Genomic DNA, 60,948 nt, shown 5'->3' with positions numbered 1-60,948 from the left:
CAACAGCATGGATGGCATGTAAACATCACTGTTTAGGTCGAGAGGATTCAACGGTTGAAATTTTCCTAACCACTCTTTCCATTTGTGCGGCCCACTTGAGCATGGATCCTGTTCAATCTTTATCTCAAGTCTTAAAATAAGCTTTAAAAAAATGGATGGATGGGATAGATTTCTCACGAACATTACGTTTGGCCCTCACCTATGTTTCCAAAGCGCAGGAGCTTCCCCTAATCTGAACCGAAAAAATTAGCACTATAGATGCTTACTTTTTATGTGTTTTTTTTTTCCAAACGGCCGAAAACTTATCTTACAAAAGTAGATTTTGTAGATATGGAAAGAGAGTTTTGGACAAAAATACTCCTGATTTTCAGGTTAAAGCAGCTGAAAAAGTAGGAGTATTTTTGTCTTTATTAGGTTGTCCGTACGGGTAAAGGTCTAGATTGGTAAGGTAGGTTTTGTTCGGGTCGAAAAAAGGAAGGTGTATGGAAGGTTGCATCTACAGTAAAAAAAATTACCCGAACCAAAAAGAGAGAAATTTACCACTGTACGACCCATTTATGGCCCATTTACCTTTTAAAGCCCACTTCTTTTTACCACACCAGAATAAGCCCCAGCTATATGGATGACTTGCCAAAGGTCAAAAATGCCCCTACTTTTTTCCTTCAACGGATTGGCTGGTGCTCGAAGATGAGCACTGACACTCCTCGAACTCCGAGTTGTACGAACGGTACAAAAGAGATCAAAGTTACATTGCCCCACAGTTACGTATTTATTATATCCACAACGTTCTTCCATATTTCGAGATCATTTTGGAGCATTATAAAATAATATAAAAAAGAAATAATATCCAAAGATCATCGGGACTACACCACAAAGAGCAGCGGAAATTTGATTTTCACCGTTGAAACTTTTGTAGGGCCCACCATAACATTTATTTTCCATCCAATTTATTCATAAGGTCGCAAAGACCTGGATGAAGAGGAAAAAAAAATTTCATAATGATCCAAAACTTCTGTGACCCCTAAAAGGGTTTCAATGGTAGATGTTCAATTCCCTACTGCCTTTTACAGTGTGGTTCACTTGATAGCTAGATTTGTCTTATTTTGCATCTCAAGCCTTAATACGTGTTCGCCAAATAGATGGACAGTTTGGATATAACACATACCTCATAATGGGACCCACAAAAATCGGTGGGGATTACAACAGGAAAAAAAAAAGAGCCAGCGAGTTGGGGTTGACCGTGTCAAAGTTGGGCCTATGGCTACAGATTATAACCGTAGCCATAATTATAATGCTATGCACTTTTTTCTCTTTTTATTTTTATTTTATTTTATTTTATTTTTATTTTTATTTTTTATAGGGAGAAATTTATTCTACCTACACTTTTCTCTATTACATATTTATATAAATATGTATATATATGCATATAAAAAAAAATTCTCTCTTTTTTTTTTTTTTTTCATTTAACAAGAATATCTTCTAAACCAAAATTAGTTACTTGACATACCACATGTGATTTTGGGGTAGGAGAAGCAACTTAATCCAACCAACTTGGTTATTTTCCAAGATTCCATCAGGTCGATGGTTGAAAATCCATTTCATTCACTTTGCGGTCAATTTCATTCACTAGGCGGTCAACTCTATTCATTTCACAGTCAATTCCCTTCACTTCACGGTGAATTCCATGCATTTCGTGATCAATTCCCTTCACTTCACGATCAATTCCATGCATTTCACAACTTCACTTCACGATCATTTCCATACATTTTATAGTCAATTCCGGCGATTCCACTTCACTTCACGGTCATTTCCATGCATTCACGGTCAATTCCCTTCACTTCTCGGTCATTTCCATACATTTCACGGTCACATGCACTTCACAGTCAATTCCCTTCACTTCACGGTCATTTCCGTGCATTTCATGGTCAACTCACGGTCAATTCAGGCGATTTCGCTTCACTTCACGGTCATTTTCATGCATTTCACGATCAATTCTGGCGATTCTGCTTCACTTCACAGTCATTTCCATGCATTTCACGGTCAATTTCCTTCACTTCACAGTCATTTCCATGCATTTCACAGTCAATTCTCCTCAATTCACGGTCATTTCCATGCATTTTGCGGTCAATTCCAACGATTCCGCTTCACTTCACGGTCATTTCCATGCATTTCACTATCAATTCCCTTCACTTCACGGTAATGTCTATTAGGCATTCCCGAGCCTTGACTGTGCCAGCTGACTTGAAAAAACTTCTCCCATCGCATCATTAACTGGTGTAAGATTAAAGATCAGGTCCAGGATTCGAGTCAAACATCGACCTTCCCTCTCATCTCAGGGTGAGGTAAGGAATTCAATTAAATGTTTGTTGTTCAATATCTCGGCTACTCAAGAAGTTGGACTAGCTGCTCTGCCGATTACGTAAGGGCCCGAAGTTTATTCCAGGGGAAGGGTAGAGCCTCATCGTTAAATGCATAGAAATGACTGTGAAGTGAAGTGGAATCGCTAGAATAAACCGCGAAATGCATGGACATGACCGTGAAGTGAAGGGAATTGACCGTGAAATGCGTGGAAATGACCGTCAAGTGAAGGAAATTGACCGTGAAATGCATGAAAATGCCCGTGAAGTTAAGCAGAATTGCCGGAATTGACTGTGAAATGCATGGAAATGACCTTGAAGTGAAGGGAATTGACTGTGAAATGCATGGAAATGACTGTGAAGTGAAGGGAATTGACCATGAAATACATGAAGGGAATTGACCGTGAAATGCATGGAAATGACCGTGAAGTAAAGCGGAATCTCTGGAATTAACCGTGAAATGCATGGAAATGACCGTGAAGTGAAGGGAATTGATTGTGAAATGCATGGTAATGACCGCGAAGTGAAGTGAATTGCCGGAATTGACTGCGAAATGCATGGAAATGACTGTGAAGTAAAGGGAATTGACCGTGAAATGCATGGAAATGACCGTGAAGTGAAGAGAATTGACCGTGAAATGCATGGAAATAACCGTGAAGTGAAGCAAAATCGCTGGAATTGACCGTGAAATGCATGGAAATGACCGTGAAATGAAGGGAATTGACCATGAAATGCATGAAAATGACCGTGAAGTGAAGCGTAATCGCCGGAATTGACCATGAAATGCATGGAAATGACCGTGAAGTGAAGCAGAATCACCGGAATTGACCGTGAAATGCATGAAATGACCGTGAAGTGAAGGGAATTGACCATGAAATGCACGGAATTGACCGTGAACTGAAGGGGATTGATCGTGAAATGCATGGAATTCACCGTGAAGTGAAGGGAATTGACTGTTAAATGAATTGAATTGACCGCGAAGTGAATGAAATTGACCATGAAGTGAATGAAATGAATGAAATTGACGGCAAACTGATTGAAATTGATCGCAAAGTGAATGAAATGAATTTTTGACCATCAACCTGATGGAATCTTGGAAAATAACTATGTTGGTTGGCTAAAGTAGCTTCTCCTACCCCCAAAATCATATGTGGTACTTCAAGTAACTAAATTTGGTTTAGAAGATATTCTTGTTAAATGAATAAAGAAATAAATAAAAAAAAGAGAGAATTTTTTTTATATGCACATATATAAATATTTATATAAATATGTATCATAGAAAAATGTAGGTAGAATAAAGTTCTCTATGTAAAAAATAAATAAATAATAGAGGAAAAAAAGTGCATAGTACTACGATTTTGGCTGTGGTTATAATCCGTAGCCATAGGCCCAACTTGGGTGCTTCCTTTTTTTTTTTTCTTTGTAATTCCCACTAATTTTTTTGGGTCCGATTATGAGGTATATGTTATATCCAAACCGTCCATCTATTTGGTGCACTCGTATTAAGGCTTGAGACGAAAAATAAGACCGATCTAGCTATCAAGTGGACCACACTTTAAAAGGCAGTGGAGGATCGAATGTCTACCATTGAAACCCTTTTAGGGGTCATAGAAGTTTTGGATCATTATAAAATTTGTTTTCCCTCTTCATCCAGGCCTTTGTGACCTTATGAATAGATTGGATGGAAAATAAATGTTATGGTGGGCCCTTTAAAATTTTTAATGTTGAAAATCAATTTTCCGCTGCTCTTTGTGGTATGGTCCGGCTGATCTTTGGATATGATAATTTTTTGGATAATGCTCCGAAATGATTTCGAAATATGGATGAACGTTGTGGATATAATAAATACATAACTGTGGGCCTATGTAACTTTGATCTCTTTTGAACCGTTCGTACAGCTCGGAGTTCGAGGAACGTCAGTGGCCGATCCGCTTGGAGGAAAAAGCAGGGGTATTTTTTACCCTTAGCAAGTCGTCCGTACAGCTGGGGCCCATTCTGGTGAGGTAAAAGGAAGTGCCCTAAAAGATAAATAGCCATAAGTGGGTCGTACAGTGGTAAATTTCTCCCGAAAAAACTATCCGAACCCTACACATGTTCCGGACCAAGTGATTGCACAGAAGCGTCCGAATTCATAGCTCGTATCGCGGTTAACTGGGCATTTTTTCAGTTATCCAAACCGTTGATACATTGTCCTCTCCCATCAATGATTCAAGTATCAATATTTTAAAAAAATCCTAAACCGTTTAACAAGGGGCCAACAGAGAAATGGTTTTAAAGGAAACACATCAACGGTTCGTGTTCAATCATAAAATCCAAAATATTCTCTGTATATATTCTTTCAATCTTGCTGATATTTTGTGAATGGTCCATCCATCGTGAGTGCCATCACATCAACGTCCGGGATCACTTAGCTATGGATCCCACTGGTAAAAGATGAAAGTACTGTACAAAGCTTTTCCATCCGAGCATTGTGTATTCCTGCAGCAAATAAGGTATTTCAGTGTTTCGCGTGCACTTACTGCCGGACTATTCCTCCACCTAATCCGATGTCAGCAATTACTCGGCAATTTATCTCGTCTCGCTAAAACTCGAAATATCCGCTCAAGTTATCACAGCATACCATTTGAGCTCGAAATATCCGCTCAAGTTATCACAGCATTTCCAGCGACTCCGATAAATCGAATGACTCACGCTGCGATATTTAAGATTCCTGAGCATGGAAGGAACATCATACATCCAGGAGTGTTGTTTTTATACTCTGGCTACGTATGAAACTTAATACTCAGGCACGTAGAATAAGTATAGATGTAATATATTAACTCAAATTAAACCACGTAAATTGTATAAAACAGTCTCTAGAAATTACATACAAAAAGTTAGATTGGTAAAACTATCGCAACCTCCGATTCCTGGATACTTGTTGTTTCAAATAAGACCATGGAATATTTTCATTAACTGTCCAATAAATGTTTACAAATCTAATATATGGATGATCATATAATAGTAATATTTTGTTATTAAAGAATCTAAATTACTTCCCATAATTTGACGGTTACTTTGAATTTATTGTACCCCACGTATGCAATTTTTCAGTAATTACAAATTGCCAGCATATGATTGATCGCACTCCGCAGAGTATCAAAGTATTGTACCCCACGTATGTAATTTTTTAGTAATTACAAACTGCCAGCATATGATTGATCGCACTCCGCAGAATATCAAAGCATATCTCTATTGAATAACGTTGGAAAGAGAAATTGACCAGTGTAGCGCAACCTTTTACCCTTTCTTTTATCCGGAGAGTTAAAAACTTACCTTCCCAAATTAGATGTCAGACATACGGACGGACATTTGAGGACCAAAATACCCTACCTTCCTTTCGGAAGCGGATTGGCTGGTTTGCGTAGACGAGCGCTGACGCTCGTGGGCCCACCATAATATATGTTTTGTATCCACACCTTTCATCCATTTGGAGAGATCATTTTAGGGCAATATCCAAAAACAAGTTAAATCCAAATCTCCAATACTCCCGCAAAGAAAAGAGTGGGACAATGACACCCACCATTAAAAACTTCTAAAGGCCACAAAGTTTTAGATCAAGCTGATATTTTTGTTTTCCTTTATTTCATGTCTTTGTTAACTTTTGAACGGGTTGGATTTCAAATAAACGTTATGATGGACCTTAGATAGTTTCAACTGTAGGAATCACTCTCCCCACTATTTTCTTTGGTGGTTCCACTACAGATTTTTATTTGCTTCATTCTTTAGTTGATACCCTAAAATGCTATCTAAAAATGAATGGATAGTGTAGATATAACACATACATTATAGTGTGGCCCACGAAACTTGGTGATGTCACTTCGGTAGCCAACTCATTGCTCAACCTGTCAGTATCTAATCCGCATTGGAAACGGATTGGCTACTCCCCTGCCACTAGCTCCGTGGCTGTTGGTCGGTCCTATGTGGGCCCCACCATGATATATGTGTTTCATCCATTCTGTTCATCCATTTTTACAGATCATGTTATGGCTTGATCCCAAAAATACGAGGGATATAAATCTCAGGTGGACCACACCACATGAAAACAGTAGTGATTAGATATCCACCATTAAAATCCTCCTAAGGCCCACTATACTGTTTATTTGACATCCAATCTGTTCATTAAGTCATACACACCCCAGATGAGGAGAAAAAACAAAGATCAGCTTAATTCAAAGCTTTTATAACCCTCAAAATGTTTTTAATTGTCGACCCTCATTCAACACTGTTTCCTGTAATGTAATGTAATCCACTTGAGATTTGGATATACCTCATTTATGGACTCATGTAGTAAAACGATCTATAAAAATAAATGTATAACATGGATGAAACACATACATTGTCATGGGGCCCACATAGCACATACCACTAACCATTGGCTAGTGTCAGGGGGAGTAGCCAATCCATTTCCTCCGGGTCCGAGCGTCAGCGCTCATCTTTGCACACCAGCCAATCCACTTATGAAAGGAAAGTAGGGATATTTTGATCCTCAAATGCTTGTCCGCACGTTTGACATCTAAGATGGGAAGGTAAGTTTTGGAGTCTTCGTAAAAGAAATTTAGTGAAAAGTTGAGTCTACGGTGGTCAATTTCTCCTTGACCCCCCTGGCTGTGGGGCCCACTTGATGTATGGGAATACATCCACAGTCACGGATCCCACCCACCTCGGGACACGGATTAACTGCTAACAGCAAACTTACTGTTGAAGTGACGTCATCCAGTTCTATGAGCCCACTCATGATATATGTGTTGTATCTATACTGTTAATACATTTGGAGAGATTATTTTAGTCTATGATCCAAAGAATAAGGCAGATCCTAATATGGAGTGGACCCTACCATAGAAAACAGTAGAAGAGTGAAGTAGACCGTTGAAACCATCCTAAGGTCCACCGTGATATTTATTTGAGATCCAACCGTTCACGGGTTAAAGAAGACAGGAAAGAAGGGAAAAAGCAAATATCAGCTTGATACAAAACTTTTGCACGTACCTTATAAGTTTTTAAGGGTGTCCTTCACTCTCCTCACTGTTTTACGCTGTGGGTCCACTAGGGCTTTAGACCTGACTCATTCTTTGAATCATGGCCTAATATGATATCTCCAATTGGCTTCACGGTGTGGATACAAAACATACATAATAAACATACATAAAGGTGGGGCTTATAGAACTTGGTGACGTCACTTCTTTAGCGAGTCTCCCTCATCGGTGTATCCTCTTCCGTGGATCAAATGAGAGGAAGAAAAAGACGTTTTTACCCCCGGTGAGCAGTCTGTAGTTGTACTTTCAGCGGAGCCCGTATGAGTGGCCTATGGTAGGGCATCCCTTCACACGACAGGCGACGAAGTTAGTTGTTAGTTTAGGTCGTCCATCTTACTGAATCTTTTGCAGAGGGAAAATGTTAAAAATACGTACTTATAGGATAATCCTAGCTATTCAAAACGAATTAACGGTACCGATTGATATATCATGCTGTAATGTGTAATGCAGATGGAGGGATCTACCATAGCAACGTTCTACCGATTCCACCATATCATCTTCCATTTCATAATGATTTTCTTGCCTCTTTTGTCGTTATCTTCCCAGTGGTGATGACATCAACATTTGTCGGTTTCTACTTTTGGAACTGACATTATACCATTGAAGGTTTGATCTGCATGCGGCCCGTACACGCTCTTCGAGAAAACAACCACCAATTTCGACCGTATGCGTGGGCTACTTTTGGTGGACGCAGATTATATACTGACAGGTTGAGTAGTCTCGCTGCTCAAGTGACGTCACCGACTTCTGTGGGCCATAATGTATGTTTTGTATCCATACCCTCCATCCATTTAACTTACTTAAGATAAGTTGCTTATGCTTTTAAGCAATTTATTTTGATTTCTACTTAATAAATTAAAATAGTTAAATAACTTTAAATAAAAAACTTTTATAATTGGTCATAAACCAAACTTATTTATTTCAAGTACGCTACTTACCTGGGTTGTAAGTAGAAAAGTGAAAAAGTAACTTATTTGGTAGTAATAGGCTCATTTGGAGGTAAGTTGCTTAAAATAGTTATTTATGCAATTAGTAACTTATTTTAGGTTTTAGGCTCATTTGGAGGTAAGTTGCTTAAAATAGTTATTTATGCAATTAGTAACTTATTTTAGGTTTTACTATTAAGAAAATAAGTATGTTTGTTAAACAATCTACTTATCAGCTTCTTTTCTCTTTTAACTCTCCCCAGTCTCTCTTTGGCAACTTATGAAAAGTATAAAAGCTAAAAAAGTTAACTGAAGCGATTAAGCACTTGTAAATAAAAAAATTATATATAACTAATCATAAACCAAACTTATCTAAAATAAGTTGCTTATCCACTGTTGTAAGTAGAAAAAGTAACTTATTTAATTTGGTGGTATTCAAACACGCCCTTGTCGTCCTTTCAAGAGGTAGCTCATTGAGGAACATGTGGCCTAATATTTCAATAATACAAATAGTTCTTATTTGTATCTAATGTGACCATTATCCATTGATCTAAATCATTGGTCCGTTGCTTTAGCGCCTTGGAGTGGAACGATCACAAAACATAGCAAGTTGGAAAATTACAAAGAACACTACTTGGGCATGTTTTAGGTGAATGTGCATCATCCTCATATTTCTCTCTTTAACCATGCATCTACATAGCACCATACATCTATTAGCACCTAAAAAAAAGTTAATACCCTCCTGTGAGTAACAACCGGCTTTTCGAGAAAGCTTTTGCACTTATTAGGTATGGATTTATATGGAAAAGTAAAATTTTCCTTAAATAAAATAAACCTTTACCTTTCTTCAGTAATGCCATATTTGCCACATGGACGTAGTACTTTTATTAGAAACAATAGAATAGAAAATATTTAAAATAGATAAATCTATAGAAAATAAAAGTCACACCTAATGAGATGATTATGAAAGCGGTACTCTTGGTCAATTTAGAAGTCGTCTTCTTGTTGGACAAGGCACGGAATAGGTTGTTCTCTTTTAGATAGTTCAGGCCCATCGGTTGAATATCTCTAATGTAAAAGGCTTGCAGCACGCTATCCAAAAGATACAATTGCACAACATATGATCTCGACAATGCGCACACTTCATGCAAGACCCAACATCAAATCAAAAACACAACTACACCTTCTTCGTACACCTAAGGAAAAGAAGGAAAATTAAATAAAATTCGAAAAGAGAGAAAAACGTGTAAAACACGAGATTAAAACTCTTTTTTTTTTTTTTTAATAAACATAAAAGATATAAGAAACATAATCCCACTACGACATTGCTACATCAAATCTACATACCACGCATATGAAGAAGTAGTAAACACGTGCAGAGATACGACACACATGCAGAGACACAAAAGAAAAGGTGTGACACATCCAACTGACTAAAAGGATTAATCAAAAGAAAATAGTTCAATTTTTAGTAAAACCAAGCCCATCTTGACTCAAAGAAAAGGACATGCTCAAGCTTATTAGGACCCGATTCCCCTACACATGAGTATACATGCACACACGCCCAGTTAACTGGTTTTTAAGCTAATTTTTCCATTGGGTCAACCTTGGGCACAGATATGGACTCGTGTATAGTATTGCACTAATTCTAAATGCTAAAGAGAAGAAAGACTTATAAAGCCTTTAGAATTATTCTCTCTATCCAATATGAAACTAAACTTTAAAACGAAATGCAAAAAATAATTTTTTTTAGACACATTTTTCATTTTTTGACTCTTTATTTTTTAAAATACCCAAACAAATTTTTATTTTTTATTTTTATATTAACAACACGATATTGTTGCACTACAAGAAAGTAGGCTTTTAGCCTCAATTTTTTAGCCTCGGTTCAAAAAAAGGAGGCTAAATATGGTTTTTTAGCCTCGGTTGTAAAGGAACTGAGGTTAAAAATTCACTTTTTGTCTCGGTTGATAAGAAACTGAGGCCAAAACTCTACCCTATTGCCTCGGTTGGTGAGAAACTGAGGCTAAAAGTCTGCCCTTTTGCCTTGGTTGGTGAGCAACTGAGGCCAAAAGTCTACCCTTTTGCCTCGATTGTTGAGAACTAAGGCCAAAAGTCTGTCATTTTGCCTCGGTTGGTGAGCAACTGAGGCCAAAAGTCTGCCCTTTTGCCTCGGTTGGTGAGCAACTGAGGCTAAAAGTCTGCCCTTTTGCCTCGGTTGTTGAGAACTGAGGCCAAAAGTCTGCCCTTTTGCCTCGGTTGATGAGAAACTGAGGCCGAAAGTCTATCATTTTGCCTCGGTCGGTGAGAAACTAAAGCCAAAAGTTTGCCCTTTTGCCTTGGTTGGTAAGCAATTGAGGCTTACCCTTTTGCCTCGGTTGGTGAAAAACTGAGGCTAAAAGTTTGCCCTTTGCCTCGGTTGGTGAGCAGCAAGTCTACCCATTTGCCTCGATTGGTGAGCAAGGCCAAAAGTCTGCCCTTTGCCTCGGTTGGTGAGGCGAGGTTACTATTTTGCCTTAGTTGCATAGGAACGAGGCCAAAAGTCTACCTTTGCCTCGGTTGGTGAGCAATTAAAGCTAAAAGTATGCCATTTTGCTGGTTATTGAAAATCGAGGCCAAAAGCATGCCTTTTGCCTCGATTATTGAAAACTAAGGCCAAAAGTCTACCCTTTTGTCTCGGTAAGTCAGCAATTTTGCCTCGGTTGGTGAGAAACTGAGGCCAAAAGTTTGCCCTTTTGCCTCAGTTGGTGAGCAACCGAGGCTAAAAGTCTGCCATTTTGCCTCGGTTGGTGAACAACCGAGGCCAAATGTCTACCCTTTTGCCTCGGTTGGTGAGTAACTGAGGCCAAAAGTCTATCATTTTGCCTCAGTTGGTTAGTAATCGAGGCTAAAAGTCTGTCCATCATTTTTGGAAACTCATTTATGGAAGTGGGCCGAAAATTTATTTCACGAAGACGTCTATCATTGAAGCCTTCTTGAGGCTACCGAACTCATCATAGTGGGCCATGGTAAGATTTCAAAGGTAAATGGTCCCATCATCACTAATCCATGTATTATGGCCCATTAGAGTGTTGAATCAGCTTACTATTTTGGGTCCCATTCTAAAATAATCTGTCATAAGAGATGGATGGAGCGGATGCCATGTCATGGTGGGCCCTACAGAGCTCTTTGCTTCATGGGCCGGCCAAGCCTTTTTGCCTCGGTTATTGAAAACTGAGGCCAATATCGCAAAGTAGCAAGGGTAATTTTGACTTTCTAAAGTTATAGTGGCATTTTCATTATTTCCGGTAAAGTCCAGCTACAAAAGCAAGCCGCCATTCCTCTCACTGGCTTTTCGGCCAAAAGGTCTCTCAGCGAGTCTAAGAAAGTCTCCCAAAACCCTCATTTCTCTCGATTTCTGCTCGGAAATCGCCATTTCTTTCTTCAGTTCCAACCATTTCGTCGATTGATGGCAAAAGGAGCTTCGGAATTCTCGTTTATCAGATGTGCAGGTCGGTATTGCTCTTGTTCCCGCATTTTCTCGTTAAATCTTGTCGAAGATCGGATGTTCTATCTCTCAATTTCGTTTTTTGTGATTTGTTTGGAATTTCTTTGCTGTTTTCTGTTTTTTCTCGATCGAGAACCCTAGATCATCTGGTTTAGAGAGGAATGCATAGATTTTATTTTTTTTTTGTGGAATTCTGTCAGATTCCCATAAAGAAGACCTTTGTGATTTCCTTGTTTGCAGATTTTGATTCTTTTCGCATGTTTTCGAGCCGCTAGAAGACCTTATCATTCAGATCTAGATCCAAATCCATTCTCTCTCTCTCTCTCTCTCTCTCTCTCTCTGTCTCTCGATTGGAAGAAGGAGAGCTGCTAGAAGACCTCCTTATCATTCAGATCCAGATCCAAATCAGTTTAAGGTAAGCTCAATTCTTTTCATTTCGCTCCTTTCGCTCATTTTCTCTCGATCTCAAATTTGATTAGATTAGGAGAATAGAGAAAGATCTGTTATGTATTATGTTTTTTAGGAGCATGCACTTCCTACATCCCACTTCCCTCTGCTAGCAGAAAATGATCCTCATTGGAGATGGATGTGATTCATCTTCAATTTAGATAATTTTGCATTTGGGAGCGGTTGTGGATAACTAGCTGTAGCATGACAGGAGTGATCTATTTTTAATTAACCTTGTAGATCTTAGATTTATCTGTCTTCCCAGCTATTTTTTTTCCCCGGTTTTCTTCCTAGAGTTGTGCCAAATTTCTAGTTGTTGTGCTGCTCTGCAAATTGAAATCTTCCATTTCCTTACTGTTTTGACTCTGTTTTTTGGTGATATGTTTTATTTTTGTATTATTTTTGTCTGTTTCTATATCTATCTATCTATACATACAAACACACCTACCCAACTCATGCCATGCATAAATATACACGATACAGACACATTTTGGTGATGTTATTTATTTTTGTATTATTTGTCTAATCTTCAGAACATTAGGACTGTCGAGCTCGATGGGAAGACAATCGAGCTGCAGATTGTGAGTAATTTGGGAATATCCATTTGAATTTCTGCTATTTGTACGATTTTATTTCACTCTTGAATGTTTAAGTTATTGGGTTTTCTTGATGCCAATATATTTGCTTTGGTAAATCTAACTGAATTCCAATGGATGTTGTCCTTTTCGTCATTCTTTTTTTTGTAAAAAGTTTTAGTAGGTAAGTTGGGATCGAACTCTGGCTCCAAGAGTTGATCTTTATATTCATGTCTATGGGCATATCTTATCACTTCTTACTCATTAGTTGTTTGCTCTTAGCATTTTTGGTACTTTGTCCAAGATAGGATGCCGGTTCAAATTACAGGTAAGGCTTCGTTTGGATGGAGTTTCCTAGAAAATTATCTGGGGGAACACATGGGGCCCACAGTGCCACATGAGAATCCCTTTGTTATGCAAATAATGGGAAATTCTAAGTACTTGGAAGCCTGTATGCTCAAGAAAATTTTCATGGGAATCTCCATCTATGTGAAACCTAATGCAAGTCTGTTGTCCATGCCAATAATTTGATTTTGTGTGATGGATTAGTTGAATGGCTGCTAATTTTTAATAAACATAACAGGCCTGTTTTGTTGGGTCACACGGTGTACATCTTTTCCCCTTCTTTTTGTATTGGACATATATTAGGAAAAAAAAATTAGCTGGCAGTCTGGCACATATACATGTAACTGCTGCAAGATATCCAATTGGTAATTGTTTTTGTGGTTTTAGAACTATATTTAGTTCACGTCACTTGATCGGAGGTGAATGAGGTTCGTATCAGCAGAAAGGAACCGAATACTAAGGATCCCACTGTTGGTTGAGCATCGCCCTAAGCACATTTTGCCATTCAAAGAACAGGATTTCCATTTCTTCCATACAACACTGACAACAAGTTGTGGTAAAAGTTACTTGGCAAGGAAAAGCATCCCCCTTAAGACTTTTGTCTACCCATCATTGTGCTTTCGTACTGGAAAAGATTGGCTAGAAGAGAACTACCGAATTATCCATTTGCAATGAAAGCCACCATATTATGCTTCCTGCCGCAGGGCTTCCTCATTCACTCTTTATTTATTCTCTTTTGTTTGCTTAGTGGGACACTGCAGGACGAGCGGTTCAGGACCATAACCAGCAGTTACTACAGAGGGGCACATGGAATCATAGTAAGCATATATTCTTCATCTAATGACTTTTCAAATTTGATTCATGCTGGTACTCTTAGTTCTCTATCAAATTAGTTTTAAGTTACTTGCTATGAATGGCTTTACTAATTATAAGCACAATGTTTTAGCTTTCGTTTTATTTGAAGTTATTATAATTTTTGTTGTAGGCCAATGATAATAATGTTGATGATGATTTATATTGCTATGAATGCCAGGTCAACCAAGGTGGACTCGATAGACTAATCAAACTTTCATCTATATTTTTTGAAGACCCATCTGTGCTACAAGAGGTACATTAAGAGATGAGTTGTGCCAGACTTAAAGTTGAATACATATGATAAGATAGATTGCTATGCACTTGCAAATCCATTACTTTAATGGAAAGCTGGAGTTGAGAAACTACTTACATGTTGTCTATGCAAGATGGCATGTGCACTACTTACATGTTGTCTATGCAGGATGGCATGTGCACTACATGCCAGACTTAAAGCTTGAGGAACTACTTACATGTTGTCTATGCAGGATGGCATGTGCACTACATGACTTTGCATGCACCTAGATTGGCTCAAAAAGTCCACACAATTATTAAAAAATAAAAAGGCCTATGCATAATTCATTTTACTTTTATTTTTATTTGTCTTGACCGAGTCTTGCACAAGAAATTTGAATCCTCATCGCACATTGGAGCATTGTTACAATGATCGTTTTTACATGTTGGTAGCTACCTCAATGTCACATAGCTACCACATGTACACTTAGTTTTTTTGAGATGGCAATCATTCATGGTGTGGATGTTTATGGGTTTTGTAATTTAATTAGGTGCCTCGGAGTTCAAGTGGTAGACTGAGTGAAAATACCCATATCCAGATGTTGAGGGTCGAATATTGCATATCAGACCCTGATTACTGCCTAATTTTACGTACACGATAATGCCTAATATTATAATTTAATCGTGTTTTTGTTGCAGAATGTAATAAGGAGCTTTGATTAAAAAAGAGTATTAAAAGCATGGATTTAACGCTCCGAAGTCACCAGAGCAAGGAATGGACTCCAGGGGACCGAGATCGATGGATATACACGCCAGAGATCCGAGAAAATTGAGAAACTGAAGCTTAAGTGGCCTGAAAGTTAGTCAGAATGCAAGATCACAGGGTTTCCACCATCCACTCGGCTCGAAACTTCATACATGGCCTGAGGACCATAAATTAACCGTACACGTCAAATTTCAGCAATTAGATCCTCGTGGAAGTGGCCCAACAGAGAGATCAGAGGACAATAACCATTAAGAAAGCATCTTGGACATCCTTGGGAGATCTGGACCCAAACTGAACTGATGGAAAGAGCACGAAAAACGGTGGATATTTGCCAAATTTCACTTCTTTTGGATGGTGCAGTAGGGAGGAACGAACGACGGACGTTTCTAGAAGGCAGAGTGGCAATTCTGTAAATATAACGAAATCCATATGCATGCATGCACGTAAGCTAGAGGTTTGCTTCAACGTTCGGTATCGACTCATCACAGGTTGATTGTGTGGCCCACCTAGAGTTTGGATCTACTTCATACTTTGACCCATAGGCTTATACTTTATTAAGAAAATGATGAGCGGAGTAGATCTTCGAAAATACCATCAGAAGTGGGCTCCACCTATTTTTTGCAAACTTTCCAAATAGAGCCGTGCGAAACTTCTAGTGACGGACGTGCCATCCACTGGGTTTTTACAGTGGGCCCTGCCCATCAGTCTGATCACTGATCCAGACCGTCCATGTGACTCACGTGGTTTATCTTCACCAAGAACTAGATGACAAAATTTCAAAAGGGAGCAAGTATGGGTTCTCGGCCGTTTAAACGCAAGTTGGACGGTGGCGTAAAATATCCCATGGGCCACGTGAATGCAAGTCCAAACGGACCATTCTCAATCGAAATTCTGAGAGGAATCTAGTGGACGGAGTGGATTTCCCAAAAGTCATCTTAAGTGGGCCCCACCGAGAGTTCAGCGTCGGCTCGCGTACAGAGCCTGCGTCCGTGAAAGACGGCCGCTGTGGGCCGGTTCCATGATCCCGATCATGGTCGGATTAATAATCCAAACCGTCCAATGTGTATTTCATCCAGAAACTCCCCCCCGAACGTTGTGCTTTTGGAAGGATATCAAGGAAAATGGTGCTGTTTTGGTATGGTTTTTGGGCTGCGTAAATAGAATTACACAAGGAATATTTGTGGTGCGCTTCAAAGCCGGTTGTTGTGCATTCCACCGACTGCTTTACGCACAGACTCTCCACCGACTCCAGCGACGGATTGCAACACTTATAAAAAGGAGAAGAAAAGAGAGAGTTAGAAAGAGCTGGGAGCTTGGACGTGAAGCACAGGACAGAGTTTGTTTTTTTGTTTTTGTTTTTTTCCTTTTCTTTTCTTTTGAGATTTAGTTAATCAAAATTATGTTGGGCTAAACCTCTTAGCTAGGGCTAAGAGGTGATGCTTGTAGCGAGATGAGTCCTGTATTTTATGCTTTTAATTTAATTTAAAGTTATGAACCGAATTTGATTTTAGTTTGATTATTAAGGTAATGTTTTTACTCTTTAATGGTCTGTTGTGACTGAAATTACAATGGGTCTGCAATGGCTTTGAGCGTGTTCCTTTTCCTTATTTTGATTTTGACGTCAGGAAGCCCTGTTGTTCACCATCGTCTCCTGGGCATGGTTGGATGTCGGTTCCCTTCCTAACCCTCATATCATGTTGATTGGTTTTTAATTAGTTTAATTCTGTTATTTACTTTGTCTCCTGGGCAGGGTTTGGTGATGGAATCCATTCTAATTCATATACCTTTCATCTCGTGAAAACTAGATCAAGTAAGTTCAGTTTAATTTTCATGATGCAGGCATAAGATCTCTCTGATCTCTACAAGTGGATCCTCTGAATCCCTAGTTTCCTATCTCTGATTTCTCTTAAGTTTTAGATTAATCTCTCACCATTATTCATCACTTTATATTGGATTTAGATTTCATCTTAAGCTAGTTCTATTTCTACCTAGTTTCAGATAACGTACAAGTTTCAGTCCCTTGGGATTCGACCTCGGTCTCACCGAGTTTATTACTACATCACAACCCTATACTTGGGGAGTGAACAAGTTTTTGGCGCCGTTGCCGGAGATTGACAGTTATATTTTTCTGAAATTAATTAGTTTTAGAATTAGGTTAGGATTAGGATTTTATTAACTTTGGGTTAAAGGTTTTTATTTTATTTTATTTTATTTTTAGGAACAAACCTATTTTCCTGTTTTATAGGATCCTGAAATAACTTCTAAATTGGTAATCCCTTTCTAATTCCTCTACTTTTTCTATTTTTAGAATTAGTTTATTTTTAGAAACTTTCATCTTTTGTTTTTAGAAACTAGGTTAATTATTTCCCCTTTTAGAAATTCTTTTTAATTTTAGAAACTAATCTCTTTTGTTTTCTTTTACAAGATCTTGACATAGGAACTTCTCATTTGGTACCTTCTTTCTAACTTCTCCTCCTCTTACTTTACACATTGCTATAGGATCTTTTCTTCTGTTTTTCTTAGGATTAAATTCAGATTAAGGGTTTCATCATGTATATGCACGAGTGGGAACGTCAGTATGCTGAGAAGAATAACCTATTTTGGGATGATGAAGATATAAATCAACCTCTGTCTCAAAACTTTTCTGAAACTATCAGTGAGAACCGATCAGAATATAAAGATCCACCGGCTAAGAAGTCCTTACGTGATTATATGCAGGAGAACAATTACACCCTACGGATTAATAAAATAGTAAGTGAGTGTTGGGGTTATCATAATTATGGTTGTGAGAATTATTATCACCCATCTGATAAAAAGAAAACAATGCGTGATTATATCATGAGTGATAATAAGTATTACCAACCAGCAGATTCTCCCACCTATGATCAGTATGACTATAACTGGTGGGAACATCAAAATTGGGTAAATGAACCATCAACATGTTATAATAATTCTCTTGGATCCCATGCCTTTAAAATCTAACCAGAAACCACCCAAGAGGATTCACTTCAACATGACATGGCCTGTCTTGCGGAAATTAGAAAAGTAATGGAAACACTCACTTCGCGCCTCGAAAGGATAGAGGAAGCTTTCTCATCCCAACCACAACCCAATCCAAAAATACAATGCAAGGAAAGTGATCCTCACTCACTTTTGAAGGAATCTGGAATTTGGAATGAGGAGTTGGATTCCATTAATGAGCATGTGGTTCAATCTCCTAATGAGAAGATCTCGATGACTGTTCAAAGGAATGGTGAAGATACATGGGTGTCTTTTAAATATAGTGATGATGACACACCTTCCTTACATGACACACAGGATTTTAATGATGAGGTAAAGGTTAGTTTTGAACCTCAACCGAATTTAGGAATAGAATGTGAGGAAGGCGATCCCATCCCAAATATGCACTGCACTGAACTAGAATATGATGAATATTGGGACGGCGATCCTGAATGTGCAGCCATAGTTCCCCTGGAATCTATCTCAAGTTTAGTCCAGGTCAATGATCAAGATGTACACAAAATGGTCGGTCATAATGAGTCACTCCCCTCACCTAACATGTCTGATTTAAAGGTGGAGGATGAGCTCCTTACAACCGACTCTTCTAACTCTTGTGAAACATGTTTGGACCACACATCTGAATTGAATGATGATGTGATTCAGGAGAAGGACGAGTTGCTCGCTACGACCCTGGAATTTGAAACCACTCAATTGAGGCCATCATCTAAGCTGTACACGTTTAACAATTCAACGCCTCGATTGATAGTCTCAATAAACAAAGTGATCACATCGATGCTTACTCTCTTGATTTTTAATCTGTCTGTGTAGGACTGGAGGAAGAAAGCATACATCTGGTTACTTTCAAGAATGATGGTTTCCTTAGGCAGATCATCGCGAGCTACAATGTGAAAAATAAGTCACACTCAGCTGAACTTCCCAACTCTTTGGATGATTGCTTGGCATACCTTGCAGATTCAAACGATCCATGTCAAAAGATAAAGTGGATGCCTTGCAAGACGACATCTCGGTAGTCATCACTGACCGAGAGAACCCTTATTCTGAAGCCCCTTCTTTCCTTGATTTTAAACGTCTACCAGTAAAGGAAGAGGAGCTGAAAATTAAACCGAAGTTTGGAACTTCGGAATGTGTTGAGACTACATCACTTCTTAAGAAGTTTTCTAAACTTCATTTACTTGTAGTCTTTGATTCACCATGGGATACTAACGTTGAAACTTCTTCTGTCACAGGTGAATCGTATATACTCTAGATACCTCAAGCAATTCAATGGAAAATTTCTTATGAAGTACATAAGTTTCTCTGAAAAATCATGCTCCATAGTGTCCAAGCCTATTGCAAAAAGGGCTTTTGGATGATCCTGTTGAGGAACTTACTAAGAAACTTATCAAGATATTGGCCGAAAGAGGAACCTTGCGGTATGATCGAGTAGTTTTTCCCTGCATTCATAGGACTAGGGTAGTTTGCTTCAGGCTGTTCTAGGTTAAATTGTTGTCTGGCTGAAGGCTTAAACTTAGCGCTCCTGGGAGGCAACCCAGCTTTTCATTCCATTTCATTTTCCTAGTTAGTTAGTTCAATGTTTGTGGGTAACATTGCTGCAAACCCTCACGAGACTACAACTCGTCCACTAGGGGCAACCTAGGGGTTTAAAGGCTTGTTGGATACGCTAAATGCAATCGAGAGCACCTACGAAAGTGGTGTAGGTAGGATTTTATTTTTATTATTTTTATTTTTCTTCTATTGGTTTCTCTCTTGTGCTGACCCACTCTTACGTAGATATCTTTGGAAAGCCTCATGATTCTTTCGTCCATGTACTATCTTTCCATCACTCCTCTTATATTTTCGTTGTTTCATGTGCATTGCATGCTTATTTCTTTTACATTGAGGACAATGTAGATTTTTAGTTGGGGGTGGGAGATTAGGCTACCTAATCAGTGTTTTCTTGGTCTTGAGCAGAAATTGTGAAAATTTTTAAATTTCTCTGAAATTTCGTATGAATTCGAAGTGATTTTGACGGCCATCTTGGATTTAGAATTACAAGATAAGTGATGTTGGTAATTTATGACTCTTGGATTCAGTATCTTTTAGATTTCACAGTTAAGTTTGAATTGTTAATCCATGATTAGAGGTTTTAAACATTGATTGAGTCATGATTTCACAAGACACATCTTGCTTTCACATAAAGGTTTCAGTTTGATATGGAAGGGTTAATTGGGTAATCACTAAGCATGTAAGGAACCAGCCTGAAAAATTTGCCCGTCATGATCAATTGAAGAAAAAGAAAACACTTATAAAAAAAAAACAGATACCTTTGTAAAGGGTTGTACAAATAATCTTCATCATAGGTGTGCTCCTTATAGGTGTAGATTTAATTCCCCATGGATGATATGTGAAAAGGGTTGGGTGTACGATCTTTACCATAGGTTTGCTCCCTATAGGTGCGTATTCGATTCTCCTCTCCCTCGATGGAAAAATCAAAAGCGAGAAGAATGAAAAGAAAGAATTGTAAGGCAAGTTCTAGTTTAGGTTTTGAGTGTCCTGAATGCTCTTTTGATTATCAATGTTATCATAGAAATTATCTATTGGATTTCTTAATGATGATAAGCCGAGATTTCATTATACACTCATGGTACTCATTGTTTAGAATTGTTCTAATTAATGCATAAATACTTTAAACTTGATTATAAAATTTATTGTGCGCTTGATTCCAGGAGGAAGTAATGCCCAATAGTCATGCATCTTAGAATTTTTGTATCTAGATTGCTTTTCAAAAATCACTTGAGTTCATAGAGATTGTCCTGTAATTCTCGACTTATTTTTCGCATACTTTGCTCGGGACTAGCAAAATGCTGGTTGGGGGTTGTGTTGAGGGTCGAATATTGCATATCAGACCCCGATTACTGCCTGATTTTATGTACACGATAATGCCTAATATTATAATTTAATCGTGTTTTTGTGCAGGATGTAATAAGGAGCTTTGATTGAAAAAGAGTATTAAAAGCATGGATTTAACGCTCCGAAGTCACCAGAGCAAGGAATGGACTCCAGGGGATCGAGATCGATGGATATACACGCCAGAGATCCGAGAAAATTGAGAAACTGAAGCTTAAGTGGCCTGAAAGTTAGTCAGAATGCAAGATCACAGGGTTTTCACCATCCACTCGGCTCGAAACTTCATACATGGCCCGAGGACCATAAATTAACCGTACACGTCAAATTTCAGCAATTAGATCCTCGTGAAAGTGGCCCAACAGAGAGATCAGAGGACAATAACCATTAAGAAAGCATCTTGGACATCCTTGGGAGATCTGGACCCAAACTGAACTGATGGAAAGAGCACGAAAAATGGTGGATATTTGCCAAATTTCACTTCTTTTGGATGGTGCAGTGGGGAGGAACGAACGACGGACGTTTCTAGAAAGCAGAGTGACAATTCTGTAAATATAACGAAATTCATATGCATGCATGCACGTAAGCTAGAGGTTTGCTTCAATCGTTCGGTATCGACTCATCACAGGTTGATTGTGTGGCCCACCTAGAGTTTGGATCTACTTCATACTTTGACCCATAGGCTTAATTATACTTTATTAAGAAAATGATGAGCGGAGTAGATCTTCGAAAATACCATCAGAAGTGGGCTCCACCTATTTTTTACAAACTTTCCAAATAGAGCCGTGCGAAACATCCAGTGACGGACGTGCCATCCATTGGGTTTTTACAGTGGGCCCTACCCATCAGTCTGATCACTGATCCAGACCGTCCATGTGACTCACGTGGTTTATCTTCACCAAGAACTAGGTGACAGAATTTCAAAAGCGAGCGAGTATGGGTTCTCGGCTGTTCAAACGCAGGTTGGACGGTGGCGTAAAATATCCTATGGGCCACGTGAATGCAAGTCCAAACGGACCATTCTCAATCGAAATTCTGAGAGGAATCTGGTGGACGGAGTGGATTTCCCAAAAGTCATCTTAAGTGGCCCCACCGAGAGTTCAGCGTCAGCTCGCGTACAGAGCCTGCGTCCGTGAAAGACGGCCGCTATGGGCCAGTTTCGTGATCCAGATCACGGTCGGATTAATAATCCAAACCGTCCAATGTGTATCTCATCCAGAAACTCCCCCCCGAACATTGTGTTTTTGGAAGGATATCAAGGAAAATGGTGCTGTTTTAGCATGGTTTTTGGGCTGCGTAAATAGAATTACACAAGGAATATTTGTGGTGCGCTTCAAAGTCGGTTGCTGTGCATTCCACCGACTGCTTTACGCACAGACTCTCCACCGACTCCAGCGACGGATTGCAACACTTATAAAAAGGAGAAGAAAAGAGAGAGTTAGAAAGAGCTGGGAGCTTGGACGTGAAGCACAGGACAGAGTTTATTTTTTTGTTTTTGTTTTTTTCCTTTTCTTTTCTTTTGAGATTTAGTTAATCAAAATTATGTTGGGCTAAACCTCTTAGCTAGGGCTAAGAGGTGATGCTTGTAGCGAGATGAGTCCTGTATTTTATGCTTTTAATTTAATTTAAAGTTATGAACCGAATTTGATTTTAGTTTGATTATTAAGGTAATGTTTTTACTCTTTAATGGTCTGTTGTGACTGAAATTACAATGGGTCTGCAATGGCTTTGAGCGTGTTCCTTTTCCTTATTTTGATTTTGACGTCAGGAAGCCCTGTTGTTCACCATCGTCTCCTGGGCATGGTTGGATGTCGGTTCCCTTCCTAACCCTCATATCATGTTGATTGGTTTTTAATTAGTTTAATTCTGTTATTTACTTTGTCTCCTGGGCAGGGTTTGGTGATGGAATCCATTCTAATTCATATACCTTTCATCTCGTGAAAACTAGATCAAGTAAGTTCAGTTTAATTTTCATGATGCAGGCATAAGATCTCTCTGATCTCTACAAGTGGATCCTCTGAATCCCTAGTTTCCTATCTCTGATTTCTCTTAAGTTTTAGATTAATCTCTCACCATTATTCATCACTTTATATTGAATTTAGATTTCATCTTAAGCTAGTTCTATTTCTACCTAGTTTCAGATAACGTACAAGTTTCAGTCCCTTGGGATTCGACCTCGGTCTCACCGAGTTTATTACTACATCACAACCCTATACTTGGGGAGTGAACACCAGATCCATAGCTCAAGTGGCAGATTGAGTGAAAATACCTCGTTTTCAACATTGAGGTCTTGGCTTCGATTCCCTGGTGGGGGTGGCTAACAGTGAAGTTTGAACTGACAATGTTGTGTGTACTAACAAGCTAACTGAAAAAAAGAAAAAAAAGAAAAGAAAAGGTGCCTTGTAGTTGACTATCTCTTCAACATAGCTCACCTGCCACATGTACAATTTCAAAGCGTCCAAGTATCAACCATCATACTTGGCTAGAGTATTAAATAACTCCTATTTAAAACCGTTTCCCTAACCCTCTTTCCCACATCTTAAAAACCATTGCATCCCTCTACACGCGAGGGCACCATTTGCAATAGTTTAGTAGAATAAGAAAGGAAAAATAAGGAAATTTTCTAATTGGGCTATTTAAATCCAAGTCCAATAGCTTGAATTCCCTTGATCTAGGGTTTCTATATATCATATTCCTTTGACCCTATCCAAGAAAGGAACTCATCTTATTTCTTTATTGGATAGATTACTAAAATTCCTTCCTTATATATATAATATTAACAGTCAATTACATTCTTTTCAATGGTGAGTAAACCAGGATTGAATCATCTTCACAAAAGTGTCACACACCTCCATTCTTAATTTATCTATCATTTAATTGATCTGTTGCATGTTCTTAATTGATCTTATTTAATTTATATTTTAATGACATCATTTATATTCTTTCTTAGAGGTCCAACTGTCTAGAAAGCTGGAGTTGAGAGAGGTGCCGAAACAACTATCTGGAAATGAAGTGTTAGTTCAAGTGAGCAAAATTAACATAATATTTGGAAAGAAGTTTGATACCAAAGTTGGAAAGAAGAGAAATCGAGATGATAATAAGGAAAAGGGAAAGGCATCTTGTTGGAAAGAAGAGAAATCGAGACGATAATAAGGAAAAGGGAAAGGCATCTTGTTGGAAGAAGAGAAGTATCTTCTTCGATTTACCATACTGGGCAAGTAATATGTTGCATCACAGCCTTAATGTGATGCACATCGAGAAAAATGTATGCGACAATGTTCTTGGGACGTTGTTGAACATCGACGGGAAGACGAAGGACAATGTGAAGTCTCGTCTGGACCTCCAAAAAATGAAGATAAGACGAACACTTCACCCAAAGCAGAGACCATCAGACAAAACATATTTGCCCCCCTGCGTGCTTTTCAATGGCGAATAAGGAGAAGGATGATTTCTGTAGAGTCATAAAGAACATGAAGGTACCAGATGGCTATGCGAGTAATAACTCACGATGTACCAATCTCAGAATGAAGAAGATTTTAGGACTCAAGAGCCATGACACTCATGTTTTGATGCGAGTAATATCTCACGACGAACTCATTGGCTGCAACGGACCAAACTTCGGGCAATGTACTAAATGTAGAGGCTGACTCAGTATCCACTCCTAGGGATAGACCTGAGGCTGAGGGACCTTAGTTAAAGGTTTCGAAGAATCAATAGATAGTTTTTTGCTAAGATTCATTTATGTGTGATCTTTTACATATATATTTATGTTTTATTACATTTCATGAGCTTTTTGTAGTTCACCATCATGGGTTTTGTGATCCCTTTGTTTTTTGTAGTTCACCATCTTCTTTTTCAGGTCAAGTCGTATTTATGTGTATTTATGTGTTTGACATGTGAAAGAATCCAAGAGCTATCTTGAAATGAGGGTTGCAGATTGGAAAAAGGTGGGCCATGCTTTTTTGCTTCATGCTTTGTTTGCTAATGAACTTGGAGATCTAGGAATGTCTGATGGTTTGAACTATGAGAACCAAATTGCTGTTGGATTCTTGTATGTAAATCACTGCCTTTCTATCTTTTGTAGTTATGTAGGAAAAATGTTTAGGCATTCCCATGTGTGATGCACATGCAATTTACTAGTGTGTGCATGCTCACACACACAGTACAATTCCACACACATGGGAAACAAAGCACAATTCCTGATTCTTTTCAACTTCTTATTTTTCAAAAACAGGTGATTCCCTGCTCTTGCTTTTTGCGAAACTGCAACTAATGTTCTTGTCTTGATGATGGTTTCAAAAACAGGCGATGCCAAGAACAACCACCTAGTGACTTCTCTATTGCTCAGTTCTGGTTTCTGGAGTGACTACTTGTCGTCCATGGGCACTGGTGCTATAAGAGGATTACCAAATGGTAAGAACTAAAAAATCCCTTCTTTCTCTACTTTCACTCAACACAAAATTGTACACTAGGTGGAGCTTGAAGTTTGAAGAACTGTACACTAGATATGAAAGAGAGGTAAGCTTGACTGGAGCTTGAAGTTTGAAAATTTTGGTACCTGCATTCAATGAAAATGTTACACATTGTCTTTGTATTTGTTGGACTCTGGGCAAGACCAAAAAAGTTGTTCAGGCACAGACCCTATGGTTTGAAATTCTGAAATCACAGATAGAAACTGGAACATCGTATATGCTTTTCAAGGTATTTTACTAAGTGAACAAAAGATCCTCCATAATCATTTAAATCCCATGGTTGTGTGGTTTTGATGTTGATTTGTTTATTTATTACACTTGCAATAGTTCACAGACTGTTGTTTTCATACCGTGCATTATCCCTTAATCAGATATCCATATTTGTGTTTTATTTTAAATGGTTGTGTTTTTGTAACAGGGTCATCATTTTCCCTTTTCATACCCTTTAGGAACAAGTCCTTGTATTGAGATGTTGGATAACTGAGGATACAATATGAATTAGTAATTCTCATGAATAAAAGGTAAGGAAAAGGGACCCATGAAGAGATCAAAAGGAAGTTTAGGCAGCTTGAATATGCTTATGGGCAAGGATAACAGTGAGCCGGGTAAAACATCTGGAGCATCTGGGAATGGATTTGTCTCCCAAAGGTATTATTGATACCCAGGAGATTATTTCCATCATCATAATTTATTTAAGATGTTTTCGCACCCATTCAATCGCATACTGACTACAGCTGATAATTGAAACAAAACCTGAAATCTGTAGTGGTGACAGTGCAAGTGAAGGTTCCAGTGAAGGAAGTGCATATATGGAAGTTTTCAACTTCAGTAAAAGACGAGTGCATATATGACTTTGTGAGTCTAATGCCTTTTTAGAAATGCAATTTTAGTTGGAGCATATGCATAAAGCATCATTGTGACTGTTTTGGATGTAAACACTACCCAGACATTTCGTATTCATAATTTCCACTCATCATGTGCATGACACACAACAGAAGGCAAGCGGTGGGAAAGATTCTTTGGAAGGTAGATTTATCAAAAATGTTCCTCCCTGTCATTACATGGACATTTTTCAATATTGAGCAGGGTACCATAATCTATGAATTGCAGCTGATGCGTCTAAGAATGGGAGTTCCGTCCGTGGTCCTCAAAATGGTGTGGCTCGCAGTCCATCACAAACAATGTTGAATCAAACAATGCCTGTCATGCCAATGGCAGCACTTGTGTAAGTTGCATGCTTGTATGGTTAAGCCTCGGTACGGAATTATTTACTGGCACTCTCATGCGGAAAACTTCATTCTTGTTATGCTTTTCTGTATATGTTACTTGACTATCATTAGATAACTATATGTACAATTCTAGAGTTTGGGATTTTATGTTTGTCAGAAACAACTAGCAGTTTTGTATCATCTCAAGATGTTGGTGGGCATAACTGATTATGTTGCATGTTTCTCATGCCCTTGTAAACAAGCTCTTCACTACAGTCCGAGATTCTTTAGGATTAACATATGACGTATCCTTTGAGCTAAGCCAGTTTGATAGGTTGAAACTCAGGTGGTATGTGGTCTCAGTAACTTCAACTCCTGGCAAGGCAACAATCCAGTGTACATCCATGTGCTAACTTAAATTCTTGTATTCTTTAGTCTGTTTACCTCTAATTCTTTCCTTTATCATACAGGTCTATAAAGCTGTTGTGTTGATGCATGTAAGAATGTTCTAAGAGGTTTACATGACAGCAAGATTGCCCAAAGGGAGTTGGATCGGGTTAGTATTTTCCCTTTGCTCACCTCACCTTATCCCAATTTTCTTGCAATACTACCACAATCTTTTGTTTAAGGGGCCAATTGGAGCCTTTTAAAATCAACTAGATTCCTTTTGAAGCATAGGTTTCCTCTAAGCATGCATCGGGTTACTATACACAGACCTTAAAAGTGGGATCTTAAAAGTGGAAATGATTATATGCAAGTAGGAGATTATTAAAAAAAACAATCCTCATAGGTTATTAACATGATTAATAGAACTAAGTAGGATTTTTTTTTTAAAAAAATAAAATCCTCATAGGTTATTAACATGATTAACAGAACCAAATAAATGGGTTCAAATCATTTATACAGGTTATGAGATTCAATAGCATTCTTGAGTTATTTATTATCACCATTATGTTAGCTCAACTTGCTTGCTTTTTCTACCTCAGCGCTCACAACGGCTGTCATAGTTGCAGAGATTCTGAAGAAAAAAGGGCTGGCTATTGAGAAGAGTAAGCCCAACTTGGGTTGTTGCCTATCATGTTCCCTTGTCAACACTTGCGAATTACAAATAATAATAATCTGTTTTTCCATCATGAGCAGGGATTTTGATGTCTATAGTTGACATGAAGGATGAATCCAAGGGCCGTCTCATTCCAAAAGCGAAGGTTGGCACTGTTAATGCTAGTTTTTAATATTTGTCATGTCAAATTAATCATCCTTACTACCTTCTTCTTCTTCTTCTTTTCTTATTTGAAGTGATCAAATTCAAATACCCATGCTTTTTTAACCAGCATGGTTGATTATTTCTGCGGTTTTATCAAACCACCCCCCTCCGTTTCTTTCAGAAAGACACAAGCATATATAATTCTTCTCTTTGGCTACACTAGTTACTTGATCTCAACAACCAGACTCCTGTTTACTTTTTATTTTTGGGAGGTAGTTGTTTGCATACAATGATGTTTGCAGTTGTAATGTTTCTGTTCTTACTTGTTATAGATTGAGGTATTGCTGGGGAAGACTGAGAAATTCGATGATCTGATTGTTGCCGTTGCTGCCAAAGGGAGGTAGTTGGAGACAATAAAGCATGATGGCAAACCATAGCTCTGGAGTTCCATCATATTTTGATTTTCATTTCTTTTTTCCTCCTGGTGTCTTGTTTAAGTGATAGAGGTTATGAAATTTTCAAGTAGAGCTGTTGCTGTCATTAACTGAAAAGAGCAGAGTTGAGAGAGGCCTTTTTTTTTTCTCCTTTTATAGGAGTTGTTGATGATACAGACAATCTGTTGTTTGGTGGTCAGACTGTTGTTGTATTGTTTGAGTCTTGTTTCAGCATCTTCCATTGACTGATGCTGACTGATTGACAACAAACAGTAAAAGCTTTGGTGATCTTCCATCTTTATTATTTCCAAAGGATATGGGGCAGACATTGCCTTAACTGGTATTGTCCATAATCTGAAAGTAGATCCTTCTTCTGAAGCCATTGATTCCAACGTGGTATGTGATTTTTTTAGTGTTTTATAGTTTAATTTGATTTCTCTTTAGTGATATACTTTCACTTTATATGGTGAACTAAATCTTTATCGGCTTTTGCTTTGGGCAAAATGATGTTAAAAATTGAATTTAGCCTCAGTTGATGCCAACAAAGGCTAAATTTATCTTTAGTCTTAGTTTTGCCTCAATTACCTAAACTGAGACTATAACTCCAGTGGCTAAAGGGTTTAGCCTCAGTTGTTGAGAACCGAGGTTAAAAATAGATTTAGCTTCGGTTGGAGGCAATTGAGGCTAAAATTTGGATTTAGTCTCAGTTGAAAACAATGGAGGCTAAAATTTGATTTAGCCTCATTTCGAGAAAATTGAAGCTAAAAAGGTTTTTAGCCTCACTTGAAGAACCGAGGCTATAAAAGTCATTTTAGCCTCGGTTGCTAAAACTAAGGCTAAAGCCTTTAGCCACAGGGGTTTCAACTTCGGTTTGGATAACTGAGGTAAAACTGAGGCTAAAGGCTTTAGCCTCACTTTTTAACCTTTTTAGCCACAGTTTTGAACCGAGGCTAAAACCCCCTTTTCTTGTAGTGTTGGATAGGATGCTAAAGTGCCAACTACATGCAATTTGCATCCAATAATGCTCTGACTAATCTTAATCATCAAAAGTGAAAGTGCTTAGAGTGTACAACATTGTTGGGCATGTATGATATGAATCTTATCACATTGGATTCAGTAAACCATTGGTTTCAGTTTGTACGAGTGTATGCTCCTAGTTAAGTAAGCATACAAGAGTTATCTTGAGCGTAATGGTTAATTGCGTTTGGGGCAATAACTTGTTGTTTTGGTTATACGTGAGGGGCATTTTGTAAGTAATATGTCACTTTCACATGTTAAGTAGAGACACTTTTAAAACCAAAATGATCATCTTATCCATAATTTCTTGCTCTTAAGTTAGGGCATATTATAAGAGATAAAGATATGCATTTTCTCTTTAGAGACTAGGAGAATTTTCTCTTGTACTAGGAGAATAGGGGGAGAGAAGTGAAGAAACTTAGAGAACTGAAAGAGAGAGGTGTTTACACAACCATATGAAAGCGTTCACACAACTGTGACAATCCCGCTATGAATATTTTATTTATAAGTTTCTTACAACTGATATAGAAGGAGAAGAAGAAGTAGAGTTGGAGTGAGTTTTTCTATTAAAAGTAGAGTTGGAATAGGATTTTCCATTACAAGAGGTATAGAAGGAGAAGTAAAGGAAGAATGAATAGAAGAAGAAGTAGAGCTTGAATAGGAGTTAGAGTAAGTTTCTTCATTAGAGATAGAAAACGTGTGAAGGGCTTGAAGTCCTCCCCTATCACTCTCCCTCAAGTTGCAGGGTGGTGGTGATAACACACCCATCATGCTGTGTAATTTTGGAAAACAATCTTTAGTATCAGCATACATATTTGGATCTTGCATTTCATTGATTGTCATATAGTAGTAAGAGCTTATGACAGATCTTCTTAAGTTTGATATGAGAAATCCCACCTGTATTATTATGACCCGAATTTCATGTATCGAGTGTGCATCTCAAACTCGAGATCTGTGTTGCAACTTGTACACTAAGTGTACTTAATTTGTTCAATTCATGTATGTAGAAACATCAATCTGACATGGTTAATGTATGATTCTAAGTTTCGCTCAATCACAATCACATATCATACATCAAACCAAATATTCATTTAAATCAACTATAAAAAAATCCAGTTAAGGACCCACCCATTTGGGTTATTATTTAAAGTAGACATCTCTAATCAACACAAATTACTAAAACTTCATATCCAACAAAATTCTGCTCCACATATATAAATTAAACAATCATAAATCTGATTAAGGAATTAAATAATCAATAATCAATCTAATGCCACAAGTTCCTTTTCAGCCAAGTAAGGTCAAGTGCCACGTGAATCAATCATTGGCTCAACAACACCTTCCTGCTCCTGGGCCAATTCATCAGCCACATTATATTTGAACGATTTTTCATCAATATAACAAAAGCTGGGCCTAGTGAGAAAACCTAACATGCATGGTTCATAAACATCAAAAATTAAAATAGTATGAAAAACATAAAATGCACAATGGTATAAATGTGTATGATGCATGAATGCATCAGATGTGGTGATCACCCATCTGTTTGGGTTGGATAATCATTAACTTGCATACACCACTTCAGCAGGCTTCCACCTTTCGGTAAGCATGGGCATGACCCGCATCTGGTAACGATTCTACCAGGATCAACATTTCCTCTAAGGAGGCTCCTCAAGATCGACTATGCATATGATATGAAATGGAAGATGATTATGCTTCCTCATTATATGATTGTTTATAATACAATATATTTTCCAGTGAATATGCCAATAGTAATTAATATACAAAACCATAACAAGTCAAGCTTCTATACTTGTGGATATACATTAACAAATTAGCATGTGAACATATATAGACAAATTAGCTTTAAACTAATTCAATGATCAAACAATATATCAAAACAAATTAGACAAATAATAACTAATCTATTTTAAATTTTATTGGAGGGGAAACACGTTGGGATCACTCACCTAGATTAAGTGAAAATGGTTCCGTAAAATAGTTGAATTGAATCGAATTTGAACTTCCCAATAATCATATAAATGGAATCAATTGTTAAACATTTTAATTCACATAGTGGGGCTCGTCTTTTATTGATCAAGTTCCCATAGTGGGGTTCACAAAAAGGATTACATGCTGTCAAATTAAATTCTTTCGGACCCAACCCTTGTAAGGGCTTGAGAATGAATTTTCTCAATGGATCTAGGGTTTTCCATAGGCGTGCATCACAAGGGTAGATCAGACGATCCTGTAACTGAAGAAGGTGAGTGGTGTACTCTAAGGTTTTTATTGTAGCTGAGATCTCTATTGCCTTGTAACGTGCTTTTTTTTTTCTCTCACAAAGATTTTTCCACACAAAATATCATTATGTTTATGGATATTTGATTTTGGTTTAGTTATCTACTTTATTATATTATTCTATCTTTATTTATCATGTTTCCACAAAGCGCACGGATTGAGATTAGTGTTAGATCTGAATTTTAACACCTAAGGTTTGATCCGGGTTTGTTGTAGCTCAGGTTTGCATTTTTGCGGTGTGATGAGGAGTCAATTCACTCACAATAATGTGGTATCAGAGTGTTGGGTTGGATGTTCGGGATTCAATGAAAATGTCAGGATCAAAATTTGATCTATAAAAGCTTAATGGGAAGAATAATTTTAATGTGTGGCAGCGGGAGGTGAATAATACTTTAATTTTATAAGGGTTAAGTAAGACATTGTTGGAAACAAAATATGAGAAGATGTTGGATGATAACTGGAGTGATCTCGGGAAGAAATCTATAAGCACCATCCATTTATGTCTGTTAGATAAGGTTATGTACAACGTCCTGGATGAGGAATCTCCCCTAAAGATGTGGAAGAAGATAGAAGATCTATACATGTCGAAACCTCTAATAAATAACTTGTTTGTGAATAAACAAGCTTTTGGACTGAAATTGAAGGAAGGATTGGATCTCCTAGAGCACATGAACCTATTTACAAAGTTATGTAGTGAGTTGGTAAGTCTCAGAGAGACAATCAATGAAGAAGACAAAGTGTTGCTACTTCTAGCATCTCTTCCCTCATCATATGACCATCTCATCACTACTCTGATGTATGAGAAGAATATAATGAAACTTGAAGAAATCATTATAGCACTCATTTCCAACGAGATGAGGAAGAAATCGAGTGATGATGACTCTCATGTGGAAGGTCTAGTCGCAAAATAGGATTAGGGACGTATGCGATCTATGGAGTGATCTCGATCTGATAAGAAGAAAATGTCTATATTGAAATCAAAGGCAAATGATGGATGCTTTTATTGCAGCATAAAGTAGCACTTCAAGAGAGACTACCAGGAATGGAATGATGGCCTAAAAATAAAAGAAAAGGGAGCACATGTAAATTAGCAAATGTAGAAGAAAAGAACTCAGAAGGAGGCATTCTCTCGATTTTTTTAGGTATGAGTCATCTCTCAGACACTTGGATATTGTGTTTAGGATGTCCGTATCTCATGTGCTCAGATAGGACTTGGTTTGGTTCCTACAAGTCTTATAATGGTGAAAGTGTTCTGATGGAGAATGATGCTTCATGCAAGGCCATTAGAATAGAGACTATCAAGATAAGGACATGCTAGAACTAACGAAAAACTTAATATCATCTGAGGTTTTAGATACGAACGGTTGTACGTTCACTGCTTCTGGCGGTGTACTAAAGGTCACTGGAGGTGTAATGGTGTTAATGAAGGGACACAAGGTTGAAAATATGTACAAGTTAGTTGGGAGCACAGTTATGGATGAGGTTGTTACCACCTCATACACATAATCCGGCACAGACGATACAAATATGTGGGATATGCGGTTAAGGCATATGAGAGAGATGGGCATAATGAAAATCCACAAACGAAAACTTTAAATGGAGTTAAGGCATGCAAGGTGAATTTATATGATAATTACATCTTAGGCAAGTAGTGGAAGGTAATGTTCAAGATTGTTACATACACTAATAGCAGGGCTCGATTATATTCATTCCATTGTTTGGGGGTCGGTAATAGTATCATCTAAAGGGAGGGCCACAATACTTTGTGACCTTCATAGATGATTACTTGAGGAAGGTTTGGGTCTACTTTTTAAAAAACAAGTATGAGGTGTTTGATAGGTTTAAGCAATGGAAGGCAGAAGTAAAGAAGAAAATCGGGAGACATGTCAAGTGTCTCAAGTCAGACAATGATACAGCATACAGAGGCGAAATTCATGAAAATTTTCAAAGATTAAGGCATCACAATTCACTTCTTAATTCTAGGGACCCATAACAGAATATGGTAGTAGAGAGGATGAACATAACTTTGTTAGAGAGGGCAAGAAGTATGTGGTTGTATGCGAGGCTACCAAAAAGCTTCTGAACTAAAGTGGTGAGTATGGCATGCTATATAGCAAATTGGTCACCATCTATAATGCAAGGTTCCAAGGTTGTATAAGAAGTATGACTAAGAAAAGACGTCGATTGCTCATTATTAAAAATCTTCAAGTGTCCAACATATTCACATGCAGAGTGAACACAGGTTGAAGTTAGATCCAAAGTCTAGGAAGTGCATCTTTTTCGAGTATGAAAAAAGTGTCAAGGGTTACAAGCTTTGGAATCCAATTTCATAGAAGGTGGTTATTAGTAGAGATGTCATCTTTGATGAGACAACAATGCTAAAGACTAATAAGGATATTGTAGCAGGGTAGTCAGAAGATCATAGTAAGATCAAGAGATTGTCAATGCAGGTGGAGCTAGTTGAGTAGATGACCAAAGGTGAAAATTAACAGGAGTAAGACATCGAGCAAAATAATCAGTAGGATACTCAGGAAAGTATAGCTAGGAATAAGGAAAAAAGAACCATTAGTGTCACGCCCCAAACCCGGAGATCAGATTTGCAGGAATCCCAATCACCGATCCGGTGCTGACAGCCTCCGTAGTACCCCATTCTCGGCTCCTAGCATCTATACACCAGATTCCGATCCTCGGATCCTACAAGGAGAATTTTTTTTTGGGTACATTTATCTCGTAATAAGCATAACCACAAGTATACCCAAATCATAAATGCAACATCAATAACATATATTCACTAATATAATCATTTGAGTGCAATGCTGAAAGGAAAAATACATAAATCGAAAATCAAGCTCCAGAAGACCGCTGCACGCTCCAAGCTCAACAATGCTATAACCTAACATCTCCTGCACACATCTCTCGTGCATAAGATTATAGAAAGCTTAGAGGATGGTGTAAGTGTGTGTGTACAAGATAAGTGTCAAGTATTCAATACAATGCCATCATCATACAATACCAGAAATACTGGTGATCCATAAATCATACAATATCAGAATAAACAGATATATGAACAAGATCATGAATTATCAGAGTAAGCAGAAATATTAATAAGTGCATAAATCATACAATATTAAAATACACAATACAAATCAGTTATGCAAATGAAGAGTCGTAAAGAGCCAAATATCAGATGCAGAGGATGCAATGAAATATACATTCCTGATAAGTAAAATAAACAGCGTCAGCCATATCATATGCCGCAGATGTAATGCAACATGCAGTGCAAATGAAATAACCATGCTGGAGTGTGAAGTCGGGATGGTAGTACGTAGTATCACAGGCTATGGGGTCTATCAAATGGACTTCTATCCAAACTAGTCCCATACATAATTTGGATAGTCAGACCCAATGTGGTAAAGTCCTGATCTCAGGTTAGTCGCGCCCCCCAACCGAAATCCTTACCATTGTGAAGGTACACGTAACAAATAGTTGCGCACCACCAGCCCGAATGGATAGTGAATGATGAATGAATGAATAAGTATGCAACTCCTACTCACTAAATCCACATATCAGTATGGTTCATCTCTGGGATCATCACTGGGGTTTAGTACGCTCCAAATGGCACTGCCGCTCTCCCAGCCGCACAGTCCAAGTGAGTGTAAGAAACCTCATTATCCGCCTGGCCAATAGTCTGCCAATACCTATCCGACACGTCGATAGCGGACCCATTCACGAGCTGGTCAAACTCAGCCTAGTATTGGCCCCTACCCTTGGGCAGGTAAGGCCACACCCCCTCCCAACTGACCACGACACAGTGGGAGACGCGGCTTCCTGGTATTCGGCACTCGAGCGCTCATGTATCCACTCGATCTCGATGTTGAGGCATCTCCTGGCCACAGAGGTTTAGGAATTTTCACCCAGGGACATCTATGGCACCCGTATGCTAGAACCAAACATTTTCGGTGTCCTATTTTGCCATCCACGATATGCCTGTGGAGGCTACGGCCCTAATGTCGCTAGGGCGTACAATAATCATAATGCGAGATGCATGAGTCATACAATCCAGTCATGCATCAATCCTGCGCATGCCGCATGCTCATGTGAGATAACCTCCGCCTATCAGGGAGTCTCATAACAACCGGCACTATGGCATATGAAATAGTCAATCATGTCTCATAACAAACATGCAGATGATGCGTATGGGCAGGTATCATGATGCTATGCTGTCACCTACTCATACTCGGTATTTATACCTGGCATCAACAATCAGCCTTGACAATGTGGACATCTAACCAACATTGCCTTAAGGAATGGCTCACATTGAGCTAAATACATAATGGGCCCACGACATCACATAGAGGCCTAATATACAACACAGTGGGCCTTGCCCAAGGACCACGTATACACAACAGGTAGGCCCTGCTCATCGGCCTTAAATACATGACAAGTGGGCTCTACACCTGGGCCTCGAATACATCAAATGGGTCATGCATCATGGGCCTAATACACATCACAATGGGCCTTGTCCATAGGCCATGAATCATCACAATGGGCCCCAACTACGGGTTGCATATACATCACCATGGGCCACGACCCATGGTCCTCAGATACATCATAATGGGCTACGACCCATGGACCTCAATATACATCAAGTGGACCGTATTAATGGGTCTCATATACACGACAAGTGGGCCTTACACATGGGCCTCGAATATATAGTATGCGGGTCCTATACATGGGTCTCATATACATCTAATGGGCCACGTACCTTGGCCTTAAATACATCTCAATGGGTTGGGCCCTGCTCATTCCAAATGAGCCCATCAATGGACAACTTAGATAAAACACGTACATCACGTGGGGGCCACATGAATGGACAATGCGAACAACACATTAAAAGGTGGGCCCTATCACATGGGCCTTAGAATACAAGGCAAGTGGGCCCTGTCACATGGGCCAAAATACAAACAGGTGGGCCCCGCACATGGGCCAAAAAATACATCATGATGGGCCTCACAGCTAGGCCTCACCAATGGGCCTCAAGTGGGCTACAACAATGGGCCGCACTAATGGGCCTCATACACATCAAGTGAGCTACATCAATGGGCAACATTAATATATCAAGGTGGGCCTCAGGGATGGGCCACAAATATATCAAGGTGGGCCATAAAAACATCATATTGGGCCTCGACAAAGGCCAAAGATATATAACAGGTGGGCCACGCACATGGGCCAAAAATACACCATATAGACGTCCATAAATATATCAAGGTGGGCCTCATGGACGGCCATAAATATACCAAAGTGGGCCTCATCATATGGGCCGCACCAAAAAATCATTCAAGAGTTGTAGGTGTAACATGTGTATCACTGCACACATGGCCCACGTACGATGATCAGCATTGTCCAAACATTATGGACGGTATGGATATGGAACGTACAACAAAGTGGGGTCCACAACACCGTCCAGACATGATCCAGCACTGTCTAGCAATATCTAGACGGTGTGGATTAAACTATACATTATGGTGTAGTCACGTCAAAATGGATGGGCGGTGGATATACAAAACACGCATGAAGGTGGGCCCCAGCTCCACACTCGTTGTCGTAAAATCATCAGCTATACAGCTGAGTGCGGTACACGAACCAACCTATTCACAACAGGTGGGTCCCATGTGGGTGTGACCCATAAAATATAATATTATAATATATAATATTATATAGAAATGCATCTAGCGTCCATCGTCCAGAGATGGACGGCCTGGACGTAGTATACATACACGCAAGGTGGGCTCCACATGAATGGATAGTCTCAATCATCAAACCCCTACAGGAGTGAGGGTCGCTGGTCCACCGTTCAGGTGATGGACGGTATTGAGAAACATACACATCATGATAGACCCCTCCTACTGCCAGGTGGATGGCCAGACATGCATCAAGGTGAGTCCATGTCTCACAACACGGTGGAGTCCACACGTGTGTGTGGAACCCACGCTACTGGGTAGAAGGATTAAAACACATGTAGACCACCAGATACCATGTATGATATAAGCTATACTATATTATATATAATATATAATACATATAATATAATACTATACATATTGTACATAATATATATTACCTATAATACATGCCCGTGCCGTCCAGGCCCTGGACGGCCTGGATGCAATGCATACTCCAGGTGGGACCCACCGTCCTTACTGTTGGACGGTGAGGTGTGCCACATGTACACGTCAAGTTGGGCCCACACCATCAGAATGGTCCAGATCTCACACATACTATCGTGTGGACCCGACGTGGTAGCTGCCAGAATAGATGGATGGCATGAAGAAACATACACATCTGGGCCCTACTGCAGCAACCTTGCTGCTGGACGGTTGATGAACAGATTAACGGTGTGGGTATAAAACATATACATTAGTGGTGGAGTCCTCAAAACCTGCTGACTTTACAGCTACATGGGGTTGGCCCACTGTCCATCGGACAGATATTCTGGATAGTAAACAGATGGACAGTGCGGATGGGATTTATAGATTAGGTGGGTCCCACGAGGATGGGCCACCACAGATGAATGACATTGATAAAACACTCACATCAAGGTGCTCCAACAGCACCGTCCTTCGCTGGACAGTATGGGAGCAACCCATACAACAGATAGGTGGGCTCCACCGATGGAGGGTACATGTAGAACACATGCACCATGGAAGGGCCCCACCGTCCCACGCGCAGATGGACGGTAGGGATACAACGTAACATCATGGTGGGGTCGTACCTGGCAGGCCAGACCTACCATGGTACTTTTATAATATAAAAATATTATATTATATTATAATATATATCATAGTTAATATGTATGGGAGTGTCAGCGCTGTCAGCGCCCAACGTCCAGAGACGCTGGATGGACGGCTGATGGTGGGCCCCACATGTAAGGACTGGTTGGATGGAAAACATATACATGAAGGTGGGGGTCCACGTCCTCCAATGGACGGGCGGTTAAGATGTAGCACATACATCATGGAAGGGTCCACATGGGTGGACGGTGTAGGAAAGCCACTTACATCAGTGGATCCCATGCAGGGCCCACCATAACGTTTATCTGCCATCCAAACCGTTAATAAGGTCACACAGACGCTGGATGAAGAGGAAAACAAATTTCATAATGATCCAAACTTCTGGGACACCCAAAAAGGGTTCCAATGGCAGCCATTCAATCACACTATTTCCTATGATGTGGGCCACCTGAGTTCCAGATAGAGCTGATTTTTGAAGGGAGCCCACTTCAAGAAGGGGCCCACCAAATGACCGGTGTGGATGATAAAAAAAAACATCATGGTGGGGCCCATAACTGGGACCCGTGGGTCCCTGCTGTACGTCCGCCAAACGCGCAGCAGCAGGCGCTGCCTGTTTATGTCTTTTTTTTTTTTGAAATCATGTTTTCTCACAGTTTTTCATGTGTGGCCCATATCAGAAGAATCTGCTCCAACCATTATACTCTACGGCTCAAGATAGATCAAACGAGCCCCATATTCGATATGTTTCAGCGTGTAGTAAAAATTAAAGTAAATTTAAACAGTGAAACTCGCTATTTTCAAAGGTATGGCCCGCCAGAAAATCGGATTGACTTCATTTTTCGACTCAACGCCTAAAATTAGCTGGGGAATAGAATGGATGGCGTGGATTAGCTCCATACGTCAAAGTGGGGCCTGTATGAGTGGCTTGCCCACAAGTCTTAAACTTTGCAAAGTATACCTCACTATCTGTTCACACTCCAGAGAAAGATGTCCAACGTCCAGAGACGCTGGACGGACCATGTACACATATGACTCAAGGTGGGTCCCACGTGTGGGGACCACGTGGACGTGGCCCACTTGATTTGGGTCAACCTTATATTTGTTTTTTCCCATCACCGTTAAGACTCCAGAGAAAGATGTCCAACGTCCAGAGACGCTGGACGGACCATGTACACATATGACTCAAGGTGGGTCCCACGTGTGGGGACCACGTGGACGTGGCCCACTTGATTTGGGTCAACCTTATATTTGTTTTTTCCCATCACCGTTAAGTAGGGCCAAGGCTTGGACATCACATACATCAAGGTGGGGTACATCCGGGTGGGCCACACGGCCACATCATCACACCAAAATAATGAAAGAGAGAGGGAGAGAGAGAGAGAGAGAAAGAAGCACCCACCTTACTCTTCTTCTTCCCATATACTCCAATGCCTCTAAGAAGCTCTATCAATGGTAAGATGACGATCTAGAGGTTGGATTGGTGGGGATATAAGATGGGAGATGGTTGGACGTCCATGGTTTTTGCCAAGGAGAGTGAGGAAGAAAGAGGGAGGGAGAGAGATAGGAGAAAGAGAGAGAGGTGATGGTTTCTAGGCAATTAATGAGTTTGACTTTTTGGAAAAAAGGGAAGGGGTGGTTGCTTGTAAGGAGTTATAGCTAGGGTAGGGTAGGGTGACATCATAGTAATTATGTTTCTAGGGAAGTACAACAACAGGGATAGGTGGGTCCCGCGATCAAGCGATCAACGGTCGAGATAATGCACGGGCCAGATCTCATAATCTAAGCATCGCATTGATGCACGAGACGCGTCGTCGGAACCGCGATGATGGCGCGGTCGCGATGACATAAGTCTCGGCTTGAGTCGGCTCGGGTTTACAGGATGTGAGTCTAGAGCATGCGCAAATGCTATCTATGCATCACAAGTCGCCGAAATTCGATTGGGAGGACCGTGAAAATTTACAGAATGGTATGGGTTAGGATACGAGTCTTACAATTAGAGCCTCATTTCAGTACGGGTTCGATGACATGGTGTCTTTTACATTGTTCATAGGGAGTGGAGATTCCTCCACCTTTCAAGAGGCAAAATCTAAAAATAATGGCAATAAGTGAATGTCAACCATGACAGAGGAGATGGAATTGCTCCATAGGAACCAGACATGGGAGTTGATGAAACTTCCTAAAAGTCAGTGGGCTATAGAGTTTAAATGGGTCTATAGAAAGAAAAAAGCATTAACAGAAAATGATGGTGAAAAGTACAAGGCAAGGCTTGTAGTGAAGGGATACTTGTAGAGGGAACGAGTGGATTATAATGAAGTTTTCTGTTCGGTTATGAAACATTCCTTAATCAAGGTGTTATTGGCAAATTCAATTTAAAATTAAAGCAGCTCGATATGAAGATGACATTCCTTTATAAGAACTTAAAGGAAATCATTTACATGAAGTTGGCTGAAGATTTTGAGGAGCTTAATAAGGAAGGGCACATGTGTAGGCTGAAGAAGTCGTTGTATGGGATTGACCAGTCTTGAGGCAGTGGTACAAGCACTTCGATTCCTACATGGTAAAGATTAGGTATAATGGGTGCGATGATTGTTGTGTATAGTATAGGGTACTTGAGGACGGGTCCTATGTTCTACTAATGCTTTATGAAGATGATATGCCAATTGCTATAAAGGATAAGATGGAGATACACTTGCTTAAGTATTTGGTAAGTAAGGAGTTTGACATGAAGGTCTTGGCGCTGCGAAGAAGATCCTAGGCATAGAGATAAGTAGAGACAAAAAGTCTGGGAAATCGTAGCTTTCTCAGAAGGGTAGTATGCAGAATGTGTTATAAAGGTTCAATATGAAAGGTGCCAAGCCAGTTAACACACTTTTAACAGGTCACTTAAAGACATCATCCAAGGAATGTCCAAATACATATGAGGAGATTTCAGAAATGTTATGGGTGTCGTACACTAATAAAGTGGGGAGTCTGATATATGCAATGGTTTACACAAGGCCGTCTATCTCAAAGGCAGTCAATGTGGTTAGTAGATATATGACGAATCTAGGGAAGGAGCATTGGAATGTTGTTAAGTATATTATCAAGATCTCAGGGGCACGATCGATACTAGAATCATGTTCAGGGGACAGAGCTTCAAGTAGAGTTGTAGGCTATGTGATTTAGATTATGTAGGTGATCTGGACAATAGGGGTCCACTGTGGAATATGTTTTCATATTAGCAGGTGGACTGGTATGTTGGAGATCTACGTTATAGTTTACGATAGCGTTGTCTATAACCGAAGTAGAATATATGGTTATGACAGAGGCGTTATAGGAGGCATTGTGGTTGAAATGTTTGATATGAAAACTCGGGTTAAAGTAAGAGGTGATTCGGTTGCATTATAATAGTCAAAGTGCTATCCATCTGGCAATGAATTAGGTGTATCATGTGCGAACCAAGCACATTAACATGATGTTTCACAAGATATGGGAGCCCATTGCTTTAGGGGATATTCTGTTTCAAAAGATTCATACGAACGAGAATACCGTGGATATATTGACAAAGCCAATGACCACAAAGAAGTTCAAGCATTGCTTGGGCTTGATTAATCTTACTAGTCATTGATGAGATTGGAGACCATTGCATAGGGGTGCGGATGGAACTGCGTTCTAGGTGGAGGGATGTAGAGAGCGATTTATACTCAATGTGGAGGTTGCACGGGATGTCTTCAAGGTGACTTGACATAATACAAATTAAGGTGGAGATTGTGGTGTGAATGCCTTGATTCTGTAGGGGCACGATCGACCGTGAGAATCCACGTTCGACCGTGACTCACTGTGTAGTTCACGGTCATCCGTGAGAACCCACGATCGACTGTGACTCATTGTGTAGTTCATGGTTGATCGTGGTGTGACGGTCGGGTTTCATGATTTTACGTGAACTAGGGTATTTAAGCCTTTTTAGAATATGGCTTAAAACCATACGAGTGCTTTCTCTAAATGGGCTAGGGTTTTGTTAAGGGAGAGGGTTTATACACTTGTAAAGGCTTGAGAATGGATTTTCTCAAGGAATCTAGGGTTTCCTATATGTGCGTATCACAAGGGGAGATCGAATGATCTTGTAATCGAAGAAGGTGAGCGATATATTCTAAAGTTTTGACTATAGTTGAGATCTATGTCGCTTTTATGTCGTGATTTTTTTCCTGTAAGGGTCTTTTCACGTAAAATATCATTGTGTTTGTGGTTGTTTGCTTTTGGTTTGGTTATCTACTTTATGATATTTTTTTCCTTCATTTAGCGTGCTTCCACAAAGCGCACATATTAAGATTGATGTTAAATCTGAATTCTAACACTTAGGGTTTGATTCGAGTTTATTGTGGCTCAAGTTTGCATTATTGCGATGTGATAAGGAGCTGGTTCACTCACAATAAAAAAATACCTTATTAATAGACATAATTATCATTCCACTACCTTCCATCATGACCGCCGTACTAACGAATGGGTCGGTGGCTCGGGTGGGTCCCACCATGATGTTTATATAAAATCCACCCTATCATAAGGTGCGGCACCCTATGTTAGGAAAATGATAAAAAATTAGCTCCATCAGTGATTCAGGTGAATCACATAATTATAAACAATGTATAAGGCAATGCATGCCCCTCTAAATTGTTTCCATTGGCGTGACTCACATGAATCACGAATGGATATGATTTTTTTGGACACATGCCTAAATTTTTTTGTGGAATCTCATGGTTGAAGTGGATTTCATATAATAACCATGGTGGGCTTTGTAAAAATTAAGGGCAAACATTTCTCCTAACTGTTCCCTTTGGTGGGGCCTACCAGAATTACACTTCAACATGATTTTGTTGTCTTTGAGCCTAATATAGAATTGAATATCTAATGGTCAGAGTGGATCTTACATAAACATCATGATGGGCCTGTCAAAATCAAGAGCGATGTCCCATATAATTCTTTAAAAAAAAAAAAAAATTTCTCCGTATAGTAGAAGAGAATGCCTATACTTAGTTTTTGTGGAGACCACCGTGGTGTGTGTGAGAAATCCACTCTGACCACTAGATGCGTTATCCCAATTTAGACTCGGAGCTAAAAAAATAGGCTAACTCGCAATTTAGGTAGGCCACACCAGAGAAAATGATTGGGAGAGTGATGTCCACCCTTGATTTTTTATAGGGTTCACCATGATAAGGATGTGAATCTACTCCATCTATTAGATGCCACACCAAAATTTAGGCCTAAGGCATAAAAACCAATGCCATCCGTGATTCAGGTGGGCCATACCAAGGGAAACAATTAGAAGGTTATAGTTGTCCTTTACATTGTTTCGAATAATGTGGTCCACCTGAATCATGGATGGGGCTGATTTTTATCTAACATGAGGTGGCACATCTAGTGGCTAGAGTGGAGTTTATACATGCATTACGGTGAGGCCCAACCAAGTAGTCGACCCATTTGCTTGCATGTGCACCCAATTAGTTGTTAAAAAAAATGTATGGAATATATTTAAATGATAATTTTATCAACCTATTGAGGAGGTAGCTTGTTGAAAACCTTTTTTTTAAAAAAGGTGTCAGAATGTAAATTCCACATTAATTAGGTATTTTTTTGGGTAAAATTCTCTTTAAAAAATAATGAGTTATATGATGCGCAAGCTGCATATGATGCTTGATACGTATGCACTTAGAAATTGTAGACATGGCATATACCATCTCAAATAGAATCAAGTAAAATGTGCATCCCATTGTCATAAAGTCACCAAACCGACATTATATTGGTTGAATAATCCCAACCTCTGATTTGCGTACACTTATTTGTGGAAATTGGGCCATTGGATATTTTTCATTTTTAACCATCCAATAAGTGTCCAACAATCCGATCGTCAGATGATCAAACATGCTTCTTTTTTGTTTATGATATATCTATATGATTTAGTTTTATGTCATGTGTGCAATTACTAATTTCTAAGGAAATTGGATTGCGTACTGAGTTACTCAGTACACTCTTATCGTACTGAGTAAACTCTCTTGGGCCCACCGAGAATGCATGTGGTTTATCCACACCGTCCATTTGTTTTTCCAGATCATTTTAGGGGTTAAATCCAAAATTGATGCATATACAAAGCTCAAGTGGATCATACCACGGGAAAAAGTGGAAGTATTGATTTCCACCGTTGAAAACTTTCTAATGCCCCAAGTGATGTTTATTTGTCATCCAACCTGTTCGTAAGATCAGACAGACAAGGATGAAGGGAAAAAACAAATATCAGCTTGATCTAAAACCTCGGTTGCCCCCAAGAATTTTTCAACGGTAGATGTTCAATTCACACTGTTTACGGTGGTGTGGTCCAATTGAGATTTTTATATATTCATTTTTAACCATCCAATAAGTGTCCAACAATCCGATCGTCAGATGATCAAACATGCTTCTTTTTTGTTTATGATATATCTATATGATTTAATTTTATGTCATGTGTGCAATTACTAATTTCTAAGTGCCTACATATCATCCATCACACTTAACGAGTAGTAAAGTATTGAGAGAGAGAGAGAGAGAGAGAGAGAGAGAGAGAGAGAGAGAGAGAGAGATGTGTTGGTGATGGGTGTGAATACCCTTTCAAGCAGAAGAGCTCTCCAAAGGTTTAAAAAAACATAATTGCGGGATTGTAATCCATCTCTTAACTAAGATTCCAAAAACTGGCCTTTGAGTGGATTTTGATTCCTCTGGAATCCAATTCTCTCTAAATCTATGTTTCTATAGAAAGTTAAAATTCATGTACTTTTCATATATTTTCTTTGCACAAATCAGTTGTGTGCATGGTTGAAGTTGCTTCCGTAAGTAGGAACATGTTCATTTTTCACCATCATGGGTCCTGCCCCATAAGACAAACCATTCCATCATATTAGAACATCTTACTCACTATAAGTGATGCTTTTCTTTAGTTGAGTTAGATTGTTGCTCCAGATTTCTGTGATCTTCTATTTGTAGGCTACCAATTGAAAAAGTACAATTCAAGGATCAAAGAGATTTTCAACCCATGACCCCAACATGGTGTAGTGTTGCACACTAAATCAATCAGACAAGACTTTTCATGTGATTGAGGGTCGAGATTGATATACACGTGTGTGAGTAGGATGTGCGGGCGTGCCAGAGTCTACTTGATGGGTTAATTGAATTGGTGGTGTCCCCTTCACTAAGATGGATAGATTGGAGATTGGGATCAAAGATCCAGAGTCCTCTTGGCCACCAATATTGTGCTTTATTCAGACAATTGGTGAAAGGAAAGGAGGCTAATCCTTTTGAATGAGTTCTTTTTGCCTTGTGACAATAGACATGGGTTTACGATCTTAAGGACTTGTTCTTTCACCAACACTTTAAGTTCAAAATACTTCTCAAATGAACGAAGATACACATTCAAATTAAATAAGGTGAAATATTGTCAATTTCATTAAGTATTATAAAATGATGTTTATTGCAACCGACAACTTGCGAGACAAACAAATTGAAAAACAAAAATATAAATGGATAAATACCTAAAACACCTGTTGGAACAGATGAATCGAGGTGAGTGTGATCAACCAAATTGGAACTTAGAAGATCACGTTTTGCAATTTTAAGTTGCAAAAAGACTAACTCTACTCCTAAGGTACCCAAGTGGGGGCCGCCAGGCAGTAGCTAAACTAAACTAAGTTATGTTAAGAAAAGAAAAGAAAGATAAATAAAAGATAGATTGATGTGTTTGACGTAGAGCCTCGAGCACTTTTTTAATTGCTCTTTTTATAGATTGTCGAGTCAATGAAACCCTCGTTAGGTTTTCTTTATTATTTATAGATCCTTTATGTTCAAATCGCTAGCTTGGATATGGGAATCTCTGAAACCATCGGTTTGCATTGGAAAGAAAGAATCCAAAATCGACTTGGACTTGCTAGCTTCCCAGATCTTCTTCTCATTGCTGATATGTTTGTAAGGATCTTTGTTGTCCATTAAGGGGGCGTTTGGCACATGGTATTAGATGGGATTAGGTGGGATGGAATTGCATTTGGTCCCGTGCCAATTCCACTCAATGTTTGAGACGAATGGAAAAGCTTGGAATTAGATGAGATGGAATCGCATTGGGTCCCGTGCCAATTCCACTCAATGTTAGCAAGTTGTGTAGGTCCCACCATGATGTGTGGGCTATATCCACACCGTCCGCCCATTTTTCGAGATCATTTTAGAGCATGGGCTAAAAAGTAAAGTAGATATAAAGCTCAAACGGACCCCACCATAGAAAGCAACGGGGATTGAATACCTACCTTTGAAAACTTCTTTGGGGCCACATAAGTTTTGGATCTGCCTCATTTTTAGGCACATGCCATAAAATGAGGTTACAAAAGAGATGAACGGTTTGGATATAACACATATGTGTTATTCTCAATAGTTTCAAATGATGGTGGGTATATCCATTCAATGTACCACTGTATTACAAACATAGCATGAAATTAAGCTTATGCCATGGTAACAGGGACAATCCCTGCCATATGTTAGAATTATGTTTTTTTGAATCCCATCCCACCTAATCCTTCCCAATACCATGCGCCAAACACCCCCTAAAGATTAAGCTTGGGACCACCAATATTTCTTTGGATTTAGGCCACCATGTTAGGTTCTAAGAACCTTATAGGCTGATGTAGAAGGAGCCCCTCCAAGAATTTGAGGTTGCTCACCCGCAAGATCCCACCATCTTGATAGGTTGGAGTGTTAGAGGGAGTAGATGGAAATAATCCATCACATCAAGATCTCCCAAACCTTTGATTAGGAATTGGTCGGACTAGATTTTGGATCTAGTTTTCCCATTCTCTTGATTATGATTAAGGTATGAGGAAAATATCTGATCGGACCTGTAAGTCTATCTTTTCCATTTTGGGTCTAAGCCGTGGATAAGTTTACTTGGACATCAGTCCGATCTTCGGATCTTTGAATATTTCCAGAATGCTACAGTCTCTCTAAACATTTATGGGAAGATATGTCATTTTGGAAAGACTGTGAGAGACAACCTCGCTGAGAGAATCATTGCCAGATTTGTGATAAGATTTGTTCTTTCAACGGGTTTCTTATAGATGTGGTGGGCACATTGTCTCATTAATAGGCATGATAATTGTGACCACGTGACTTATGTTGATTTGCTCTTCAAAAGGCTAGTGCCTTCGCATTTATAACAGGATGCATAACCTTGAAGATAATGCCAACAATGACTCTAGGGTGAGAGTACATTTTGTGCCAATTGCGGTTTGTGGTGTCGACACATGGTAGTTTTTGATTGGCCCATGTTAGGGCACTAAAAATGGCTGTAAACATGGTGGATAAGACAATACCACACGCCCCATTTCATCTGGACATGGATTGCATGGTGACCTTAACACCACATGGATCGATGATGTTGGGATGTAGCGGGATTCAATTGAGCCATGTGCCTCTATGAAAAATGGAGCCCACAAAAAACATGCTTGAAAGTTGTTAGTGCAAGTATGTACTTATTTTTTACGGTGACACGTGGCTCAATTAGATCCCATTGCATCCCAATACCACTGAGCTACTTGGCATTGGGTAAGCCACCAAGCAATTCAAGTCTATTTCATCCATTTTCATTTAGACTTTGATTGTGTGGTGATCACTACACTATGATGTTGGGACATTTGAACTCTAATTGTGTGGTGATCACTACAATATGATGTTGGGATGTGATGAGATTTCATTGGACCATGTGCCATTATTAGACATAGGCGTGGTTAAGTACTACTTGTCCTAATAACTTTCAAACATGTTTTTCATGACCCTTCCTCCATCTGAAGCACATGACTCAATCAAATGCCACCACATCCCAACACCACCCAATTACATGGTGTTAGGATCAACGCATGATTTATGCCATTTCAAGCTCAAACTAGGTCATGCCCTCGCCTATATTGAGCTCCATATAGGTACAACATAGCGAAATTTGATTGGATCGTACGCTGCTATGAAAAATCAAGCTAGTTAGAGAACATACTTGGTGTAACAACTTTGAAGTACTTAAATTTAGTAGTGACCCCTTCTAGCACCAAGGTCGGTGTTAGTAGAGCTCCATGGACCCACCATGATGTATATGTTTTATCCACGCCATCCATCCATTTTGCCAGCTCATTTTAGGGAGTGTAGGATGCATAGTATTAGATGTGATTAGGTGGGATGTAATTGCATTTGGTCCCGTGAAGATTCCATCGTGCATTTGGGGAGGATGGAAAAGGTTCGGATTAGGTGGGATGAAATTGTATTTGGTCTCATGTGAAATTTATGTAGATTTTAAAATTTACTGCACATGTGGGCCCCATGTTGATACATGTGTTTATCCATGCTATCAATCCATATACACTTTTTACATGTGACATTCTGGTTATATAAGTGTACAAGTGATCAACATTTATTGTGAATTTGGTTTGCTGATTACAATTCCACGTTCCAATAAAATTTATCACAAATATAAAATTGAATAGCCAAATACCATAGTATTTCTAGACATGCAATCATTGTGTAATAATAGTGTTAATCCCATCTAATATAATTCAATACCATTTAATTCCATGGACCAAACAAGCTCAACATGACCTAGCAGCCCAGCAAATCCAAATCACTAATGGACCACACCACAATAAATAATGGTGATTGAACCCTCATTATTAAGAGCTCAATGGGAGTTACAAAAGTCTTGAATCAATCTAATATTTATGTTTTCTCTTCATTCATCATGGTATAACCCAATCAATGGGTGGGTTGCCATGAGTGGGCGTAGTAGGGGTTATATCACCCTGGCAATAAAACACAATCATCTTAGTAAGGTGCATGCCGCATGGAACTTTTCCATCGGTACAAAGGGTCACTACCATTTTTGGAACATGCTTTGGGACGCGGATTAGATACTGATGGGTTTACTTGCTGCTAAAGTGACGTTACTAAGTTCCCCCTCATGGGGTATGTTTTGTACCCACAACGTCCGTTAATTTGGAGAGACCATTTCAGGGCAGTAGACAAAGAATGAGTCGGATCCAAATATATAGTAGGCCCCATCACATAAAACAGTGGAGAGAGTGATGCTCACCGTTGAAACATTTATAAGCTTTACAGTGATGTTTATTTGAGATCCAACCTGTTCATAAGTTAACACAGACATAACACAGACATTAAATCAGGGAAAACACAAATTTCAGCTTGATCAAAAACTTTTGTAGCCCTTGCAAGTTTTTAACGGTGAGTGTCACCCTCTCCACTGTTTTCTGTGGTGGGGTCCACTCGAGCTTAGGATATGACAAATTCTTTAGCTAATGCCTTAAAATGATCTCTCAAAATGGATGAGCGGTGTGGATACAAAACATACATCATGGTGGGACACACGGTACTTGGTGACGTCACCTTGGTAGCCACTATCGCTACTGTCGGTAGCTAATCCGCGTCCCATGCTTTGTACGCGCCATTTCTCTCGTCCGCCCATGGTTCCATCAAATTCACCGGTACTTGTAGCATCATGCAGGGTGGGGCCAGCGGCCAATCTAAGTCTCGCCCTTTCCATTAAAAAGAGAGCCGATTAGGTATAACCCGGGTGTTTTCCTCAATATAGGGCCCATCTTAATTTATATATATCGGGGCCATGAAAGTTTTGGATTAAGCTAATCCTTGTTTTTTTACCTTTATTAAGATCCGTATAACCTTATCACCAGGTTGGATGGCAAATAAACATTACAATGGGCTCTAGAAAGTTTTTAATGGTGAACATTGGATTACCATTATTTCGTATGGTGTGATACACCTGAGATTTGAATATGCTTCATTTTTGTAACCATGCATTAAGATTATTTGGAAAATCAGATGGACGGCGCGGATATACTACAAACATATTAAGGTGGCCCCCACGGTGAAGAAGGAAACGCCCACTAACGTGTTGCCCGGTAGCATCTAATCCGCTCCCGAACCTCCGTTTCCATCCGTGCCCATCTGGGCGTGGCATAATCGTAATACCGTTGACAGGAAGGCACAATTCCAAACCACCACTCAATCACCTACTCTTGTGGAAGAAGCTATAAATATAAGACTACTTCCACATTTCCGCCTCCTTTTGTAGGTATCTCGTCTCAATGGTGGATATCGAGCCAGGACGACACCATCAGCAGCCGTCCGATCCGTCGGAGGAGCCATCATTCCCCCTCGGTCCAGTCATCAACGGCGGAAGAATGCCGAGTGCGAAGAGGAGGAAGAAGAGGGCGAGGGAGAAAGAGGGAGAAGAGATAGAGGATTCCGATGTTAGGGATCCTCTGGTGGTGTTTGGCCCGGACATCTTGACGATGATCTTGTGCCATCTCGATGCACGCAGCGTGGCACAATCGCTTCTCGTTTCGCATGGATGGCATGAAGTCGCTTCCAGCGATCTGCTCTGGAGCGTCCAGGTCTTTTCCCTCTCTTGTTGTCGTCATCATCATCGTCGCCGTTGTTTGTTTTGGTGTGTTTGGATGTGCTTTCAATTGCAACTGGTTTGAACGCGGGTTTACTCTACTGTCTGTGTGGTGGAATGCGAACCCGGAAACTACATTAGGCTTCTTCGTGTTCGTATCTCTTCTAGTTATTATCTCTGTTCTTTTGAATTTTGAAGAATTAGGGTTGGGTTTCATGGTTTTGTGAGGTGGCTTTGTCTCATCGCTGCTGAATTGAATCTTTTGCTGCATTTTTTGTTTTTTGGTAAGGTTGGTTCTTGTTTTTCTGGTTTTATAACTTTGAATTGATTTTTCTTTGATGGATGGCATTGTTTTTATGTTTGTTTGTTTTTTTTTTTTTTTTTTTTTTTTGAATTTTGCATGACACTTGATTGGGTTTGCTTTTCTTGCAATTTTATTTTTAATTTGCATGCTCTTTGTCCTGTTGTTGAGAAATAAAATGGTTTTTGTGTCGTTTTTACCAAAATTGTTCAATACTCTTGTCGTTGTATTGTTAATTTTTCAATCTTGTAAATTTCTTTCAATTTTTAAGGGTTTGGGGTTTTGTTCTCATGCAATTTTTTGACTTTGTTTTGTTGGTTTTTGGCCTAAAGTTTCATTCACTTTCTTGTGAGTTTTTTTTCCCCTGTTTGTTTTGCTTGCTTTGCAACTGGATACTATCTAAATTTGGTTTTCTTTCATTGTCGGGTTCTGGAATTCTGGTTTTATGCCCTCCCTTTTATTTGGTTTTTGTTTCGTTTTAATTCTTTTGGACTGAATTTTTATGTTTTTATGAGTTTTGTGTCATACCAATTATAGTCTGCTTTTTTTTTTTTTTTTTGAATTATAAATTTTACACACACACACACACACCCCACAATGGGTACTCGAACCCATGACCTCTGTGTTGAAACTCTTGTGAGTCTGCTGAGCCGTGGAGTAAGGACCCATCTGCTGGTTGTTTTATCTTGTGTTTGATGAATTTTCTCTTGGGCATTATTTTTTCTTTGATCTTCTTTCATTTATTTTATTCAAGTGATCTGAGATTGATTTTTCCTGCAATTCGTGTGGGTTCTGGTTTGTCCTATCTTCTGTTGTTTGTGGGGTTTCTTGCTTAATTTCATTGTTTTACATGTTTTTCTTCCTGCAATTCGTGTGGGTTCTGGTTCGTTCCTATCTTCTGTTGTTTGTGGGGTTTCTTGCTCAATTTCATTATTTTACACGTTTAGTTTGATTATCATTTTCCGCCGCTCTTTCATTTGGTTGCTCTAGTATCATTTCATTGTGTTGTTATTGTTAGAGGAGTTCATCTTTTTGTATTCCTGTGGAGTACTGTAATTGTGCTATGCGCAGCCTCATACATACCTATATGTAGTATAACATATCTTGTTTTTATCCTTTGCAAATATAGGATGTATATGTCCATTGTTATAAAAGAGATTAGTATGTTCTCTATAGAGATAGATTCTCCCACATTGAGAGCCCATTTCTCGTGTCAATTTTGCATGATGGTGTTGAAATTGTGCATTGCGGTTATTGTGGATGCACATCAACAAATACTATCATGGATTCAGTTATCAGGTTTGCTGGATTGGTTTCTCCAATCTGATAAATTTGATTACTGTAAATGAGCTTGTATGGTGCTAGGAAAACAATACAGAGAAACAAGATAAATATCTAGTTAATATGACACATCTCTAGTGCTCTCCTAAGCTAGAACTAGAGAGCTATCCTTTGCTTGGGCGGCTTTCCAATGGGATAATAATGCTGTTGATGGAGTAATTTATTAGACATCTTGGCTCTCCAGTACCTGATTTTTCCCATGCTCAACTCTCTAACAAAGCAACAATACAACCTCTGGATTATTGGGCTGCCCAACTTTTTCAACTAAGCAGCAGCTTATCCCAATGTGTATTTTTATTGCATGGTTCAGATATCTTCAAATGCCTTTTCAACTGGGTATCGGGTACTGCCCACCCTCATTGACTCCAAGTGAATCAGAATAAGTTTGTACGAGTTGTACTAGTTTTGGTCCTGGGGCGAGCTGCATTTAGAAACTGATATTTGAAACCATGTTCTTGTGTGAAGAAGAGAATCCGATGTTGGACTAGCTGTACTTATCAGTGTTTACCTCTTTATGTGTCTTGAGGGAGACATGCAAACATATGAACAAGGTCCTAGATGTTTCTCTTGTTGGTATACCGGCAGAGGCCTTTCTTGAGTTCCCTTCTTAGAGGTTTATCTAATATTTGAGGGTAAGATAGAATGAAGAGCTTTCCTCCATTTTGCCCATTTTGCAGCTTGTGGCGGCTTGGAGAATGCGTATTCCTAGGCACAAGTGTTTGCTCTGTTCGAGGCTCTGCTTTGTACTTTGTAGCTATCCTTTGGCCTGTTTGGATTGAGAAGAACAACTGCACTTTAAATAATAAAGTGCGTCAAGCCTGGAAACTATATCAACAGTCAAACAGCTTGTTTGCTCTTGGGTAGAAGCTTTGGGGATAGTGTCTTCTCCAAGTCTAGTCAGAAATCCATTATGTTGGGAGGAATTAGGTTGTAATGTGCTTGAGTTGTAATGGTTTTGCTTTGTGGCGGCCTTTGGGCCTCCTCCTTTTCCATAAAATCTCTACTTATTACAGTTAAAAAAAGAAAAAGGAAAAAAGAAAAAAGATTGAATGAATGAAGAGCATGAAGAACAAGAGGGAAGAGAGCAGGAATTATGTGAAGAAGAAGAAGATTTCTTTGAGCAGCAATGGGGAAGCAGTGTTCTCCCTTTCTGGCCTCGAATTAGTATGGAAAAAACTCCTCAGGGCTCAGTCCCATTTTTAGGCTTAAATTGCCAATGGTATTGCTGAGCCTGTCTAGCAGGCGCATAAACTGTCATGCATTTGGTGTCATGTCTTCGTTAGCAGGCCATCTGTCGTCTTATGATTAATTACATAAGTGGATACTCAAATAACATAAAGATACTTGTTGTTAGACTTCTCACAACCAGTGTTCAAAGTATCGGTATCGCTACAAGTTTTGTTAGCCGGGGATACAGAAACAATATCGATATCACCAATAACCGGAAATGTGGGGAAACATGGAGAAAACAATGGAATTTTTCTGTGAAACTTCAGAAGATGCTAAAATACACATATTTGCATATTTAGGAATAAAAAAAATTGCTAAAGGCATGCTTGCAGAATAAGTTCCCATTTAATGGGGGCCAAAAAACATGTGCTATTGTAAGAAACCAATCCAACCATCCCATCCATCTCATCTATCTATGCAACTATCCCATCTATCCATCCAACCATCCCATCCAGATCGTCTATCCATCCAACTATCCCATATCCATCCAACCATCCAACCTTCCATCCAAACATCTATCAATATTTCAGAATATCGACAACACATGATATTTCATTGAGAAATCGTCGACAATTAGAAAATAAATGATAGATTATGATCTTGATATCACCCATGTTGTGATAACGATAATATCGCGATATGATTGATATGATCATCGACAATTTGAACACTGCATACGGCCATGCGGCCATAAAAATTTTGAAATGGATTTTTCTTATCTTTTTTGTAAACAGCTTTTTGGCGATATTGATACTGACGATATTACTTAATTTCACCAATACATTTGGGATACAAGCGACACCTGAAATTTGCATAGTCGAAAATATTGGCAATATCGATACATTGGTGATATAAGTGACACCTGGAATTTATGCAGTCGAAAATAGTGGTGCTAAATTGGCGATATTGATACATTAGTGATGCTTAGTGATACATCGCCGATACTTGGTATTTTTTAGACTACCAATGTTATCGGTATTGCTGCCAGTGTTATTGGTATCACCGAGCTGGAGATACGGTTAATATCGGGGATATTTTGATAAATCAGGGATACTTAAAACAATGCTCACAACCCATGATAGCTCGGCTACATGACTTACCATGCTAGACAGTCACAAGTACAGCATCTGAAAATTATAAGTACTATAAGTACACCTTAACTTCAGTTTCAAAGAGCTCCAGATCTGTAGTAACAAGCTATCTTTATGTGCATCAGCAACTTTTTCTTCTCATTCTTACTCTTTTTAAAGAATTAGCAGAGAGCTTGAGTAAGAAAACAGAATCAAATGGCAGGACAATACAACGAGTCAATCGGCTTACACTCTCTTAGTCTCTTTAGCCAAGGCAATGCCATTTGCCTCTCTCCTATATGAGTAACCACAATGTTTAAGCTCAACTTAAGGAGGCCCGGATACCTCATTAGACACCCACAATATGACATTTTCAGTGTCAGCTTCCACAATTACTGGGCTGATAAATTCATAAGCTAGATCCATTAGCTTTCTGTAGGAGATAAGGCATCCACTTTGGCAGCCTTTTCCCATCTTGATGCTCTTGAAGAATACACATGAATGACCCCTTGTCGTCTCCTAAACCACCAACAATATTGTATGAATCTTGATGTCAAAAGATGAGCTCTCAAAATTTAGTTTGGAAGACTTAACAAGTAGGTGTGTCCACCAAACCTTGGCTTTACCTTGACAGATCTGAGTGGGCATTCAACAGCATTTGGAATGGATAAGTGCCAACCTTATGTGAGAGGAGTTGAAGATTCTCCTAATTTTATGTGAGAGTTGACCGTTACACAATGTGGCTTAGGGGCTGTTTGTTTTCGAATTGACCTCTACAAATCCCTGTAAATAGGCAATAATTAATTACCATTGTAATTCCCACACCATTTTCAATGCAGACGCTGACAACTTACTTTTTGAATGCTAAAACCAAGGGGTGCGAATTTCATGTGGGGCTCACTGTGATATATGTGGCATATCCACGCCGTCCATCCGTTCTGCCAGCTGATTTTAGGGCATGAGCCCAAAATTGAGGCAGATCCAAAGCTGAAGTGGACCACACCATAGGAAAGTGGGAATTGAACGCCTATTGTTAAAAACTTCTTGGGGGCCCCAGAAGTTTTGGATCAAGCTGATATTTGTGTAATCCCCTTATCCATGTCTATGTGACCTTATAAACAGGTTAGATGACAAATAAACAATCTTGTGGGCCTTAGGAAGAAAAAACTTTTCAACGGTGGATGTTTTACAACCACCGTTTCCTGTGGTGTGGGCCACTTGAGCTTTGGACCTGCCTCTTTTTTGGGCTCATGCCCTAAAATGTTCCGGTAAAACAGATGGACAACATGGATATGTCACATTCATCATGGTGGGCCCCACAAATTTAAGTTAGTCCTTTTTGGACCACTTTTTGAAGCGGAAATAATTGACTTTCAAACAGGGCTTAGAAGTAATAATTTGCTATTTATGGGTATTTACATTGGAAATGAAAAATCAAACACCCCTTGGAGCTTTTTTCCACAGCAACAAGGTGTCTATAGACAATGAGCCATCCTTTTATAGATGTAACAGGTTGGTCTTCCAGTGGCAACAAATCATCAATTGATCACATTCATCTTTCAAGTGCCTTCTACAAAGCGGCGCCCAAATGATTTCCTCCCCATGAATAGAAAAACACTGATCAACTAAGAGATTAGGCACTAAGGAAACATTTGCTAAAAGAGGAAACACAACCTTTAGTTTTTAATCCCCAATCCACAAGTCCTGCCAAAAACAAATCTTCTTACAATTACCTAATGAAAAGCCCACCCCCTCCCAAACCTTGGATTTCAATGAATTCACCAATTTCCATAGTGATGAAGCCCTATACAAAGAAGACGATTTTGCCAATATACCCTCTTCCTCTATCCCATATTTTTTACCCAACACTTCCCTCCAATAACTACCCTCCTAAACCCCAAACCTCCATACCCACTTTCCCAACAAGGCCAAGTTCATTATCTCCAAACTTCTCAAGCCTACACCTCCTTGAACCATCGATTTACAAACTTCTTCTCATATTAATAGATGAAATTTATGATTCGTTTCTGATCCCTGCCATAGAAAATCTTGCCTAATTTTTGTATTTTTTATAACGTAGCCACAACTGATTTTGGACATTTGAAAATAGACAATAAATCGGCAAATTTGATATAGTTGATTTAATTAATGTTAAGCTCCCTCCTAACAAAAGATATTTCCCCTTCTAAGATACCAATTTTCTTTCGAACCTCTCAACCACTTTATCCCATAAGTGCTTGGTTGGCTTACCTTTGCACAATGGAAGATCGAGATATGAAGATGGAAAAGAACCCACCCTACATCTAAAACGAACCTAAAAAACCTCTACCTCAACCTTTGAGAGACTGACCCTTAATAGTTCACTTTTGCCAATGTTGACCTTTAAGCCCAAAATCGCCTCGAAAGAAGATTTTCAACTTTCAATTCATCTGCCTCACATAATGGCAAAGTGTCATCCGCATATTGAAGATGAGATATTTGAAAATCTGAATTGTCCACTTGAAATCCTTCCATCAAACTTGCTACTACCCCTTGATCCAATATCCTACCAAGTGATTCCATCACCACCACAAACAAATAAGGAGATAATGGATCTCCCTGCTACAAGCCTTTAGAAGCTGAGAAATACCCTTTTGGTGCACTGTTTACCAACATTGAAGATTTTGCCGATTGGACACAAACTTGAATCAATGCCCTTCATTTCTCCCCACATCCCAACCACCCTAGCATATAATCAAGAAAATCTTAATCCATGTAACCATATGCCTTCTCAAAAACTAACTTACAAACAACACCCTTTTTTCCTTTCTTATTGCAAGCATCAATACATTCATGAGCTATTAATGCACTATCTGCAATTTGTCTACCTTTCACAAAAGCTCCCTGAGATTTTGAAATCACATTACTAAGGACCCCACTAAATCTGGTTGCCAATATTTTTGCAAAAATCTTGTAACTAATCAGTCTCCAAAAAATCATGCTCAGAAAATTCATTTATGAGCTTAAACAAGTCCTGTTTTACCACCTACCAAATGATTTGAAAGAAAGCTATTGGATAATCATCTGGCCAAGGTGTCTTGTCCCTCCCCAACTCCGGACCGCCTTCTTGATTTCCTCTTCCGAGATCAGCTTTTCAAGAGACTCCGCCACCACAGAAGAAAGGGATGCAAAAGAAAGTTTATCAAACCTCAGTCTCACCCAATCTTCCCTTTTTAGAAGATCCTTCTAAAATTTAACAATTGCTGCACATATCTTATCCTTTTCTTCAACTCTCTCCCCTTCTACTATTAAGCATTTTATTTTATTGGCTCTAGCTCGAGCACTTGCCATGGCATGAAAAAAATTTCGTATTCTTATCACCTTCTTTCAACCAAGTTACCTGAGACCGTTGCCTCCATTTAATTACCTCCTCCCTCAATCTAGTGTTATATTTTGCCTTCTTAATTTCCATCCTAAGTTTTCTCATCTTCTGAAAGTTCTTCTATCTCTTCTTTGCTATCACAGAAGATATGATGGCATGAATGTCGTTTGCATGATGAGGAAGTTCACATGTAATAGGCACCCTTGTGATTGCCACATACGTACTTCTTTATGAAATACTTAGTACTTAGGAGCTCTTTCAAGCAAAGGGAGCCAACAAAAGGTATATTGATGTGTAAGCAGAGCATCAATGGACCGAGGCCACGAGGAAGTGCAATAGAATTATGAAATAGGAAGAGCAATGGAAGCTGTGAAGTATACTGGTGTCTTTTTAGCATGATGAGGAAGTATGTTCACATGATATTGGAACTCTGCTTGTCAATGACATGATTTTGTTCTGAATTTTTTGACGAATGGATTTAATTTATTGAAAAAAGCCAAAAGAAAAGGGGGGCAAGAGGCAAATTACAAAGGAGGTAACACAACACAGCCCGGGAAAAAGGGAAATGAAGATGGATTTAATTCAACTCCTGAGCATGAAACTGAACAGAAAATTCAAGAACAGCAGCTAAAACACGGGCAGAGAGATCTTATCTCAGTCAAGTAGATGCTGCAACTCCTGATTTGGCTAGGATCCTCAGAGTTAGCCACCCCATTGACTAGTGAGAAAGAAACAACAAAGATTCTGAGCAAGTCCCTGACCTCATAGATCATATCGGAAACTCTTCGTGAGCACGAGACAGTAGAATAACAGATCACATTTGATGAGTCCCTGTCAATGTTAGTAGGGCTAAAACCATGGTGTACTGCGACTTTTACAGCTTGCAGTAGGGCCTTAACATCAGCAAAGTTTGTGTCTCAATCCTAATAGGACCACAGGACCCAGCCAATGTAACAGCATTGTGGTCCCACACAACCCCATCCACTCCTGCAGGGCCAAGGTTGCTGATGGAACGCCCATCAAAATTCATCTTGATGGAGCCAGCAGGAGCAGCAGTCCAATTAACTACAGAGGAGGCCTGCTTCCAGTTAAGTAGAATAGATTTTTCCCAGCTTGAATTTGACAACATATGGGGAATGCCATGAAATCTTGAATCCACATTGGCCCATTCATACAAGAGTCACCCAATCATGTTAGATGTAACCCGAGCCGATGATGTCTTCCCTTGGAAAATTAGTCTCTCTACAACCAGATGCTCCACAATGTAGCAAAGAGACCATTTTACACAGCAAATGCCCAACTGAGCTCCACGCAAATGCGTGGCACTTCAAAACTCACACAAGCAACAGCAGCTAATGGAAGGTATTGGTGCTTAAGACTGCAGTAATGGACTGAGGCCACGGGGAAGAAAATGGAAGTTATGGAGTTTGTTAAGGCATTACTTTGCATGAATTTAGGTTGTTTTTTTCTTTTGTTGTTTATTAATCAAGCATGATGCTATTGGTTATTACGTTTGGTTGACTTGTAGGAGAGGTTGATGATGTCCTCCACGTGTGAGGCTTGGTTAGGTTAAAAGGAGAAAGCAAAGAAACAATCATCATCATCTAAGCTTGTCCAAGCTAATTGGGGTTGGCCACACAAATCTTGTTCTGCCATTCCATTCTATCAAGGACCATATCCTCAGTTAAAGCCATACACCATCAATTATTTTCTTACTACCTCCACCCACATCCTTTTGGGTCTACCGCTTGCCCTTTTAGATCTTTCAACTTGAACCAAATCACTCCTAGCCGTTGTTGTTCTTGGATTCTGTTGCACATGGCCAAACCACAGTCTACTTTCCTGCATCTTATTACCTATCCTACTCCTAAGTTCACTTGAATGCATTCATTTCTAATTCGTTCTTTCCACATCTTGCCACTCGTTCATCTCAACATTCTCATTTTAGCTACACATCCTATGAACAAGTGCTTCCTTGATTGCCCAACATTCTATCCAACATTCTATCCCATAAAGCATGGCTGGTCTTATACCCATCCTATTAAATCTCCACTTCAATTTGATCGGTATGTGGTCATCACATAAAACTCTTGAGGCCCATCTCCTCTTTATCTACCCAGCTCAAATTCTATGAGCAAGATCTTTCTTAATCTCTTCGTTCTCATGAACTACAGGTCCACTTGGTGTATGTTGTTTGTAGATGACATAGTTTTGATTGACGAGGTGAGGGAGGAGGTAAACACAAGGCTAGAACTATCTAGGGATGCTTTAGAATCTAAGGGCCCGTTTGACCCATAGTGTAAGCCTATAATAATTGGAAACTCATCTATTCACTAGTGATCCTCAAGTTTGTTACTAATTCCTCATACATATCCTTAATCATGCCAAAATATTCTTTTCAGACTCTTTTCTTACTCCCAGAAGATCTTCTCTAGGGACCTATTGCATGCTTTCTCTATGTCAATGAAGACTGTGGTAGACCTTCCTAGCATAAATCCAAACTAATTTTCTAAATCATTCATCTCAAGCCTTAATCTTTGCTCAATCACTCTCTCCTAAAGTTTTACTCTCCTTTATTCTTGTAAATAGCTTATAAATAGGTACCAAAATATTTATCTCCATTGTATGGTATTTTCTTCGATTCCCTGAGCTGACGTTACCGATAATATCAATGATATTATTGATAACATCACTGATACTCGGAATTGATGCAGGACATGAGATCTACTATGATGAATTGCTAAACTTAGCCAACTAATTATGCAAACATTCAACTAATTATGCAAACATTTAAAGTAC

General features: G+C 39.2%; 1 protein-coding gene and 3 long non-coding RNA genes across 8 annotated transcripts in view; all 4 read left to right on the top strand.

Annotated features, from left to right (window-relative positions):
• Positions 1–11,352: 11,352 nt before the first annotated feature.
• On the top strand, positions 11,353–25,413 carry LOC131245741 (uncharacterized). The gene is made up of 4 exons (XR_009170962.1): positions 11,353–11,849; positions 12,086–12,260; positions 24,828–25,019; positions 25,274–25,413. It is a non-coding gene; the product is annotated as an uncharacterized LOC131245741 (long non-coding RNA).
• Positions 25,414–25,955: 542 nt separating this feature from the next.
• LOC131245740 (uncharacterized) lies at positions 25,956–26,761 on the top strand. Its single transcript, XR_009170961.1, has 3 exons — positions 25,956–26,088; positions 26,207–26,466; positions 26,551–26,761. It is a non-coding gene; the product is annotated as an uncharacterized LOC131245740 (long non-coding RNA).
• Positions 26,762–27,112: 351 nt separating this feature from the next.
• Positions 27,113–28,520, top strand: LOC131245739 (uncharacterized). Its single transcript, XR_009170960.1, has 4 exons — positions 27,113–27,204; positions 27,635–27,697; positions 27,789–27,853; positions 28,185–28,520. It is a non-coding gene; the product is annotated as an uncharacterized LOC131245739 (long non-coding RNA).
• A 21,971-nt stretch (positions 28,521–50,491) lies between these two features.
• LOC131245738 (F-box protein GID2-like) overlaps positions 50,492–60,948 on the top strand; it is a 24,188-nt gene continuing 13,731 nt past the window's right edge. For 2 of the 5 annotated variants that reach the window (XM_058245406.1, XM_058245403.1), the window contains exon 1: positions 50,493–50,841. In XM_058245406.1, the coding sequence (XP_058101389.1) occupies positions 50,533–50,841 (309 nt within the window). In that variant the 5' untranslated portion in view covers positions 50,493–50,532. Of the gene's footprint in view, positions 50,842–60,948 lie in introns of all 5 variants that reach the window. The other 3 variants (XM_058245405.1, XM_058245404.1, XM_058245407.1) reach the window with 3 other exon arrangements.

The sequence above is a fragment of the Magnolia sinica genome, chromosome 5 (assembly GCF_029962835.1).
Source record: "Magnolia sinica isolate HGM2019 chromosome 5, MsV1, whole genome shotgun sequence".
In the NCBI taxonomy this organism is placed as follows: Eukaryota; Viridiplantae; Streptophyta; class Magnoliopsida; order Magnoliales; family Magnoliaceae; genus Magnolia; species Magnolia sinica.
The sequence above is the reverse complement of the archived record's forward strand: the minus strand, read 5'-3'. Positions and strand labels throughout refer to the sequence as shown.